Here is a 72,089-nt window from a genome sequence, read left to right as displayed (position 1 = left end):
CGAATTAGGCACTTCCAAAGGGTTGCCTTGGCTGTCCATTGTGTTAAGTGTGCTAGAAGCAGGGTGTCCAATACACAGGTTTATTTTCTCACTAAGAAGAGGGAAATAACCGTGCTCTGATACCAATGAAACCGAGTGGGAATAGACTCCGTTGGACACCCACACGCGTAATAGCACAACTTAAATTTCACAATATAAATGAACAACTCAATAACAACTGAAAACTGAAATGAAATGAAATGTTGATCAATGGACACCAGCATTGGGGCCGGAACGGGCCGACCCCCCCTCAATATATGATATGTTATTGGGAGTATTTAAAAGAAACAATGCTCCATGGGTTCAATGAACCAGATGATGTCCATGTACAACTGAGATGAAAACAGTTACCAAATAAGTTCTAGGACCACGCACAAACAGGCGCTCCCGTACTAACGCCTGGCTCTCCTGATCTCGGCACCCATGGACCGTGGTTCTCCAGAAGCTTGGACTACCTGGCACCGAACGGGTGTTAACAGCAGAGAGTATCCCTTATAAGTTTTACATCAAAGACCTTTGCTTAAATCTCCATCCACCTACCTTGCAAAATAATGGATATGGCCTTCAGAAGTAGTAGGCACCCACGTATGAAAGGAGAGTCTTTATTACTGCCGTTCTGCCAGCCCGCAGGTGAGAGAGTCACTTGTAGCTCGCTAGTGGGAGAACAAATATTAGAGGCGCCTAAGTGTAGCTGCATAGGGGATAGAGAAGGACACCTGGGCACCTGCTGCTGGCAAGAGAGAGGAGTCCTGTGCGCAACCGCCTGCTAGGTGGAGAGGGTGGCGTCTGGGTGTAGCCGCCTGCTGGCCATAGAGGAGCGAAGTCTGTGCGCAGCCGCCAGCAAAGCGGAGAGGGTGGTGTCTGGGTGCAACCGCCTGCTAGCCAGAGAGGAGAGAAGTCCGTGCGCAGCCGCCTGCCAGAGAGGAGGGAAGTCCGTGCGCAGCCACCTACAGGACAAGAGAGGACAACCACCTTACAGAGCAAGGTGGAGGAGGTGGCGTCTAGGCGCAGCCGCCTGCTGGCCAAAGAGCAGTGATATCTGTGCACAGCCGCCTGCTGGCCAGAGAGTGGCGTCTGGGCGCAGTCGCCTACTACTGGCCAAAGAGTGGCGTCTGGGCGCAGCCGCCTGCTGGCCAGAGAGGAGTGGGAGGACCCGCAAGGCAAGAGCACAGCCAGAGAGGAGTGGGAGGACCCGCAAGGCAAGAGCACAGCCGCCTGCTGGCCAGAGAGGAGTGGGAGGACCCGCAAGGCAAGAGTGGCGTCTGGGCGCAGCCGCCTGCTGTGACCAAGAGCAAGGTCGCCTATATGTAAGCGATGGATAGGTCGCCTGTGCAGTCAGATCTGGCCCAAGGTGGCGTCTGCATAGCCGTCTATAAGCAAGAGGAGGATCACCCATGAATGATGGAAAGGGCACACGTCCGGCCCCCCTAGCTTGCATGGAGGCGGCGAGTTCCCAAAGGTTCCAAGGTGGGGGGTGGGTAGGTGGCCACGCACCCACCCCCACTCACATGAGGGGTTCCCTTTCCCAGCTTGACTCAAACGTGGGTGCCCAAAATGGGTGCCCACCCTTCTAAAAGTACCATGAAATATTGGGAAAGGTGCCCACTCATCATTAATGAGTGTGAAACTGCACAACCTTATAAAAAACAAAGGTTAAAAAGAATACTAAGAAATAAATAAATGCAATACACTTACCACCTGTTCACACGCAATAAAACTCGTCAGAAGACAAAGCAAACTTCACGACTCATTGGCAAGCATCCCCGCTCAGTAAGTGGCACGACAAACAAGCAAACACAAGAATACAAGTCATGCGAAAACAGTTCCAAACATGCAAAACATGAATGCATGTGCAAACAGTATCATGGACATATCTCCCATTCATGGAACAAGTACTAAACATTTCTGTCGGGCACAATAATGGCACGACAGAAAACATAAATCCCGGTCTTCCTATGGAGTGACAGTCCCATAGGTAAGACACAGATCCAAGCACGAGCCTCCCTATGGAGTGACAATCCCATAGGCAAGACACGACACAAATACTGGCTCTTCCATGGCGTGACAATCCCATGGATAGGACACAGTCTCCAGGTCATACACAGGTGGCACCAGTCTGGCTCCCGTCCATATGACACCATCCTGCTAACACACGGGTGGCACCATTCTAGTTCCCGTCCATGTTATGCAAAAAAAAATACTGGCCCCTTCACGAGACACCAGCAAGTGAACGAGACACAAATCTGGAGATGGACCAAATGGTCGGCCAATTGGTGACAGTAACTCGCGGTGCCCAGGAGACTAGAGCCTTATACACACTTGTTGATACTATCAATGCATATTAAAACATTTAAACATGGCCACAACCTTAACACATATCCATCATCACTTTGCATAAAACATAAAAGCTGGACAAAACATCCACAAATGCTGAAAATGGAGCTTGCACGTGTGACACTGGATAGAGGCCGGAATGGGCCGACCCCCCTACCCCCCCCCTTTGGAGTATTTTATTACCCAAGGAGAATAATATCATGTACAAGCTTTGAGGGCCTTACTCTCCCCACGGGAGATGCCAGATTATCCATATACAAATGCCATAACACAGCCCAACACGAGGCAACCAAGCCAGAACATAGGCTGTAGAGATGCCGAGCCAACAACATAATCCATATACCTCTAATGGCTGGTACAATAGGTACAATGGCTGGTACAGTCGGTACGATGGCTGGTACAGTAGGTACAGTGATTGGTACAGTAGGTACAATGGCTGGTACAGTAGGTACAGAAGTTGGTACAATTGGTATAATGGGTGGTATAGCAAGTACGACAAGTACAAGGACTGATACAGCCAGTACAATGGCTGGTATAGTAGGTACAAAGGCTGGTACAACAAGTACAATGGCTAGAAATCATAATAAATGATTAAATACCCTTGCCTTCAGTATTTCTTTGCGATGAAAGCCTCCAAAACAGTCCCCAACAGCCGGTATTCTTCATGGGCAGCCTTCAAGAGAGAGAGAGAAAGAGAGTAGCCATCATTAGGGAAGCCTTCAACGGTGGTAGAGGCTAGTGTGCAGCAAGAGAGCCTCTATTAATGAAGAGAGAGGGCTCCAATTTATAGATTTGGGCCTCCCATGAGCTAAAATGGCAAGAGAAGGCTACAATGACAAGTGGAGAGCCACACAATAGCTGAAGTGACAAGTGTGAGGCCACTTGTCTCACTTTGATCCACTTTCTAACAAGTGTCAGGCCACTTGTCTCACTTTGGTCCACTTTCTTGCCACATGTCCCAATCTAAGAGATGGGTCCTTCCATAAACTTTATCTTTAAAAATATCCCAACTGGTAGACATTCTGTCATAGGCACTTTGCCAACTCTTGGTATCTGCTCAATTCCAGATGTAATGATGCGAATAGAATTTCCATTGGAGTCGGGCCAAAAATAGCAACTTTCCTAAATTTTAGGAATGTGGTCCTTGTATTCAAGGATAATCCCCCATTCCCAAAGCTTGTACTTTCCAAATATTTAGACATCCTGGAGTCCTTTCATACTGGGAAATGTCCAAGCTTGTAAACCTAAGTCGATCATCTCAAACTCCTTTGACAAGGCAGCCTTCGTCAGAGCTATGTGCTCCACATGACCGCTAGTGAGAATAAGATCATCTACATAAAGGATAATCAAAGTGACCATACCGTGTTCCCAAAAGGGATACAAGTTAGGATCTGCAACAACTGATCTCTGAAAACCAAGAAGGAATCAATCTTCTGATTCCAAGCCCTGGGAGCCTGCTTAAGACCATACAAGGCCTTCCATAACCTGTAAACCATCCCCTTTGATCCCGGAACCTCAAAGCTTAGAGGTTGCTAAACATACACCTCCTCCTGCAAGTCACCATTAAGGAACGTAGATTTTACATCCATCTAATACACCGGCCAACCGTTGAGAAGAGGTAAGGGCAAGAAATGTCCGAATCGTGGTCATCCTTTCGGTGCAAAGGTATCCTCATAGTCGATGCCAAGGCACTAAGCATAGCCCTTAGCCACAAGTCTGGCCTTGTGCTTGTCCACCGACCCATCAGACATATACTTGGTCTTATAGACCCACTTGACACCAATGACGGACTATTTTGATGGCCTCGCAACCAATTCCCAAGTGTTATTCTTCTCAATGGCTTCAAGTTCCACTTGCATGATTTCCTCCAAATCTCCTAGGAAAGAGCTTCCTTAACGGAAGTGGGCTCTTTGTCCCGAGAACGATACGAGCCATCAAAGCATAGTTCACCTGTAACAACTCCTCTGATTGACTTTTATCACGAACTCTATGCAATCTTCGAGGTCCATCCTCTATGGTCCACTCGGAGGGATACTCTGTAACACCCAACTCCCAAATGGTGTCTAACAACCACTTTGGAGATGTGCCTCCTGCTGCTCCTGGGGCTCATCTCCAGCCTCAAGGTCAACCTCTACAACTGACTGAGGCTAGCCAGCTAGAACAATAACCTAGGAGTCATCCTCAGACTCATCTGGTTCTCCAAGATGTGGTGACTCATCAACAATGGAAGCTGGAACATGCTCATCAAAGAAAAAATCCTTGCTGACAACAACCTCGTTCCGCTCTAGGTCATATAACCTGTAGCCTTTGGAAAGAGAGTTATATCCCACAAATACAAGCGTCTCAGACTTTGAGTAAAGCTTCCCCCTCTACTTCTTTGGAATGTGAACATAGACATCACTCCCAAAAACACTAAAATGGGAGACATCTGGTTACCTGCCAAAATAAGCTGTCATCTTTGGTATTGAAGTCGTCGAAGATTGGTTGAGGGTATGGACAGCCGTAGCGCTCAACTTAAAGGCGAACTTGTATTGGCCAGCTCCCGCTTGATGCCATGCTCCGCACAAAACCGCACAAAAGCATTAGAAGAGAACTCTCCTCCTTTGTCAGCCCGAAGAGTCTTTACCTGCAATCCAAACTCCTTCTCCACCATAACATGCCACTCCTTGAATCGTGCAAAGGCTTGGTCCTTCTAAGAAAGAAAATAAACCTATGTAAACCTGCTACAATCATCCACAAGCAACATAAAGTACAAAGAACCTCCCAAAGATGGGGTCTGCATAGGTCCACACAAATCAGTGTGTACCAACTCCAAAAGTTTCAAAGCCCACCTAGTAGCCTGCTTCAGAGAAGATTCCTTGTGCTGCTTACTATGAATGCAAGAACTACAGTATCCCTGTCTATTACCAACATCTCACAAGCCATATGATGTTAAGCGCAAACGCACATTGATTAGCCCTTGAGCTAGTCATAACATCGTGACAATAGACACTTGGGTGTCATTGGGACAACCTAAACTCATCCCTACAAGCAATAGTCTTGCAAGAAGAGCCAATGGACAAAACATTGAAGTTCCAGGTTACGTTAGATACACAACTCAAACAATCGATGGCAATATGGAATTTACATTCCATGTTACCCTAGATTCCCTTGAGTATGATGTCGTTCTTGGCGAAACTTGGGTAGATGAATCATTATATTCACTAGATGAATCCATGCAAACGGTCACCTTGAACACTCTTGCAAGCACTGTAAAATTGCTATTACGGGAGGAAGAAACCTTACAGGAGCTAGAACTTCCAACATATCTTACTGAAAAGATTCCTAGGATTCTGGTTAGATTGGAAATTGCAAATAAAATCACCACAGCTCAAGCACAGCTTTACCCAACACGACAACACAATCTCATGACCCTCGAGCTATGGGATTTCTTAGGTAAACCAACACTCACGGCACATCCTGAGAAAGGATTACCTTTACAGCCCGCCACCCCACAACAGCGCATCCACATTCCAGTGGCCAAAACAGAAATGCCACAAATCACCAAGTTGAGTACTTGTCAAAGAAGAGAGTACTGAGAGTTTGTAAATCCCATTCTCCACTCTGCCTTCCCAAACAACCTGGCCTGTTGCTTTGTCCCGGAGAACAACATAATGCTCATCAAACTCCACCCATATGCCAGCCTTGCAAACCTCATGCACTGACAAAAGATGAAAACCAAGATCTAGGACATATAGAACTTAGGAGGAATGCTTCCCCCTTTGCCATCGGGAATAATCTCCAACCTTCCCTCACTGTGAATCGGGATAGTGGAGTTGTCACCAATGAAGATGTGACCTGTCTACCGTCGAAGATCCTGTAATAACTCTTGGGAAGGAGTCATGTGCCTAGAAGCACCACTATCGAGAATCCACTCCCGAGTATCCGTGGTGGCGGGATGAGCCCAACTGCCTCCCAGCTCAAAGAAGATGAAGCATCGGTGTCCATAATCTCAAGTGCACAAAAGCTAGAGTCTTTGCAGCTGCAAAACTGAAGAATCAGCACTCTTCTCGGTACTCCGTTGAGGACACTTCCTCCAATAGTGACCCTTCTGGCCACAATGGTTACAGGTCCACTCGGCCTTCAAAGCATCACGCTCTGAGTCGGGCTTCTTCTCAGAAGACTTCTCCGATTAAGACTTCCCTTTGCCCTTTTTGTTGTTGTTGTTGTGGCCTTTCAACCGTTGGCCAGTCAAGGCCTCAAAACCTCCACCCTCTAGAGGGTTCGTAAACCACTCTTCCTAGTCCAAGACCATGGACACAAGCTCCTCCCAGGTGATGGTGCTGAGCCTCCCACTGGTGATCAAAGAGGAATAGAAAGCTGAATACTGCGAGGTCAGATGAGACAACAAAGTGATGGCCATGTCCTCTGAAGATATCTTCTTCCCAGCCTGAAGAACCTCCTGCTAAAGAGCCTTGAGCTTGTTGATGTGCTCCCGCATCATCGAAGACTTTGCAAGATTCATCCCTCGCATCTGTACTTCCAAGGAAATCCGCTTAATGGGTGATACCCTGTTATACAAAGAAGCCAAGTGCTGCCAAATCCCTCGGGCCAGCGTCATGTGTTTGATATGATTAATCACCTGGGGTGTGCAATTAAGGAAGATGAAAGAACGCACATGGGCATTGACACGATCCCATAACTTAGCCTAAGCCCCAATTTGTACCCAAGAACTCGACTCATTTCCTGAGGAGTCTTACTTTCCTGCATTTCCTAGTAGAAGGTAAAATCTCCCCGTCCTCCAACTCTGGCCGTGGAACACCAACCACAATGAAATTAGTTAAGTCATAAGACTCCAAGACAAACTCCATCATTACCTTCCATATGCCATAGTTGGTCCCGTCCAACTGTCAATCCACCGAGAATGTGGGGAGTGTGGGGATCTTCACATGCTTCTCAGCCATCTCAAGAAAATCTGCCATCTCAAGAGTTCACAAGGTCTTGTGAAGGGAGGGTGGGTGGGAAAAAAAATGAAGAAGAGGCTGCAAACACTATGCAAGGTGGCTGTCCAACAGTGATGACCGCCTTCTACCAGTTCTCCAAGTCCCGAACAACCCAAGAATTCTCTAATCAGCACCAAAATGTTAGCATATTCATCCCCAAATTTTGCCCATGTATGGTGTCCCCTTTTGATCCCTTTTATGGCCCTTGGTTGTGGGCTGGCCACCCCTATTTTTCCCCTCTTTCTCTGCATTTTCTTGGTATTTTTCCCAGGTCGGGTGACTTATCTCTAGTCGGCCAGCTCTTGTTTGTCCAGTCAGCCAGTTGCTTTGTTCCAGTCGGCCAGCCCTCATGACCTATATATAGGTGGGCTAGCCTCTTCATTTTTTATATAGTTTGGTTGTCTTTTGTATCCCTCACTTATGAGACCTTTTATGTCTCTTGCTAGTGACCGCTTCATTGCACTAGTGTGCTAATTTGAGAAGTGCAAGAGAGAGAGAGATATGAAGAAACTAATGAGCACTCTTTCATGGTATCATCGCTCTAGGTTCAGAGTTACTCTGTTGTCCTAGTTTCTCCTCAGCCTTGAGCACCTTCTCTTCTGCGTTTTTCTTCTCAGTTCTGCTGCTGGTCGGCTTGCCTCTTCCAAGCACTTCTCCATTGCAGTTTGTGGTCATCCTTCTTCAATTTTCAACCCCCCGAGATTCTTGTACACCTGTCGGCTGCTCTGTTTCAAGGCAGCAACACTGTTTGTGCTGCATTTTTTCCTCTACAGGTGTTTTTTGCAGAAGTTGGTTTTCTGATTTGAGAATTGGTGGCATCCGCGGTACCTATGGAGGACACTTCTTCTTCTGAGATTGTGCGTTTTTCTTGAGGAGAGCCCAAGTTACAATGAGGACTTTCCTAGTTGATGCCTTTCCCTCTTGCACCTTCTTACAGCATATTCCTGTAACGTACCCATCTTCACTAATAAAGAAATGTCCATGTAATTATGAGTTTTTATGGTATAAATATCAATGATTTTATTATTTGAGTCATTTCTACTTAGAATCTTCAAATTCTGAGCCCAAATTTGGAATCTGCGCGCGATTTTACCCTAATATAGGATTTTACAGCATCCAAAACGGACACCGGATCAAGCCTATACGCTAATTTTAATCATTTTAGTTAAAAAACGACGACCTTTAAACCTTAATAAATACACGACCGCATGTCCGATTGACGAACGGTCTGAACCCCTGCGACCAGGAGAACCTCCCGGACAAAAAATTTTTCGCCCCCCGGGGCGGTCCGGCACGCAAATCGAGGTGGGCGTCCCAAATTTGGGTACCCCGCCCCAAAATTTGGTCCGTACACACTTACTAGGACGCCCGTACAATGGCCGCCCAAGAACCAAAGGACGGCCGCCCACTGTATGGTCCACGCGCACCCAGACCGGATAAGGTACATGCGTACCACTCCTTTCACAGACAACCGACACCGTACCTTTCCCGTAGACCCATGCAGGATTCATAGCCTTTGAAGGTACACCGTCCTTTCGTCCCTGCTTTGCGCAGCGCCCGTACCCTCACCCCTCAGCTATATAAACCCCCGGGGTGCTCCTCAGTCGGCACGCATTTCTGTGTAGCGTATGCCCTGTTGTGCTGCCGTCCGTACCGCCGTAGCATACTTGCTGCAAGTATAGCCGCCCTTGCAGCCACCCCTCTCACACCCCCTCATTTGGCTCTTTTCAGATAAGCCAATTTTCCTCCATCCCCCTCTTGCTAGAGGCCAGTGTCCTTAACTCTTCTCCCCCCCTCCCCCCCCCGTGTGAATAGACTTACAGAGAGGCTTGCAGCAACCCCTCCCAGCCCTCTCCACGTTTTTGCCTTTGGCCTTAAGGACATCTCACAATTCCCCCCCCCCCATTTGCGTAGACTTTAGTAAGGGATTTTTGGCTCAAGCAAGGGTTCGTGCGCCATATTCTTTTGCTCATACGGTGAGCAAACGAGCTCGGAATTCAGATCCGACTGAAGCGTTTCGATCGTAGCAGCGAGCTCTACAAGGCGACGCCTAAGATGGCCTCATCCCGGAGACGGCAAAATATTGCCTCAAGAGGCGCACGTAACAACGAGATGGAGGGAGATGCGCCCAATGCGGCTCCGGTCCTCCCTTTTCAAGTCCCTCAAGGAAACGGTGGCCAGGTTAGCTTGGTTAATTTTCAAAAGAAGAGAATTTTCCTTAAATTAGTATTAATGAATGGTGTTTTTTTTTCTTTTAAAATGAGGACATAAAAGTTATATGAAATTACGAATTATGTGATGTTGTTTTCGATAAATTGCGTTGAAATTGCTATCTTCATGAATTGTGAATGCTATACTTAGAAAATTGCATTGAAGTTGTTATCTTTGGAATTCGAGATTTCTTTTGGCTTCAACGCTAACTCCGTTCCGTGCTTGTGTAGCCGGGCGGCGTCATTAGCAAAGCCCGGGAATGGCCCAAGATATCCCTCATACCTTTGGGAGAATAAGGATCGCCGATTGAGGCGAGAGATTATGAGGCTGCCTAGTTCTGAGGGCCCAGGCTAGTGCGGTAAATAAGCCCACCCTAGTGCGCAGACATCCCTCTGAGGGGCGGGAGGATCGAGCGATGGAGCCTGAGAGGGCGACAGGCCGACTTGAGTCCTCGCGAGTGGCCGACGATGAGGTGTATGGTCCCGTAGGGTTTTGCCCAAAGGCTGGAAGGCCGAATTCTAGATCATCGGCAGAATAAGAATAAGAGAGCCGGATTGGCTTGTATGGAACTGGATTCATGTATAAACTTTTTATATAATTGCATCTTGTCTTTGGTATGATTGTATTGTGTAAGAAGGCTGTTATAACGAACCTTGTGAAGAAGGGTCCTAATTAAGGAATATGTATATTTATGTCAAACAGTGTGGTAGTATTAATTAGAAAACAAATTAATGTGTGAGTAGGGTGGAAAGTGGGAGGATGGAATGCCTTGACGGCACCATCCTATGGATGGGTGGACCCGATTAGTCGGGTAGCTTTCCAATAGATTAAGTGAAAGCCCTACGTTAGATAGTTAGGTTCTTGGGCAACTCTATTCTAGAAAACTAGGTCAGCGGCTGTGCCTTACATAAGATGAGGAAAAAAGCGTTGTCTCTAGACATCAAGTCTAGTAGTTGCCCAATTTTTGATCAATTGCCCTATGGGTGATTTGATGTTTAGGAAATCACGCTCCCCCTGCGGGATAGAGCTAGGTCATACCTATGAATCGTATCCTTGAATCTCTATAGGGTCAAGGTGTCGATGAATAGGAAATTTTTCCCAAGATAAGACTTAGCGGACTATCTTAAGTGTTTCTCCCATTTTTAAAGGGAGGAACCTTACAATTGGTATCAGAGCAAGTTTGGCTCCTAGGAATTACAGTTTAAGGACTATTTTGTAATAAATGTTTTACCTAACATAATGCTAATTAGTAAAGACATCCTACTAAAACAAATAAATTAAATCGATGTTTGAATGATTGTAGGAAGAGGAAGATGCCTACTCCAAATTTCTAGTTTTCCAATGCATCTTCGAGACTGCTAGTCACTCCTCGAATTTCGAGTTCCGCGACACCATGGTGCAGATATTAGAGAAGATATCCCTCCCTCATTTCTCTCGTATTCAGAGAGGATGGGGTAGAGATTTCTGGAGTCGTGGGCCGAGATACTTCATCATCCGAGCAGATCAGATTGGGAACCTTACCACCGACCTTAAGCGGATTTGTTGGATTGAGAAGCTGAAGATGATCCGCTTATTTTGGTTCGTCGGTACCCCCAGGGCCGACACCTCGGTGACTATAGATGGGGTTCGCATACCTCAGGATCGTTGGGTGTATGACAAAGTGATGCAGGTCTTACCTGCTGATAGAGTAGCAGTGTTGGGGCCTACCCCAATCCAGAGTTTACCACCCTTACCATCAGTTTTTAGAGTCTTAGAAACTACAGCGGAACCCCCATATTTCACATATGTGGACCGCTCTACCCTTATGTCACAGTGAAGCCTAGGAATTTCCCTTGATGTCAAATAAGACTAATTATATTAGTCTTAGATCTTTGTAATAAAACTTGTCCTTGTAAATATTTGGAAATAAAATAATTTCAATGGTTTTTCTCTCCAAAAATTAAGCGTTGTGCAAACATGAATCTTGTAATCTTAAAAATTGTTTTTACGATGATGGCCAGGATGACCACCCTCCACTTCCCAATGCGCTTTATACCGATACCCAGGAGAACAAGCTCCTGCTTAAGCAAATGCAACCTCCCTCCTTTAAAGGAGAAGGTTCAAACCGAGCATTCTCAAACGTGGGAAGACATCAAGCAGGCAGTGAAGGAAAGATATCTTCCTCCATCCCATGAATCCATAAAGATGAATGAGTTCTTTAGTCTTAGACAGTGCAGCTTAACTCTTGAGGACTACTATTCCAAATTCATTACCCTTCGAAAGTATGCCCCAGCTATGACTACTTCCCAGCAAGTGGCTCGTTTGTGCCAAGGGCTAAATGAACCCCTAGATTCCCGCCTTGAAGCAATGAGGCCAAGCACATTACAGGATGCTCTCATATGAGCTAAGCCCCTTGTGAAAGAAATGAAGGCTAACAAACCGAAGAATCAAAAGAGATCTTACCCTGAGGAAAACCTTACAGATCAACCCTACAAGAAACCTCAACAGAATTTTCCCTACTACAACAGAGGGCGACAAGGCAACTCTTTTGCCCCCCGCTCGTATGCTGCTTCTTCCAGAGAAGGCCCTCTGTGTTTTGAGTGCAATGAGCCGGGACACTTTAGAGCCAACTGTCCCAAGATGGCAACATCATTTCCCCAAGGTAACAGAGGAAATCAAGGCCGTGGAACCCCTACCCACCAAGGTGCAAGAGGCAGTGGTCGTGGCAGAGGCCGCGGAGGAACAGTTGCTAGAACTGCCTGTGTTATAAGTGAAGAACCAACCTTGGAAGAGGCTGAAGAAGAGCGCGCCACCGTCCATGCGGCAGTAGAACACCAAGGTCCGAATAAACAATTTGGTGTAATCCAAGCCCCCGCCACTCATCACGGTAAGCCATTTCAGCTTTTGATTGATTGTGGCAGTACCCATTCATTCCTTTCTCCTAGGTGCTTGCAAAAATTAAACTTGAGTCAAAAATCAGCTAGAAAAATGATTGTAGAGTTAGCCAGTGGGAAAGAAGTAGTATCTCGCCACTCTATAGGAAACCTTGATTTTGAGCTGGTGGGTAATGAGCAAACTCATGGTCACTTTAGAGTCTTGCCACTAGGAATCCTTGGGATGGACTGGTTAATTGCAAACAAAGCTAGCATTCATTGTAACCAGGGGAGTATCACTTTTGAAAATGAGCATGGCCAAGTAATATCTGTTCAGGGAATCACAGGAAAACCTAAGTCTAGGGTAGTCAAGGCAAAACATCTTCTCAAGGGGACACGTAAGGGTCAGCAAGTTTTCTTAGTCAAACTCAACAAAGTCATTGAACCTAGTATGGAGACAGAACCCTCTTGGCTCCAAGAATTCTCTGACATCTTCCCCGACGAGCTTACAGGGTTACCGCCTCCTCGAGAAGTCGACCATGAAATCGAGGTGATCCCTGGAGCTCAACCCGTCTCAAAAACTCCCTATAAAATGTCCCTTCCTGAAGCCATTGAACTTAAGGAGCAACTTTCCCAACTCATTGAACAAGGATTTGTATGCCCCAGTAGCTCTCCGTGGGGAGCACCTGTTCTTTTCCAAAAAAAGAAGGACAGGACTCTCCGCCTCTGCATGGATTATCGAGGGCTAAATCAAGTCACTGTCAAGAATAAGTATCCTATCCCTCGCATCGATGAACTTCTTGACAGGCTTCATGGGGCCAAAGTCTTCTCAAAAATAGATTTGAGGTCTGGTTACTATCAGATCAAAGTCAAGGAAGCAGATATACCCAAAACAGCCTTTAATACCCGTTATGGCTACTATGAGTTTACTGTAATGTCATTCGGGTTAACCAATGCTCCTGCAACCTTCAACCGCCTAATGCAAGATATATTCCGCCCGTACTTGGATGAGTTTGTGCTTGTTTTCTTTGATGACATCCTAATCTACTCCAAATCAATGGAAGAGCATGAGGAGCATGTGCGTAGAGTTCTGCAATTGCTGCGCAGACACAAACTCTATGCCAAGAAGAGCAAATGTACCTTCTTTACTCATCAAATTGAGTATCTTGGATTCATCGTCTCCAAAGACGGCATCTCAATAAACCCCGCCAAGGTCAAGGATATTCTAGAATGGCCACCCCCTAAATCAGTTCGTGAAGTTCGTGGGTTCTTGGGAATCACGGGTTGGTATAGGATTTTTATCAAAGATTATGCCTTGGTAGCTGCACCCTTGACAGATCTTCTTAAGAAGGATTGCAAAATAGTGTGGCTGCCAATCCATCAAAACAGCTTTGATCAGCTGAAAGTCATTATTACTTCTGCCCCAGTCTTAAAGCTTCCTGATTTCTCCAAGGAATTTGAAGTGGTTACCGATGCTAGTAGTCTAGCACTTGGTGGTGTCTTAGGCCAAGAAGGAAGACCAGTCGCTTATACTTCCCGCAAGCTGAAGCAATATGAAGCAAACTATGCCACCCATGATTTGGAACTCTTAGCAGTTGTTCATTGCCTCAAATTATGGAGACATTATCTCTTGGGAGGCAAATTCCAGCTTGTAACTGACCACAAAAGTCTAAAGTGGATCTTCACCCAGCCTAACCTCAACATGCGGCAAAGGAGATGGATTGAAATTCTACAAGAATATGATTTCCACATCAAATTCCGCCCTGGGAAAAGATAATGTGGTAGCTGATGCACTTAGCCGCAAATCTTTCTTGAATGCAATTTCAATGCCAAATAATCCCATACTGGTCAAGGTGGTAGAAGTCTCCTCTCATGACCCAGATTATCAGAAGATGATAAAGTTAGTAGAAGAAGGGGGACATTCGGAGAAAGAGAAGAATCTAATCAAGGGATACTCCACTCATGAAGGAAGCCTCTACTTCAATCACAGGCTATGTATCCCTAAGGATCCTGCTTTAAAGAAACTAATCCTCCATGAAGCTCATGATAGCCCTGTTGCTGCAGGACACCCAGGTTATGCAAAAACATTAAATGCGGTAAGAAGGAGCTTTCATTGGGCAGGCTTGAAAAATGATGTGCTTCGGTACTTGAAACAGTGTCTCTCATGCCAAAGGATCAAGGCTGAAAGGGTCAAGATGCCTGGAAAGCTTCAACCCTTAGATATTTCCCAAATGAAGTGGGAGTGCATTAGTATGGATTTTGTCACAAGTCTCCCCATTGTTCAAGGAGGATATGACTCCATTCTAGTATTAGTGGACTTACTTACCAAAGTAGCTCACCTTATACCAGTATGGATTTTGTCACAAGTCTCCCCACTGTTCAAGGAGGATATGACTCCATTCTAGTAGTAGTGGACTTACTTACCAAAGTAGCTCACCTTATGCCAGCAAAAAAGACCTTCAAAGCTTCTGATGTTGCTCGAATATTCATCAAGGAAGTCCTCAAACTTCATGGTCTCCCAAAAAGGATAGTAAGTGATCGGGATTTTGACTTCACCTCAAAATTCTGGCAGTCTCTATTTCAAGCTCTGGGGACTCAACTTTGCTTTAGCACAGCTTATCATCCAGAGACCGATGGCCAGACTGAGAGAGTCAATCAAGTAATTGAAGACATTCTCAGAGCATACTGTGGACGGGAACCCAGAAGGTGGATTCAATACCTTCCTCTGGTAGAATTTGCCTACAATGCGTCTTATCATCAAAGCATAGGAATGTCACCATTCAAAGCACTCTATGGGCAAGAATGCTTGTCTCCTCTAAATTTCTCTGATCCGACCATAAGAGTTGAGGCATCGAGGAAAATGCTCGAAGAGATGGAGGAACAAACCAAGGCTATCCACAAAAGGATATTAAAGCTGCCCAAGATCGACAAAAGCATTATGCTGACAACAAGAGGTCTGAAAGGATCTTCAAGGAAGGAGACAAAGTTCTTCTACGAGTGCGACCCAAACGAAGTTCTCTATCACTTGGGAAATATAAGAAGCTCAGCCCTAGGTATTGTTTTTAAACCTTAATAAATACACGACCGCATGTCCGATTGACGAACGGTCTGAACCCCTGCGACCAGGAGAACCTCCCGGACAAAAAAAATTTTCGTCCCCCGAGGCGGTCCGGTATGCAAATTGAGGCGGGCGTCCCAACTTTGGGTACCCCGCCCCAAAATTTGGTCCGTACACACTTACTAGGGCGCCCGTACAATGGCCGCCCAAGAACCAAAGGACGGCCGCCCACTGTATGGTCCACGCGCACCCTTAGGTGGACACCCAGACCGGATAAGGTACATGCGTATCACTCCTTTCACAGACAACCGACACCATACCTTTCCCGTAGACCCATGCATGCCACTGATCCATAGCCTTTGAAGGTACACCGTCCTTTCGTCCCTGCTTTGCGCAGCGCCCGTACCCTCACCCCTCAGCTATATAAACCCCCGGGGTGCTCCTTAGTCGGCACGCATTTCTGTGTAGCGTATGCCCTGTTGTGCTGCCGTCCGTACCGCCGTAGCGTACTTGCTGCAAGTACAGCCGCCCTTGCAGCCACCCCTCTCACACCCCCTCATTTGGCTCTTTTCAGATAAGCCAATTTTCCTTGCTAGAGGCGAGTGTCCTTAACTCTTCTCCTCCCCCCCGTGTGAATAGACTTACAGAGAGGCTTGCAGCAACCCCTCCCAGCCCTCTCCACGTTTTTGCCTTTGGCCTTAAGGACATCTCACAATTCCCCCCCCCCCCATTTGCGTAGACTTTAGTAAGGGATTTTTGGCTCAAGCAAGGGTTCGTGCGCCATATTCTTTTGCTCATACGGTGAGCAAACGAGCTCGGAATTCAGATCCGACTGAAGCGTTTCGATCGCAGCAGCGAGCTCTACAAGGCGACACCTAAGATGGCCTCATCCCGGAGACGGCAAAATATTGCCTCAAGAGGCGCACGTAACAACGAGATGGAGGGAGATGCGCCCAATGCGGCTCCGGTCCTCCCTTTTCAAGTCCCTCAAGGAAACGGTGGCCAGGTTAGCTTGGTTAATTTTCAAAAGAAGAGAATTTTCCTTAAATTAGTATTAATGAATGGTGTTTTTTTTCCTTTTAAAATGAGGACATAAAAGTTATATGAAATTACGAATTATGTGATGTTGTTTTCGATAAATTGCTATCTTCATGAATTGTGAATGCTATACTTAGAAAATTGCATTGAAGTTGTTATCTTTGGAATTCGAGATTTCTTTTGGCTTCAACGCTAACTCCGTTCCGTGCTTGTGTAGCTGGGCGGCGTCATTAGCAAAGCCCGGGAATGGCCAAAGGTATCCCTCATACCTTTGGGAGAATAAGGATCGCCGATTGAGGCGAGAGATTATGAGGCTGCCTAATTCTGAGGGCCCACGCTAGTGCGGTAAATAAGCCCACCCTAGTGCGCAGACATCCCTCTGAGGGGCGGGAGGATCGAGCGATGGAGCCTGAGAGGGCGACAGGCCGGCTTGAGTCCTCGCCAGCGGCGGCCGACGATGAGGTGTATGGTCCCGTAGGGTTTTGCCCAGCATGTAGAGGCTGGAAGGCCGAATTCTAGATCATCGGCAGAATAAGAATAAGAGAGCCGGATTGGCTTGTATGGAACTGGATTCATGTATAAACTTTTTATATAATTGCATCTTGTCTTTGGTATGATTGTATTGTGTAAGAAGGCTGTTATAACGAACCTTGTGAAGAAGGGTCCTAATTAAGGAATATGTTTATTTATGTCAAACAGTGTGGTAGTATTAATTAGAAAACAAATTGATGCGTGAGTAGGGTGGAAAGTGGGAGGATGGAATGCCCTGACGGCACCATCCTACGGATGGGTGGACCCGATTAGTCGGGTAGCTTTCCAATAGATTAAGTGAAAGCCCTACGTTAGATAGTTAGGTTCTTGGGCAACTCTATTCTAGAAAACTAGGTCAGCGGCTGTGCCTTGCATAAGATGAGGAAAAAAGCGTTGTCTCTAGACATCAAGTCTAGTAGTTGCCCAATTTTTGATCAATTGCCCTATGGGTGATTTGATGTTTAGGAAATCACGCTCCCCCTGCAGGATAGAGCTAGGTCATACCTATGAATCGTATCCTTGAATCTCTACAGGGTCAAGGTGTCGATGAATAGGAAATTTTTCCCAAGATAAGACTTAGCGGACTATCTTAAGTGTTTCGAGATCCCATTTTTAAAGGGAGGAACCTTACAATTCCCATGCCCTCTGTGGCCTTTTCTCTCTATATCAAATCAGCATTTTTTTTGCTTCCCTCTTCTGGTGGCCTCGAGATTGGAGGTACAGTCAACAGAAGCTTCTGTGTTTTTGCTACAGGAGGATTTTCAGGTGCTATCCAGCCTCTTAGGGCTGCGTTTTGGTGGGAGGAAGGGATCTACATCAGCGTTTTCTGATTTGGACAGTTTTGAGCATATGAGGTTTGGTCCTATTGGTTGGATCAACGATGACAGTTTCAGATTTGGCTCCCGTACCACTTTCTTGTTATTTCTTGGATGAGCCAGACAAGTTGGATGGTGGTAACTTTCAGTCATGGAAGTTGCAGGTTACTTCTATTCTCAAGGAGTATGGTTTGATGGAGTTTCTCTCATACAAGAATCGGTGCTTCCCGGACCTTGCCTCTGCAGAGGATGTGTGTCGGTGGAGGAAGACTGACAGACAGATCTTTGGCTTTCTCCTCCTGAATTGTCAGGATTTAGTTCTTCGACACTTCATCTCTGCTCCTGATGACCTATATGGTGATGCCAGTGATCGGCAGATGGTTTCGGCTTCTGGGTGCTATGCACCAGTGATCTTGTGGGGATACTTAATTTGGAGATGTTGTGTTCCTGCAGTGAAGGATAGTGGGCTAGTTTTTCTCAATGCATCTAAGGAGTTTGTTTCTCCTGTTGCCTTGCCTGCAGTTTCTGTGCATACTTCTCCTTGCCAGGATCATATCTCTTGTAATGTTTTTGTAACTCGCCCAAGAAGCGTGAGAGTGGGTGTGCATCGCTTTGACCATGAGCACAATTAAACATTTTGGCATTTAATCACAGCCATTAAACAATCCACATAGTTGAAAATAAAAGTTGCACAATTGACACCACATAGAGGCCGGAATGGGCCAACCCCCCTAGGAGTATTTCATTATCCAAGGAGAAATATAACATGTACAAGCTTTGAGGGCCTTACTCTCCCCATGGGAGATGCCGGATTATCCATATACAATCATAAACCTGTCCTCCATCCAATATGGCTATCCAACATGTCCTTCCATAGGCGTACAAACATGTATAACAGCCCACATGGCTCTTCCCTACGCGCATAAACTTGTATGATAGCCCATATGGCTCTTCCTCAACGAGCACATAAACCTGTAAACCAGCCCATGTGGCTCATCCATGAACTCATAAACATGTAAACCAGCCCATGTGGCTCATTCATGAGCTCATAAACCTGTATAACAGCCTATATGTCGCATCCATGAGCGTCAAAACCTATAAACCAGTCCATGTGGCTCATCCATGAGTGCATAAACTAGTATAACAGTCTGTATATCACATAAAACCAGAAATTTCAACAAGCTTTAGGACTGTTTTGCTGAAAATAGCCATGTGGGGTGTGCAAGATGGTGTAGAGTAGTGAAAATCATCTTCCAAGAGAAATGCTGAAAAATCAGAGTTTTCAGCCTCCAAAAACCTGCTTGAAGCTCAAACTCGCCCAAGAGATAACTCTCTCATATTCAAATAAGCAAGAAAATGCTACAATGCCATGTGTAGAGCGGAATCGACAAGTGTGAGGACACTTGTCTCACTTTTATCTTCTTATCTGCCACATGTCCCAAATCCAAAGGCAAAAAATTCTGCAATCTTCAATTCTAAAAATATCCCAGATGATAGCTAATTTCACATCGGCGCTTTGGCAATACTCAATCTCTGTCGAATTCCAAAGGTAATGACGCAAATGGAAATTCCATCGGAGATTGCCAAAAATAGCAACTTTCCCTAAAATTTAGAAGATGATCTCTTTATGTTCCACCACATGAGAAATACATGTAAGCACCATGTAGAAACTTGTTTCATTGCTCGATCTCCCCCAAATCCTCAAGAGTTTGGCATACATACTTTCCACTTGACACTTGAGCTCCAAAACCTATTTATGTGTCCAAGTAACCGTCTCGAGTGCCTGGACTATGCTACGAACACTCGGTCCTCTGTATTGGATAATCCCCCATTTCCAAAGCTTTTACATTCTTGATCTTTTGGGCATCTAAAGCCCTTCCACACACATGAATTCTGGAGATGCCCGATATGGTGATAGTTTTTGAGGAAGATAGTGAGCTATCAAGTTTGCTCATCACAGCTTTTGAGGGGTATTTGTCTCATGTTGCTTCACCTCCGACTCTTCCTATTTTCCTTACTCTGTGTGAGGATTCTAGATTGTGGTCAGGTGTGTCTGTGACCGTGCCTAGGGCACAGTGGTACTTCCAAGGATTGAAGAATTGAGATTTGGATTTGGTTGGGCTTGTGGAGTCCCGACATCAGTTTTCAAAGAGGGTAGTTGCGTTCTTACATCTGGCGATGCCGACCTTTGAGGAGGGTGCACTTTTGTACAACATTGAGCTACTCTTGGTATAGAGTCGGAGCAGATAGACTCTATTTCTTTTTAGGGTATTTTCTTCTTGGAGCTTCAAGCTTCTAGGTATTTCTGTGGCACTGTGTTTACATTTGGGTTTGGCACCGATATTTGGAGCAGCACGAGGCAACCTACATGGTTGTTTTGTTCTAGAGGAGCGGTGTACTTGGTAGCTTGTTCTGTTACTTTTGTAGCATAGTTGCTGAGGAGATTGCTTGTGGAGCTTTCCTAGTACCTGTTATTGCTGCATTCTTTTGTCTTTGACAAAGGACAACTTCTTTGGCTTCTCGGAGTTTGATTAGCATCTGGTGCTGAGAGGGGGTGTTAGCATATTCATCCCCAGATTTTGCCCATGTATGGTGTCCCCTTTTGATCCCTTTTACGGCCCTTGGTTGTGGGCTGGCCACCCCTATTTTTCCCTATTTTCCTGGTATTTTTCCCAAGTCAGGTGACTTATCTCCAATCGGCTAGCTCTTGTTTGTCCAGTCGGCCAGTTGCTTTGTTCCAGTCGGCCAGCCCTCATGACCTCTATAGAGGTGGGCTAGCCTCTTCATTTTTCATATAGTTTGATCATCTTTTGTATCCCTCACTTATGAGACCTTTTATGTCTCTTGCTCGGGATTGGTTCATTGCAGTATATTCAGCATAGTTGCTTCATCTCTCTCTAGCACAGCATGGGAGACATCCAGTCAGAGTACTCACCATGGAGGACATTGAGGATATCCGCCACCATCGACCGATGAGAGACATCTTTGGTGGATAGTGATGTGTATGATGCTTACCTTTGTTGCTGGAGTTTTCCTCCCAGATGTTATCCATTAGGAGCTCCTAGTACCGTACTTTTCCTCATAGTTGTTTCAGTTTCAGTTAGTTGTTTAGTTGTTTTTAGCTTTTCTTACACAGACATTGTATCAGATCCACCAATTGTTGTAACCTTTTTGGTCTCATAGGTCATTTTGGCCTTCTGAAGACGTTAATATATCATTTCATTTCATTTCTCTCTCTCTCTCTCTCTCTCTCTCTCTCTCTCTCTCTCTCTCTCTCTCGTGCACTTCTCAAACTAGCACACTCTAGCTTCTGCTCTCTGTGCACTCTTTCACAAAAAACAGCAAACCCTCAAGCTCACTGTCTCCAAGCTTCAAGCCACCTTGGGCTCTGATACCATGTCAGAATGCACTGTTGTGAGAAAGAAAACACAGAAGTGGAGAGAGAGAGAGAGAGAAGCTGTATAAACTCTGCTATATACACAAGATCCGATACAAAATGGAAGTGGGGGGCAAGGGTGGTATAAATACCACCCGATGCTGCTGGTCGGCCAGCCCAAAAACAGCTGACAACAACATAAATGTCCACGACTGGGATAAGACCAGTTGGCCAGCACATATGCAGTCGGCCAGGACAAAAAATGGAGTCGGCCAGCACAGACAACCCCCATGACCAAAAAACAGGGAAGAACATGGAAAAAATGGGGAAAAATGGAGAGAACTACTGGACGGGCACACCCACAACAGAGGCCCTCACTGAGTAATATGGTACAGACTCGAGATGACTGCTAGCAGCATTCTCCTGATGGATCTGTACACCTTCTTGGGACATTGTGCTTAGTGGTTGAGCCTGATGCTGAAATAATGTTGCTTGGTCACCATACCACCAAAAGATCAAGACATGGGTGATGGTTCCATCCATGCACGATGCAGTAAGGGTGGGTGGGACATGGCAAGCAACAATACCTCAAAATCAACCTGAAGCTATGATACCTATGTTGCATGCGCGGAAGCCTTCTTATCCAACACAAAGCCTGATTATGGAACACCTGTAGATGCTTAATGAAACCATTAGAGAGAGAGAGAGAGAGAGAGAGAGAGAGAGAGAGAGAGAGAGATGGTTGTAGGTATTCAATATATTACTATGTTACAAAAGATGTATGACTTTACAACTTCATGAGACCTTTGGCCTACCCAAAAGGTGGCTAATGCACTTCTACTAGCTAAATGATGACCTAACCCCAAAAGAGGGAAGAGATGCTTTGTACAAATGATTATATAGGCCTGGTTGGAGTTGGTTGGCCAGATGTAGGGGCTATTTAAAACTACACCGGCAAGTAACCCAAACAAAAATGTGTCAGAATAGAATGTTGATGCAAGACTAGTCGTAAGAGTCAAGTGACTTGACCACCAGTCTCATACACCTATAGAAGGATGAATGCGAGACTGTCGTTTCATGACCACGCACAAACAGGCGCTCTCATACTAGAACTTGGCTCATCCTCATTGCAAAGACTAGAGTTCAAGTCCTCCAAATACAAGTGCACAAACAGGCACAAGCACACAAGCAGGATCAAGAGTACACTCCGGTATAGCATGAACAACAGGTACAAAGGTTGTTTCAACAAATACAATCGATACGAGTGCTAGTCTTGGCCAAGACAACCTACATCAGCCAGGGCAAGGACAGGGTATGAGGGGCGGGGGAGGTAGGGTTTCTCTACCTAGTCTTGAACCCCCAGGAGGACTCCATGGCAACCGTCACTTGGTTGGGTCTCCACTCCCAATTTCTTCACCAATTTGGTATTAATAAAATTGTGGTCATCCTTGGCATGGATTAGCTATAGGGCATTTGTTATATTGCTTGGGACATTCAAGATGTAACATGGGTTGCCACGCTTTGCGAGATTATGGTTGATATGCTGCCAGTGAGATGATAGGCTGTGTGATAGCCACATTGGAGTACTGCTTTCTTGTAACTCGTGCGACCGACCGGCCCTCACACATCTATGTCCATATCTCACGAGGATACCAACCAGGTTATCCGGTTAGATCTTCTCAGCCTCTACACCCATTGCACATGGATCACACCTCTCCGGAGGTCCCCACGAAGATGCACTTCTACAGAGATCACTTCCTTACACTCACTAAGGCTGGATTCATCCAACAGCCGGGCTAGTTCAGTGTTCACATGTCCCATGCCATGCGGATTGCAATTGGCCAAATACGGGTTTCATCCCACCCCCTCACAGTAGAGACAAGTAGAGCTGAGCGCATCTTCAGAGCCGAGAAGCTCGTACGGAGACCCAGAGAAGGGAGGGGACTACCGATTATGCCACACAGAGGTTGAGACAGAGGAGCATTACATATGGCGCTGCCCAGTATACTATGAGATTCGCAGGAGGTTTCACTGTCTATTTCGTGAGGGATTTGGTCCACTCTCCAGGATCATCGACTTCCAAGACTAGCATTGCCTAGGCCTCCTGCTTGAGCTCCACAGACACAGGGACACCTTCTTGAGAGAGCTCTCAGCCCGCCCCCTCCCTCACCAGCCAACCATTGCCAGTTTCTTCCGGACCCAGGAGGTGGAGGACACCGATATAGTGGATCTTGTGGACCCTCCACGAGCTGCTCCAGACCTACCTTGCTCGAGAGAAGTTACCTCGAACCGAGTTTCTGTCACCATTTGGTCCATCTCCATGTCTGGAGCCACTCTTCTGGGATTGTTACTCCATAGAGCGGCCAGATTTGTGTCATGTTCACATGGGGCCAGGTCGGTGTCCTATGTGAAAGGGCCAGTCTTTTGGTGTCACATGGATGGGAGCCAGATTCGTGCCACCCCTATGTGACCAGTACTGCGTCACATGGACAAGAACCAGTTTTGTGCCACTCGTGTGTGACCTGCTTCATGTTGTATGGACGGGAACCTGTTGGTGCCACCCGTGTATGGCCATGATGGCATCTTACCTATGGGATTGTCACTCCATAGGAAGACCAGGACATACATTCATATTTCTGTCATGCCAATTTTGTGCCCGACAGGAACTTTTTGTACAAGTTTCATGAAAGGGAGATTTTGTCCATTACATGTGCACATGCAGTTATGACTGCATGCATAAACTTGTTTTCGCATGATTTATTTGCGTGTGTTTGCCTATTTTGCCGTGCCAATACACTAGACGGGGACCCCCCCAGTGTACTGTGAGAGTGTTGCTTACTGACACATTGGTGTGGAGTGTGAACAGGTGGTAAGTATTACCATTGTGGCAACTAAAGTGTAAAATTCATAAACATTAGTTAACTTTAATGTTTATAAGTAAATGTGTTCACACACATTTTAAAAAAAAAGGGCTGGGCATTTATTTTTAAGGATGCCCATAAGTATTTTTAATAATTATTAAGGTGTTGTAACTTATATAACCTCTTAATCAAGGTTTGCATGGAAAGTAAAACCACCCCCACGTGGGTGGTGGAGGGAAACGAGAAATCTACGTTTTTTTTTGGCAGCCGACTCTTCTCCTCCCATTGCCTTCATAGGCTGAACCTACCCGCCTGCACCACTTCTTCGTGTGTTGTACGTGTCTACTGTACCTGCTGGCTGCACCTATTCTACCCAATGGCTGCAGCTATTATAACCAGTGACTCCACGTACTAAACCAGAAGATTGTACCTGTTGTACCCAATTTGTACTTGATGTACCAGGCATGTGCTTGCTGTACCAGGACTTGTACCAAACTTGTACCTACTGTACCTTGTGGATTGTACCTACTGTTGCCCGTGTTGTACCTACTGTTGCCCGTGTTGTACCTACTGTTGCCCGTGTTGTACCCAATTTGTACTTGATGTACCAGGCATGTGCTTGCTATACACCAGGACTTGTACCAAACTTGTACCTACTGTACCTTGTGGATTGTACCTACTGTTGCCTGTGTTGTACCAAACTTGTACCTACTGTACCTTGTGGATTGTACCTACTGCACCCATGGTTGTACCAGGTGGACCTGACTGCATGGTAAAAGGAATGCATCTCCATTGACTCCTGCTACAAGCTATACCAAGTGCTTTGTATTTCTTATTTGTGTAAACTAAAATTTTCTAAATTAAGTTCAAAGATTTCTTTAAGTTTTGTGCAGAGCAGGAACAAAGCATGTTTATGCTAACCATGCTCAGGAAACTTTCCTAGTTTGGTTTGTTTTTCCTTGAGTGGTAGTGCTAACCGCACCCTCGGAATTCTGAGAGCCAGTGAAGGTTAGAAACACCAAGGAGTCCGGGAGCAAAGCTTATCGGGGAGAACCAGGCAATGTTCCCTCCACGGTGTACCCCTTTGCCTGTGCTACTACTGGCATGCCTGCTGGTACACGGTCCCGAAAGACCAGTGAAAGGCTAGTGAAGGTGGGAGTGTGCTTGTGACTTGGGACTTCTTCGACTCTCCAGACTTCATCCACAAGTACCCAATTGTTTGAGTTGTATTCACTCCATGTGAGGAGAAATCTGGCCTATTGACCCGTGACACTTACATATAAATACTCCAAGAAATACAAATGTATTGAGGGGGGGGCCAGCCCTTTCCAACCCCAATGTTGGTGTCAAGTGTTCTTGGTCATTTACAGTTTTAATGTTGTTAATAATGTCCATTGTTGGAATTAGTTAAGTGATCTAAAAAATGTGTATTTTGTCTTCCGATTTGTAGGCCTCTTGTAGGGAGCGGTTACATTGGTATCAAAGCCCGATCGTCTCTCTTTCTCAAGAGGATGTCAGAATATGCAGCGGAGATGAAGACAAGATCTGAAAACACCTAGAGCAAGTGCACAGCAGAAAAACGCAGAAATGAAGAGAGAGAGAGAGAGAGAGAGAGAGAGAGAGAGAGAGAGAAGCATATAACTCTGCTATATACACACGAGAAATCCCGGATACAATGATATGAAGTGTGGGGGGGCAAGGGGCCATTTTATATGGCCCCACATGACCAGTCGGCCTGCTGAAAAACAGCCGACAGCCACTAGAAGTGCTCACGACTTGCTCTCCTCCCGTCGGCCAGCATATAGGGGATAGCGTGGGGGCAGCAGAGTCCAGTCGGCCAACATCTTGAACATTCGACAGGCACAGGACAGCCTCCCACACCAGGGAAAAATAGGAAAAAAATATGGAGAGTGGGGAAAAATGAGAAAACACCTAAATCGGGCAGGCACACCCACAACAGAGACCTTGTTGTAAATATACAGACAAGAGATGACTGCTAACACCCCCTCTTAGCTCCTGGATGTGGAACCAACCCCACTGAGCTAGAGTGCCGCCGGAGCATAGCCTGAGGTAGAGACTTCGTGAAGAGGTCCGCCGCATTGTCCTCTGTGGAACAATAAAGAAGTAAGATGTCACCAGCCAAAATCTTCACAAACAAAGTGATATTGTATCTCTATGTGCTTGGTCCAGGCATGGAAGACCAGGTTCCGAGCAATAGCGATACAGCTCTGGTTATCGCACTGGATGACTGTGGGCTCCTTTTGTGGAAACCCCATCTCGCCAAGCAACCTCCGCAGCCACACAACCTCGCAAGCAGCACCACAAGCAACCCAGTACTCTGCCTCTGGTCGATGACAAGGCGATAGTTGGTTGCCTCTTACTGCTTCATGAAACCCGCTCCTGAGCCGAGGGAAAAACTATAGCCTGATGTGGATCTCCTCGTATTTGGATCTCCTCCCCAATCTAAGTCACTACAACCTTGGAGTCTGACTCCATCCATCAATCCCCCTCCTGTGTAAAAGAGTCCAAGATCCTTTACATGCTGCAGAAAACACAAGATCCACAATCCTGCCTCCTAAAGAGTCCTCTGCAAACATGAGCTCAACAGCCTCATCAGCAAGCTCCCGTCCAATCTGGTATGCATCAACCAAGACAATGAATCATTCTGCTTCCAAGTCAAGGAGGCATCATACTGCTCACAAGGATCAACAACTGTTACGGTGGGATGCCAAGTCCTGGAAACCTGCTGAAGACCACTCAAGGCCTTCGAAAACCTGTAAACCACCCCCTTTGAATCCGGAACCACAAAGCCCGGAGAATGTGCAACATCCACCTCCTCCTGCAAGTAATCAACTGTCACGTGCATCCCGCACTTGGATGCCACGTAGACATTTCTGTACAGAAGGTGCAGGACCTGGGATGGTGAACTGGTCCCATGTGAGCCCAGTCCGGGACGAGTCAGCCAGGGATTCATCTCAGTTGTCGGAGGTCAGGTGTGCATTGTCCTGCACATGAGTCCAAGGCAGGTGTGCACTGTCCCTGCACATGAAACAGTGCCAATCCGCGCTGTGAGTCTCCCTCTAGAATGATGTCAGTGGTTCTATGTATCTGGTTTGGTACCGGATGCCAGATCACTGAGTAGATTAGGTTTAGGACAAGGGGCCAGCCCATAGGGCTACCCCGGATCTGAGTGTGGGCATGGGAATGGTGTAGAACCACCCCCATGAGGGCCAGGAAGGCCCAGGCTGAACCCACCAGCCATGGAGGGGCTGTATGTGAGATCCCTGTTCCCACCGAGCAACGGATTCGGGGTACTAGCAACGGAAGTAGCACTTCATGCGCGGGGCAGGGACCCACACTCGGGGCCTCGCCCACGGATATCCGGACAAGAGACTAATCCGCCGGTTTGTCCAAAACCGAAACCGGAAAAAACTTCCTTTACCCGGAAAGCATGGGCGATTCCACCAGGATAACTCTTTACTCTAACGTAGTCAAGATCATTACGGATCAACTGATCTGACTACACCTTTAACGGTACTTGGTCAATTCAAGGAAGAAACTTGCACTTGGATCATTGGGATCAACGCTTTTTTCCCCATCAAGAGGCACAGCCGTTGATTCCTATCCATAGAACAATTTCTATCCGGGATTTACTTCATCTATCGTAATAATAGAAATTAAATCTCGATTTACGGATCCATCAGCCCCATCCGATCCCATGGGTTAGCCAACCGCCCAACCACTGTAGTGATGGGATCCAATTTGGAATTTGGTTAGGTTTTGTCCCGGGTACCAAGGAAAAGAGTTCCAAGGCCCCCTAGCCGGAAGTTCATGCAAACATAAAACTAGCCACACCACTTACACACCCAATATGAAATTGCCTTTTTCTTAGCATCAGCTAACTTTAAAACAATTCTTTAATGAAACCATAGTACCACTGATCACAATCTTCCAATTTATCCGGTTGATTCATAATTTTCCATCATTCCTTCATCAGAGTATCTATGGCATCATTGGCAACTAGAACGCTCACCACCTGTCCACACAGGGGCCTTTTCAATAGTTCCTAGTCCATAATACTCGGCAATATAATCACTTATAAAATCAAGATGGACTCTCGTTGAAGATCAGCAAGATCAACCAACAGATCCATATAAAGAGCCATGGACTCATCCATTGAAGACCAGCAAGGTCATCAACCAGATCCATGCTCGGTTTCACAAAACAACTCTTACTCCTTGTTCCAATATCTTCCACGACGCACGTGTGGGTATCTTCGGCGACCCAGAGCCCGAGCACCGTATGGTCAGCACCCTCTAGGATCCTTCGCAGGTGACCTAGCGCTTCACTCATAGGCCGCTTCCTTGGTCCCTCATCCACCGTACCGGAAGCTCACCATTTAAATCGAACCGAGGCTGGTCAAGACCTCGGTCGACCTTGCTATGCGAGACGTCCTCCATTGACTCTCCGTCAGCAGCAGTTGCAACTTTAACAGTTAGGTCTTCATGACCTTAATCCACAAGACGATCAAAATGCTTCCCCAGCATTCTTGACATAAAACAGTCATTTACAAACAGTCACAAAATACAGTTTCTAAATCGAACTCTCGTCTTTCCACATTATCTTTCCTTAGTCCATATTACTTATTCCACATTCCATTCAATGTGTACTCATTCTCATCCATTTCCTCATATCGACGACACATTATTTCACATACACATTCACATTCACATCCATACATCTACATTTACATGCATACATCCATTTTCACATCCTCATTTATACATCCACATCCCATATCCTCATTCATACATACACATCCATATCCACATCCATACATCCACATCCACATCCACATTCACATCCATACATCCACATCTACATGCATAGTCCATTTTCACATCCTCATTTATACATCCACATCCCATATCTGCATTCATACATACACATCCATATCCACATCCATACATCCACATCCACATTCATATTCACATCCATATATCCACATCTACATGTATACATCCATTATCACGTCCTCATTCATACATCCACATCCACATACATCCACATCCACATTCCCATTCACATCTATACATCCACATCTACATCCACATTCCCATTCACATCTATACATCCATATCTACATCCACATTCACATACATCCACATCCACACTCCCATTCACATCTATACATCCACATCTACATCCACATACATACATACATTCACATCCACATTCCCATTCACATCTATACATCCACATCTACATCCACATTCACATCTATACATATACATCTTCATGCATACATCCATTTTCACATTCATACATCCATACTCCCATCTCCACATCTACACATCCACATACATACATCCACATCCACATTCCCATTCACATCTATACATCCACATCTACATCCACATTCACATCCACATACATCCACATCCACATTCCCATTCACATCTATACATCCACATCTACATCCACATTCCCATTCACATCTATACATCCACATCTACATCCACATTCACATACATCCACATCCACATTCCCATTCACATCTATACATCCACATCTACATCCACATTCACATCCACATTCCCATTCACATCTATACATCCACATCTATATCCACATTCACATCTATGCATATACATCTTCATGCATACATCCATTTTCACATTCATACATCCATACTCCCATCTCCACATCCACACATCCACATACATACATCCACATCCACATTCCCATTCACATCTATACATCCACATCTACATCAAGATTCACATTCATACATATACATCTACATCAACATTCACATTCATACATATACATCTACATGTATACATCCACATCACATTCATACAACCATATTACATCCATTCTCGTCCTAATACATCCCATATACATCTTAACACATCCTAACTCATCTTAACACATTCTATCACATCTCATATACATCTTATCACATCTTTTTACATCTCATACACCTCTTATCACATCCTATCACTTTCCATACGCATCTTATCAAATCTTATCACATCTCATACACCTCTTATCACATCTTATCACATTTCATATCTTTTTTAAGAGAATTCTTATATTTGATATAAGATTTCTCTACACATTTATTTATGCATAAATTCCATTTAAGGAGACTAACACTTTCGAAATTAAAATCAATCTTTTATGCATCTTCTTATGCATAAATTCAGTTTGGTAGGAAATTACACTTTTAGAATAAAAGAATTTCTCCTATACATCTAAGTTAAGCATAAAATCCATTTATGAGGAAAATCACACTTTTAGTATAAAAAGAATATCTTTTATGCATACCTATATGCATGAATTTCAATTATGATAAAAGTCACACTTTTATAATAAAATAATCAACTTTTATGCATACTTCTATGCATGAAAATTAAAAATGATAAAAGTAACACTTTTGAAAAAAATTTCTTTTATGCATACTTCTATGCATGAAAATTAAAAATGATAAAAGTAACACTTTTGATATAAAAATTTTTCCTTTATGCATACTTCTATGCATGAAAATTAAAAATGATAAAAATAACACTTTTGATATAAAAATTTATCTATTATGTATACTTCTATGCATGAAATAAAAATGGTAAAAATAACACTTTTGATATAAAAATTTATCCATTATGCATAATATTAAAATTCAATTTCTCCATGATTGTAATGAAATTCTTTCAATTAATCTAGGATGATAATTCCTAGAATATGGTAGGAAGTCCTCTTTTTATGCTTTGAATGAGATTATTTTATGCATAATTTTTATAAAAATTTTGCCATAGCTCCGCTGCTATGACTGATAAATCTCAATTTTTTCTAAGGGATAATGCTTATCATTAAGAAAATAATTAAAATAATCTCTAATTGGATTATCAATCCATAATGGATTGAATCATTAATATACATAAACTAAAAGCATAGAAAAAAGCCATTAATTTGGCCTCAAGCATAGCTTAATCTTGGGTTAAGGAAAAGCTTTATGAAAAGCTTGATTTGGATTGAGAACGGTTCATGAGTATGACCATTTCTTGAGTGAGAGAGAGAATTTACATAAAAATCATTAGAATTTAAACATAAATGAAAATTAACTTCAATAGCATTATGTAACTCTTCACTACTATTCAAACTTCAATAGCATTAAAAAAATTCATACCAATTAAACTTCTCAAGCTTGAGAGGGGTTGAGAAGAGAGAAACATTGAGAAATTATAGAAAGATCAATATTCACTAATTACCTTACAACTTGCTTGATTCTTTGTTCACAGTAGAGGCCCCCAACCAATCAATTGGTTAAGTATGTTGATGGAGCCACTAATGGGGATTGAAGAAAGAGGGAAGCTCCAAAAAACTAGTGAATTATTAAATGAATTCACAGTTTCTGGCTTAGGTGGAGTAGAGTAACGATGCATAAACACTATATATTTTTCAACAAGGGGGAGGCTTCTATTTATAGGAAAAATTGAGCTCCTAACCAAACAAACTGATTCTAGAATTTTCTAAATCAGTTTGGTCAATATTTGACCATTTTTAGACCAGTTAAGCTAACTTTTTGGAACTAGACTTGAATGAGGAGAGAGGAGAGATGAAATATCTCAATTTTTATGAGTTTAAAACTCATTCAAGCATGTGAAATATGCACCTCCTTTAAAGAACTCCTCTTCCTTACATATGTGTCATAATGGAATCATTTTAATATTGCTCATAGTTTTTTTACTAATAATCCTTGTACATTTTCAACTCTTCATCTTATGTGAAATATGCACCTCCTTTAAAGAATTCCCCTTCCTTACATATGTCATATTTTTAATATTGCTCATAGTTTTTTACTAATAATCCTTGTACATTTTCAACTCTTCATCTTATGTGAAATATGCACCTCCTTTAAAGAATTCCCCTTCCTTACATATGTCATATTTTTAATATTGCTCATAGTTTTTTACTAATAATCCTTGTACATTTTCAACTCTTCACCTCATGTGAGCATTTACTCATTTTTGGGTATTTTCTTTTTACAAGTTGGATTTATCTCCTCCCTACACATGGATTGATGCTATTGGTCCATAGGAACCTTAATTGGACCATAGTCTAAAGATTTTTGAAAATCTAGACCCTTAGACTAAGGTTCTTTATACCTATTTCCAATTAATTCCAATTGCACATTGGAAAATTCTTTTTGAATTTCTGTTTCAGGGGAACTCGTCTGAATTATAAGAGATATTTTTCTATCCAAAAATATTCAAAATCTGAATATTCTCTCTCTAGAATAATTTTTCTCTCTCTAGGCTAAAATAGTTAGCAACAGGGTCTTTATATTTCTGAAGAGGGTTGATTACAGGGGAAGATACTAGACATCAAAAAGGGGTTGGGGGAGGAATCTTACATTCTACCCCACTTAAAAAACGCGAGATGTCCTCATCTCGCAACTTGTGATAATTTCGCAAGATTCACGAATATGAGACTTAGAAAAAAAAATTAATCAAGATTAACCACCAAGATAAGTCTTAAAGAGAGCAAGATTCAAAATACGAACAAGATTTAAACTTTATTCATTCTCGGAACTTATACAGTAAAGATAGAGGAACTCTTTACACTTCCATAAGCCCGTCCATCATATGGTCACAAAAGCAGTCCTCACAAGCTGCACAAGTATAAGGTAACTCATCTATGGGAATGATTCTGTGGGTTATTGCTGCGCCTATCTCAGTGGTATGAGGTGTTCTAAGAAAAGGACCTCTGAGAGGCAAGCCAAAAACGGGGTAAAGGCATATCTTCTCATGAGGAAGAAAACACGCCAGTAAGAAGACCCGCTCAGAAAACCCAGGATGCCTTGATCTCATGACGCAGTAGTATCGGGGACCCAAACCCAAAGCTTCAATAACCATGGCCAAGCGGACATTGTTACGAAAGTGCTGCTGACCCCAGGGTGTTACCCTAGTTATGTTTTGATAGGTCCGCCATTTGGTTTGCGCTACAGAAGTTCCCAAGTGAGGGAAAAGTGAGCGCTCATACTGCTCTATAAAATCCTTCTTCACAGATTCACTTGCGTCTTGAAGGTGAGGAATCATTATGGATAAAACTAGTTCTTGTTGCCAAGCCATGAAGGAGATTAAGAAAGAAAGGAGATCGAGGGAAGTAAGATTACTGTGAGCGACAAGTAAAAGTTACGACTTATATAAAGGAAGGAGCTAGCGTAACTTAGAAGCCAACGGTAACTTGCCACTGAAGTTTTACCGTCTTTCCATGATTTGGGTTTGACACATTTTTCTATAGAAGGCATTAAGAATTTTGAGATGAAGAGATAAAAGAAGCTTGTAGGCTAAGTCACCTACTTTCATTGAATTCAGATATAAGGCTCACAATATCTGGGGGATAACTTCTTAAACTCCCCAATAGATAAAGAACTTCTTTTGGGCCGTACTCGAATGAAAACCAAAACCTTGGTATCCAAAACACCGATTTTCACTTCTGAACTCATTGTTCTGAATCCTTAAAATAGGCGTGACTCCTGAGAAGTATTCTAGGAAAAGGGTCTTTCTTTTTTAAACAGAAACTTTCTTTTATTTTAGAGAGGGAATAATTATAAGATCAGAAAGGGAGATTCTTACTCCTGTATACCTCGAAGGTTGGGGAGGAATCTTACATTCTACCCCACTTAAAAAGTGCGAGATGTCCTCATCTCGCAAGGTAGAGGACAGCTCTTTTTCTTAAGATCCAATTTTATTCTGGGGTTCCTTATATTCTGGTCAACCCAACAGAACACTAGGATAAATATCCCTTATATAGAACTCATCATTAAATAACAATTCATTCAGATTATATCATTCATATCTTTAACATGATAATGGTCCATTAGACCGAAAAGTTTCCTTCGGAACATTCCTCCACGGAAATTCAGTCAAGCAAGTCCTCAATTTGACATCCCTTAACTTGATCTACTGATCAAGTATTAACAGCAGCAATCTGACAGCACAACCCACTAATCTCATAGTGATTTGCTGAATTCATTATCATCATTCTAGTTATGAATATCATCACAGGGACTCGTCCCATTCCCCCTCATTGTGGTTTCATTATATTTCAACTAATTTTTAAAAATCATCATTTTTCAATCAGATATTTCAATCAGAATCCAAATCAATTCATCCATTCTCAAACAGAATTAAAAATCATATCAATCACATTCGAAATCATCATCTAGATAGCATTAACGCTTATAATTTCAAGTCTTAGATTTACTCGTATATACTGTCAGTAAAGAGCTGCAGTATACTCTCGGTATATACGGGTAGTCACGGCCCTTGGAATTATAGGGTAAATACCATCATGTCTAGGCCTCAAGCAAGTCAGGGATTCTGTATAACTGCGATACTTCCATCTAAAGACCCAATATCCAAATTACGAATCTCAATTTGAATATCAAATTGTATGAATTATATCACACAATTACAACCTTTTTGTGATTCTTGATAAATTTTTGACATATTTGGCTTCTCGGTTGATCCTCATTAACCAAATGCTCTGATACCAACTGTGAGATCCCTGTTCCCACCGAGCAACGGATTCGGGGTACTAGCAACGGAAGTAGCACTTCATGCGCGGGGCAGGGACCCACACTCGGGGCCTCGCCCACGGATATCCGGACAAGAGACTAATCCGTCGGTTTGTCCAAAACCGAAACCGGAAAAAACTTCCTTTACCCGGAAAGCATGGGCGATTCCACCAGGATAACTCTTTACTCTAACGTAGTCAAGATCATTACGGATCAACTGATCTGACTGCACCTTTAACGGTACTTGGTCAATTCAAGGAAGAAACTTGCACTTGGATCATTGGGATCAACGCTTTTTTCCCCATCAAGAGGCACAGCCGTTGATTCCTATCCATAGAACAATTTCTATCCGGGATTTACTTCATCTATCGTAATAATAGAAATTAAATCTCGATTTACGGATCCATCAGCCCCATCCGATCCCATGGGTTAGCCAACCGCCCAACCACTGTAGTGATGGGATCCAATTTGGAATTTGGTTAGGTTTTGTCCCGGGTACCAAGGAAAAGAGTTCCAAGGCCCCCTAGCCGGAAGTTCATGCAAACATAAAACTAGCCACACCACTTACACACCCAATATGAAATTGCCTTTTTCTTAGCATCAGCTAACTTTAAAACAATTCTTTAATGAAACCATAGTACCACTGATCACAATCTTCCAATTTATCCGGTTGATTCATAATTTTCCATCATTCCTTCATCAGAGTATCTATGGCATCATTGGCAACTAGAACGCTCACCACCTGTCCACACAGGGGTCTTTTCAATAGTTCCTAGTCCATAATACTCGGCAATATAATCACTTATAAAATCAAGATGGACTCTCGTTGAAGATCAGCAAGATCAACCAACAGATCCATATAAAGAGCCATGGACTCATCCATTGAAGACCAGCAAGGTCATCAACCAGATCCATGCTCGGTTTCACAAAACAACTCTTACTCCTTGTTCCAATATCTTCCACGACGCACGTGTGGGTATCTTCGGCGACCCAGAGCCCGAGCACCGTATGGTCAGCACCCTCTAGGATCCTTCGCAGGTGACCTAGCGCTTCACTCATAGGCCGCTTCCTTGGTCCCTCATCCACCGTACCGGAAGCTCACCATTTAAATCGAACCGAGGCTGGTCAAGACCTCGGTCGACCTTGCTATGCGAGACGTCCTCCATTGACTCTCCGTCAGCAGCAGTTGCAACTTTAACAGTTAGGTCTTCATGACCTTAATCCACAAGACGATCAAAATGCTTCCCCAGCATTCTTGACATAAAACAGTCATTTACAAACAGTCACAAAATACAGTTTCTAAATCGAACTCTCGTCTTTCCACATTATCTTTCCTTAGTCCATATTACTTATTCCACATTCCATTCAATGTGTACTCATTCTCATCCATTTCCTCATATCGACGACACATTATTTCACATACACATTCACATTCACATCCATACATCTACATTTACATGCATACATCCATTTTCACATCCTCATTTATACATCCACATCCCATATCCTCATTCATACATACACATCCATATCCACATCCATACATCCACATCCACATCCACATTCACATCCATACATCCACATCTACATGCATAGTCCATTTTCACATCCTCATTTATACATCCACATCCCATATCTACATTCATACATACACATCCATATCCACATCCATACATCCACATCCACATTCATATTCACATCCATATATCCACATCTACATGTATACATCCATTATCACGTCCTCATTCATACATCCACATCCACATACATCCACATCCACATTCCCATTCATATCTATACATCCACATCTACATCCACATTCCCATTCACATCTATACATCCATATCTACATCCACATTCACATACATCCACATCCACACTCCCATTCACATCTATACATCCACATCTACATCCACATACATACATACATCCACATCCACATTCTTATTCACATCTATACATCCACATCTACATCCACATTCACATCCACATTCCCATTCACATCTATACATCCACATCTACATCCACATTCACATCTATACATATACATCTTCATGCATACATCCATTTTCACATTCATACATCCATACTCCCATCTCCACATCTACACATCCACATACATACATCCACATCCACATTCCCATTCACATCTATACATCCACATCTACATCCACATTCACATCCACATACATCCACATCCACATTCCCATTCACATCTATACATCCACATCTACAGCCACATTCCCATTCACATCTATACATCCACATCTACATCCACATTCACATACATCCACATCCACATTCCCATTCACATCTATACATCCACATCTACATCCACATTCACATCCACATTCCCATTCACATCTATACATCCACATCTATATCCACATTCACATCTATGCATATACATCTTCATGCATACATCCATTTTCACATTCATACATCCATACTCCCATCTCCACATCCACACATCCACATACATACATCCACATCCACATTCCCATTCACATCTATACATCCACATCTACATCAACATTCACATTCATACATATACATCTACATCAACATTCACATTCATACATATACATCTACATGTATACATCCACATCACATTCATACAACCATATTACATCCATTCTCGTCCTAATACATCCCATATACATCTTAACACATCCTAACTCATCTTAACACATTCTATCACATCTCATATACATCTTATCACATCTTTTTACATCTCATACACCTCTTATCACATCCTATCACTTTCCATACGCATCTTATCAAATCTTATCACATCTCATACACCTCTTATCACATCTTATCACATTTCATATCTTTTTTAAGAGAATTCTTATATTTGATATAAGATTTCTCTACACATTTATTTATGCATAAATTCCATTTAAGGAGACTAACACTTTCGAAATTAAAATCAATCTTTTATGCATCTTCTTATGCATAAATTCAGTTTGGTAGGAAATTACACTTTTAGAATAAAAGAATTTCTCTTATACATCTAAGTTAAGCATAAAATCCATTTATGAGGAAAATCACACTTTTAGTATAAAAAGAATATCTTTTATGCATATCTATATGCATGAATTTCAATTATGATAAAAGTCACACTTTTATAATAAAATAATCAACTTTTATGCATACTTCTATGCATGAAAATTAAAAATGATAAAAGTAACACTTTTGAAAAAAATTTCTTTTATGCATACTTCTATGCATGAAAATTAAAAATGATAAAAGTAACACTTTTGATATAAAATTTTTTCCTTTATGCATACTTCTATGCATGAAAATTAAAAATGATAAAAATAACACTTTTGATATAAAAATTTATCTATTATGTATACTTCTATGCATGAAATAAAAATGGTAAAAATAACACTTTTGATATAAAAATTTATCCATTATGCATAATATTAAAATTCAATTTCTCCATGATTGTAATGAAATTCTTTCAATTAATCTAGGATGATAATTCCTAGAATATGGTAGGAAGTCCTCTTTTTATGCTTTGAATGAGATTATTTTATGCATAATTTTTATAAAAATTTTGCCATAGCTCCGCTGCTATGACTGATAAATCTCAATTTTTTCTAAGGGATAATGCTTATCATTAAGAAAATAATTAAAATAATCTCTAATTGGATTATCAATCCATAATGGATTGAATCATTAATATACATAAACTAAAAGCATAGAAAAAAGCCATTAATTTGGCCTCAAGCATAGCTTAATCTTGGGTTAAGGAAAAGCTTTATGAAAAGCTTGATTTGGATTGAGAACGGTTCATGAGTATGACCATTTCTTGAGTGAGAGAGAGAATTTACATAAAAATCATTAGAATTTAAACATAAATGAAAATTAACTTCAATAGCATTATGTAACTCTTCACTACTATTCAAACTTCAATAGCATTAAAAAAATTCATACCAATTAAACTTCTCAAGCTTGAGAGGGGTTGAGAAGAGAGAAACATTGAGAAATTATAGAAAGATCAATATTCACTAATTACCTTACAACTTGCTTGATTCTTTGTTCACGGTAGAGGCCCCCAACCAATCAATTGGTTAAGTATGTTGATGGAGCCACTAATGGGGATTGAAGAAAGAGGGAAGCTCCAAAAAACTAGTGAATTATTAAATGAATTCACAGTTTCTGGCTTAGGTGGAGTAGAGTAACGATGCATAAACACTATATATTTTTCAACAAGGGGGAGGCTTCTATTTATAGGAAAAATTGAGCTCCTAACCAAACAAACTGATTCTAGAATTTTCTAAATCAGTTTGGTCAATATTTGACCATTTTTAGATCAGTTAAGCTAACTTTTTGGAACTAGACTTGAATGAGGAGAGAGGAGAGATGAAATATCTCAATTTTTATGAGTTTAAAACTCATTCAAGCATGTGAAATATGCACCTCCTTTAAAGAACTCCTCTTCCTTACATATGTGTCATAATGGAATCATTTTAATATTGCTCATAGTTTTTTTACTAATAATCCTTGTACATTTTCAACTCTTCATCTTATGTGAAATATGCACCTCCTTTAAAGAATTCCCCTTCCTTACATATGTCATATTTTTAATATTGCTCATAGTTTTTTACTAATAATCCTTGTACATTTTCAACTCTTCATCTTATGTGAAATATGCACCTCCTTTAAAGAATTCCCCTTCCTTACATATGTCATATTTTTAATATTGCTCATAGTTTTTTACTAATAATCCTTGTACATTTTCAACTCTTCACCTCATGTGAGCATTTACTCATTTTTGGGTATTTTCTTTTTACAAGTTGGATTTATCTCCTCCCTACACATGGATTGATGCTATTGGTCCATAGGAACCTTAATTGGACCATAGTCTAAAGATTTCTGAAAATCTAGACCCTTAGACTAAGGTTCTTTATACCTATTTCCAATTAATTCCAATTGCACATTGGAAAATTCTTTTTGAATTTCTGTTTCAGGGGAACTCGTCTGAATTATAAGAGATATTTTTCTATCCAAAAATATTCAAAATCTGAATATTCTCTCTCTAGAATAATTTTTCTCTCTCTAGGCTAAAATAGTTAGCAACAGGGTCTTTATATTTCTGAAGAGGGTTGATTACAGGGGAAGATACTAGACATCAAAAAGGGGTTGGGGGAGGAATCTTACACTGTAGGACAGCCCTAGGGCACAGATCAGGCAATCTCCAGGAGATTACAGCCTTTATATGGCTGTAGGGCATGTATGGGGCAGCCCATACAGGCTGCCCAGCCCTGGGATTATGGATAAAAGATGTGTCCAGCCCTTCAGAAGCAGGCGCCTAATGTCCAGCCAGCCAGGAAGAGATGCGATGACATTATGGGATTTTTTCAGCATTTTTGGGGATTTAATTCAGCATTTTTTGTTGAATTTACTCAGTCGTGGGAATATGATGCTTGCTGCCTGTTTATCAGCTGGCCGACTACTCATGATGGGAAGTATAAATAGAGGAAGCCACAATCCCATAATTCACCAAGTGCTCAAGCAAACAAGGGCCAGGACAGCCAAGAAGTTGCTAACGCAAAGGGGTGAAGGACTGAAGGTCAATGGTAGAATTTTCCAGCCAAGAAAAGGTCAAGTTTTCTGTATTTGTTTTCAGATTTACATCATTCTAATAAAGAAAATACACCATCCGTGGTGGGGGCCCTACAGAGGGTAATTGGGACCCATTACTATGTCCTCTCCATCTCCCCCTTCTCTCTCTATTTTCTGCGCATCTCCTTTCCGTTTGTGCGTTAATTCCGTCGCGAAAAGAGTGCTGATTTCTGAGTTTTGAAGTACCGATCCTTCTCCGAAGCTTCCGCATATTACAGTGGTATCAGAGCCTACTTCAAGGACAAAGATTCAGCAAAGAAAACCAGAAAATTTTTTCGCTCGTGTGGTTGGTTTTTAGACGCCGATGGACTACCCCTTTCGGAGTGACTCCTGTTGTAATATACGAAAGCTTCGGAGAAGGATCGGTACTTCAAAACTCAGAAATCAGCACTCTTTTCGCGACGGAATTAACGCACAACCTGAAAGGAGATGTGCAGAAAATAGAGAGAGAAGGGGGAGATGGAGAGGACACAGTATTGGGTCCCAATTACCCTCTGTAGGGCCCCCACCACGGATGGTGTATTTGCTTTATTAGAATGATGTAAATCTGAAAACAAATACAGAATCTTGACCTTTTCTTGGCTGGAAAATCCTGCCCTTGACCTTCAGAAGTCCACCCCTTTGCTTGGCAATCTCCTTGGCTTGACTGGCCCTTGATTGGCTTGAGCACTTGGTGAAAACTGAGATGCTTTCATTGATTCTTGGCTGGAGTATTTATACTCCCCTTATTATCCAGTCGGCCAGCTTTATAAAGCCTCACGACTAGGTCTTTATCAATAACATGCTTTCACACTATACCACATGCTGGCCACTCTGCGCATGCCTGCTGGGACAGTACCAGACTACTGGGCACTCTGCGCATGGGTGTGGGACTGCCCCCTACACTTGGCCGACCTGCTGGGTAGGGTTTTTAGCCCTGTCGGCGCTGCCTGTCCAGAAGCACTAGGGCTGGCCGACAGCCCTTCCAGCCCATGCCATAGCTGGTGGGCACAGCCTGGGCCCTCCTGGCCCCTTGGGGGTGGTTCTACATCCTCCCCCATGCCCACACTAAGAGTGCCAATCTTCGCACTGGGGTAGCTCTATGGGTGAGCAGAGAAAACCCACCTATCCTTGCATGTTTTAAGATCACGCAATCATAAATGTAGCCCCTCTCTCTCTCTCGAGACTATATTAATCCTCTCTACTTTTAACTACTTTGGGCCTTCTTAGGGAGAAAAATTTCCAAATGCTTGTGTGTCAGGCGGCACAATCTATCTTGGCTGATATGCAATCTTGCTACCACCACCACTACTCGCTCCTAAATGGTCTAAATTCCTTTAGCTTCCGTTCCGGAAACCTTTTTTTCAAGAAAACATACACATTTCCTCTTGTGTTCTGAGTACCCCGAAAATGTGAAGAAAATAACCATGTTTTTTGAAAAAAACTTTACTATATTTACCCTTTTTATTACCGGAGTGATTCCTTTTAGCTATGATCTCAATCGGCCAATCTAGATTTTCAACGGCCGAAGGTTAAGATGAGGCACACCTTTCCCGAACACTGCAAGTTTAGCGTGTTTTTGAAAAAACCTTTTTTTCTCTTTGCTGTGCTTGCTCTTCTCACAAGCAAGGTTAGTGCTCCCTCCTCTCATATAAGCAAGGTAAGTGCTCCAATCTCCCTCCTCCCACAAGAAAGGAGAGTTCTCCAATCTCCCTCCTCTCTCAAAAGCAAGAACATGGTCCTTCATCCCTCCCACCTCTTATGCAAATGTGAGTGTATTCCATTTGTTTTTATTTTTTATTATTCTTAAACTTAAAATTTAAATTTTATAGTAATTATTGGTATGTCTTCCTCTAAAGGCATCAACTATCCAACCTAGTGTCTCATTGAGCAAGTGCTTAATCTCAGCTTGTTTCCTTCATGAATCGTTGTACCCTTGTAAACTTGGTTTTTTTCTTTTATGCAAAGTCTATGCATACGAAAGGAGTGTGCATTGTGCATGCTAGTGTGCGTTGTGCATACCATGTGCATATGCACAAAACATTATACATAAACTTTTACATTATATAATATGTATATGTATACATATGCTTAGCATATGTGTTATGCATGATGCTTAGGGGCTAGGGCTAAAGGGCTTATGCATAACACATAAGCCTTTATGTATAGCACTTATACATAAGTCCCTTATGCATAGCGGCAAATGCTTATAAGCTCCTTATGCATAGAGTTTAGGGATTAGGGGGCTATAAATTATTGCATTAGCTCCTTATGCATAGAGGTTAGGGATTAAGGGCCTATGAATTATTGCGTAAGCTCCTTATGCATAGAGGTTAGGGATTAAGGGCCTATGAATTATTGCATAAGCTCCTTATGCATAGAGGTTAGGGATTAAGGGCCTATGAATTATTGCATAAGTCCTTGAGTATAAGGGCTTATGTATAATTATAAGCCCCTATGTGTAAGGGGATCATGCATAATGTTAAAGCATTATGCATAAGCCCTTCCTTATGCATAAGACTTATGTATATGATCTTATGCATAAGCCCTTATTCCCTTATGCATAAGGTATGCATAAACCCCTTATTCATAAGCCCTTATTCCCTTGTGCAAAAGCACTTATGCCTAATGAATAATCCCTTATATGCATAAAAATCAGGCCTCAGGTACTTAAGTATACACATAGCCTCTCTTGTAGATTCAATTTTTTAACAAATAATATTTTCTTGTTTTATGGTTTAAATTTTATTGAATACTTGTCTTTTGGAATACATTGCAAACTCTTATAAAGGTGATCTCTATATCATTAATCTCAAGTGTTGCACCACCCTCCTTGGTGTGAGTGCTTATCCCCTATACATAAGAGCTTATGTGTCATGCATAAGTCTTTATCAATTAGGGCTTATACATAATCTATAAGTCCATATGCATAAGAATAAGCCCCTATAGATGCACAAGGGGAGTAGGGATATACGCGTAATACATGAGCCCTTATGCATATAGGGGTTAGAAATTAAGTGTAAGACCTATGCCCTTATGAATAGAGCTTTAAACTTTAATGTAATATATCATCTCTGATTTGTAGGGGTTAGGAATTAAGGTCTAACTCCTTGTGTATAAGTTGCTAAGAGGTGTATGCATAAGCCCCTATGTATAGGGTATAAAGGGATTATGCATAGGGATTAGGGCTTAAGGGCTATGCATAACCTCTACTGTATAAACCATTTATGCATAGGGACTTATGTATAACCCCTAATGTATAAGGGCTTATCCATAAACCATTTATGCATAGGGACTTATGCATAACCCTATATGCAAATTTCCTTATGCGTAGGCCCTATAAGCCTTTATGCATAGGGACTTATGCATAAGCCCTAATGTATAGGGGCTTATCCATAAACCATTAAGAGAGGAGACGATGGTGACATTTACAAGGATTTACGCTTAGCACTTGATTGAGCTAATCTTAAGCTCCAAGCAGCAAAGGAATGTTGTGCACAACAGCTAGGAGAAATAGACCCAATGAATTATTAAGGTTACTCAGACTCCTCCTGTAGGCTCAACCAGAGTTTCAGTGTGCATCGACACCATCGGTGAAGATGTGCAATATCTTAGATCGAAACACTACAAGTTTCAATAGTGCCTCTATCCAATCACGTCATAAGCCACCTACAACATCCAAAAAGTATTGTTGCAAGACTAGAAGCTGACAGCAACAATGTCTCGCAATATCTGCATTGCTTGAAATATTTTGACAACAGCTAGAGCGAGCACTATATGCTTGAATGCGGATGTTATTATCACCTCATGTGTCTATAGTGATGTTGTCATGTTATGGTAGTGATGTGTGTAAACACACTTAGGACTCCCGGGGTACTTTTTCCCTCACTAGGAGGTTTTTCCCCTCGTGCATTGTATATACGCCCAACACTCTAGGACTACCTTATCTTTGTTCTTGCACACTTAGTAATACTACTTTTGTGTTGTGTGCACTTGAGCTTCTTCTTCTCCAAGCTGTGTGTGCATTCCTACAACCCTAGTTCTAACATTTGGTATCAGAGCAGACAAGAGCTTCGAGGCAGCATCGCACACAAGACCCTCCACTTCATCTCTTGCGTTAGAGATGAGGTTTCATAGGCATTAGCAAGTCAGTATAGTTTACTATACTGACTATATAGCACAAGTTGGTTTTGTGCAGGTTACTTTCTATACAAGCAAGAGTTACATCAGGTATAGTCAATGGCCATGGCTGATAACATTGATGTATTTCATATATTACCTACTGATGCTGTTGCTGCTGGGAGGACAAGTTGGATGGGACCAACTACACATTATGGTCTTATATGATGCACCATGTATTGGTTGCAAAGAGCTTGTGGAATATTGTGCAGGGTCGTTATAATCGTCCTGCTTCAACAAGGACCATTATTGCTGGTGTTGAAGAAGGTGCAGTGGTGGATGATGTTGTTGCTGGTTCTGCTGCTGCAAAATCTGCTCTGCAGGAGGTTCTATTGCTGCAAGTTTTGATGATGCAAGATGTACTCTTGAACATGCAAATGGGATAGTAAAGATGCACAGGTTCATGCTTTGATTGCGCTATTTATTAAGTGTGCCATCATTCCCCACATTCATGGATGTAAGACTACGAAGGATGCATGGGATATGCTTGCATGATTGTATCAATTTTGGAATGAAGCTTGTGTAGCTTATCTGCGTAAGCAGTTAGAAAGTGAGCATATGAATGAAGGTGATCCAATGGACAGTTTCCTAACAAAGATCAAGGATCTCAAGGAGTAGTTGCAGATGAGATTTTGCCAGATAGTACACTTGTGCAGACCGTTCTTAATGGTCTTCCAAATTCTTACCAGAGCTTTGCATCCACTCTTAGGTTGATGATGAAGGGTAATCCAAATGCCCTTTTGTTTAAGGAGCTGGTTTCTGATTTGCTACAAGAAGAATAGTCCAGGCAGAATAGGAATATTATGCATGTTGCAGATCACGCTTTTGCTACTAGCCATAAAGGCAAAGGCAAATTTAAGCTAAAATCTGTGACAGGTGTGCAGATGGTGCAAAGAAGCCTGATAAGGGTGAGCGTAAGAAAGAGAAGAAGGTCATGTGTAATTACTGTAAGGAACTTGGTCATGTGATTAAGGAATGTCCTAAGGTGGTTGCAAGAAGGAGGTAAAGAAGAAAGAGGCTAGTATGGATGTTACAGATGCCTCCACCTCTAATGTTGAATCTGCTAATGTTGTGTAGGGGTCAAAATGGGCATTTGTTGTGCAGTGCAGTTATGACCCATCTTTGCACGATGTATGTATGTCTGTTATAGATTCACATGTATGGTATTTTGACAGTGGTGCTACTAAGCACATCACTTTGCACTGTGACATGTTTACTTGCCTTGAGTATGCACCTGTTGGTAATTCCGTTACATGCGCAAATAACTTCGAGTATCCAGTAAGAGGAGTTGGAAAGATTATGTTGATCGCTACTGCTAGTGACAGCTCTCACACTTTTTGATGTATTGTATGTACCTAGGATCAGAAAGAACTTATTGTCTGTTCTAGTCGTGAAGTTCAAATGCATAGTTCATGATCTTAGTGTAGGTGATACAATTGTGGCATTAGGTTCATAATGTCATGGACTATATAAGCTCAATCCTTAGTGTGGAAGATGTGGCATCTACAGTTGTGGATACGCAAGCTATATCATATGCAAAACTGTGGCATGCATGTTTTGGGCATTTGAATTTTGCCAATTTGATGCGTTTGCAGAAATCTGAGATGGTTTCTTCGTTATCTACTTTGCAAGCGCTATCAAAGAATGTTTGTGAAGGCTGTATTCTTGGCAAGATGCAACATGCTTCATTTCCAAAGAATGGTTTTGTGTGAGCTGCTGGTAAATTGCAGCTTCTTATACATAGTGATATATGTGGTCCAATGCAGTCACCATGATTTGGTAGCCATTTGTACTTCATGACTTTCATTGATGACTTTTCCAAGCATGCATGGGCTAAGAGAAAGGCAAGGGCCTAGCAATGGAGAGCACCCCACCCTTATCAAAGAATGCCATCCTCCTAGTAGCTGAGTGGATAGCCTAATATAAGACCAGAGACACAAAGACATTACGTATCTTGGTCACCCAAGATGTTGTTTTTGTTGAGGATTCAAAGGCGTTGCCTCGTGAGAAGTTCAAAGCTTTTCCTAAAGCTTTGGGATTACTTCCATTTGTGGATTGATCATCCATATGGCCTGGCACTTTCCTATACATTGAGTGCTAGCTCATGTTCAGAGCATCACTCCCAGGGGGGATTTGTTGCCATGTTAAGGTAGTGATGTGTGTGAACACACTTAGGACCACTGGGGCACTTTTTCCCTCACTAAGAGGTTTTTTTTCCCCGTGTGTTGTATATACGCCCCAACACTCTAGGGCTATCTTATCTTTGTTCTTGCACACTAAGCAATACTATTTTGTGTTGTGTGCTCTTGAGCTTCTTCTTCTCCATGCTGTGTGTGCATCCGTGCAACCCTAGTTTCAACACCATACATCCTTCGTCGTCTTACATCCACGTGGGGAATGATGGCAGGCTTAACAGATAGCGTGATCAAGGCATGAGCCTATGCATCTTTGCCATCCCATTAAGCTTACTCAAGAGTATATCCTACATCATTAGAACCTATAGCGACAAGAGTATATCCCATTTAGCCTGATCAAGAGTATATCCTACATCATAAGAACCTGCAACAATAGAACATGCAATAGCATAACTTGTAGTAGCAGAACCTACAGTAGAACCTGATGGCAGGCTTAGCAGATAGCATGATCAAGAAGGCATGAGTCTATGCATCTTTACCATCCCATTTAGCTTGCTCAAGAGTATATCCTATATCATCAGAACCTATAGCAATAGAACATGCATTACTTGTAGAAGTAGAATTTACAGCATCATCCACCACTGCACCTTCTTCAACACCAGAATAATGGTCCTTGTCGAAGCAGGACGATTATAATGACCTTCCATAATAATCCACAAGCCCTTTTTGTAACCAATATATGGTGCATCATATAAGATCATAGTGGGTAGTTGGTCCCATCCAACTTGTCCTCATCAGCACATAATATACAAAATACATCACTGTTATCAGCCATGGCCACTGATTGTACTACTTGATGTAACTGTTGCCTGTATAGAAAGTAACCTGCACAAAACTAATATGTGCTATCTAGCGCAGCCCAAAATAGACCAAGAGGTACCTATCTTGCAGATCTAAAAGGACAAAATTGCCTGCATAGTGCTTGTAATGAAAAAACGGAGGGTGAAACAACCTCAAGTCAAAATTTTAAAGGTATCGAGCTTTACAAGCCTGTGCGTAAAATATATTGACCTACTGATGCCTGTGAAACCTTGTCTCAAATGAAAGAGATGAAGTGGAGGGTCTTGGCAATGCTACCTTGAAGCTCTTGCCTGCTCCGATACCAAATGTTGGAACTAGGGTTGCAGGAATGCACACAGAGCTTGGAGAAGAAGAAGCTCAAGTGCACACAACACAAAAGCAGTATTACTAAGTGTGCAAGAACAAAGATAAAGTATCTCTAGAGTGTTGGGCGTATATATAATGCACAGGGAAAAAAACCTCCTAGTGAGGGAAAAAGTGCCTCGATGGTCCCAAGTGTGTTCACACACATCACTACCATAACATGGCAACAGTCATTTTATGAGTTTTTTATTCCTTTGCCTTCTACAACGAGAAAAAAACCAATTTTTCCTTCCTCGCCACCATGAGCTCAACTAAAGCTCAAATCTCATCAAGGTCTTGTTTTAATAAATCCTCAATGCATTGCTAAACTTGTAAGTGATTAAGGCTAGTCACTTTATGCATGTGCAATTTTTTATGGCTTGGGAATGATTGCTAGCCCCCACGTGAAGAGTTGGGAGAGCTATTTCTTTGCCCAATCTCTTCCAAGAAGGATACATGCAAAGATTCAAAAATGAGGTGGAAAATTCAAAACTTTACTCATTAAAGTTTACTCTCATTAAATTTTGTTGCAAATAGGTAGAAAATTTTGTTGCAAATAGGTAGAAAATTCAAAACTTTACTCATTAAACTTTGTTGTCCACCATAGGTTGCTACTTTGCTCGATTGATTCATGTGATGATCTAGACTTGTTTACTTTCTTGTTAATGATGTTTTACAAGGGTTAATGAAGCCCAATCCTCTTCTAAGTGTTGCTTAGGGTCCTCAACAAGAGTCTCTTTTTGGAGTTTTTCTTGCATTTTACTTAATTAATGCATTAATCATGATTAAACAAAGCACGTATAGTGATCCTAGACTATGCCATACCTTTTGTCCTCTTTTGCCTACGAATATACCTCTTATTAATCTTCATCAACTCTTCAAGGTATGCAAACACTAATCTTGATTTAGATAGATTAATATTTGATTAATTCAATTATTAAACTTTCTAGGATGATTAGCCACTAACCCTAATCATGGATGGTCGAGTGCTTATTTTTTGGTTATGTTAATCATTTACTTATGTTTTAAACTTTATTGAAGTTAACCTTATTTAGCTAAGGGTAATAGTGGCTATGGTAACCCAATACAATTTTTATGAGTAAACTTGTTGGATGAGTCTAGCTTAGGCTTAGTACCTTCTTAATCTTATGCCTTCTCTAATATCTCCTATGATTCCATATGATTTATGATTTAGTAGTAGTTGTTTCCCAATTATGGCTAGCATAATTTGTTGCTTAAATCTAACAATCTTTTGTAAGGTAGAGTCAAAGGATGCAAATCTATAATGATGGTTTAATCTCTTAACATGATGTTTAGTGATGTTAGACTTGATGTAAATCTATATGTTGAAAGCAGTCTTCTTTTAAACTAATCCATGGTTTAACAAAATGGTTTTTTTTCTATGAACCATACCTTAACATGCTAATATCAAATGGACATATTATGCTTAAGTAATGATCTAGTTTAACTATAGGCTATAATTCTACAAAGGATTGATATCCATAGAGTCTTTTGTTCTAGTCATATGTATAGTATTTAGGTGGATGGGTTATTCTTAGTATGCTTATGAAATGAATTCCCTTATTCTTATGTTCAACTAAAGGGTTACGACAGTTAGTTAACATGCCTAAGCATTGCTTTTGTAAAGACTTTACTCCATACTAACAAATCTAGGGTAGATTAATCCATGAACAATGTGCCTTCTTATTCCAATGAACTTATTCCAATGAACCGATCTAAAATAGAGATTATCTTTTCAATACCCCTAGGATTATAGTTAATATTATTGATGATTAAGGTCTAAGACTAAGAGGTAACTCTTGACGTAGGCATTATGTTGAGAAATTACCCCAAGTATGATATAATAAAGTCTATGGCAATAGATGGCCTATTGTGAAGTCCTATCATGAAGTAACTCAAAAAAGGGTGAGACCATGGCCAACCAAGAAGAAACCTTCCTCTCATGAAGAAGTACGTTGGTGCTCTAAGTTAAATGATTGTTATGTATGTGAGTGGTAACTCCAAATTGATGGATGTGAGTTAAAGGAATTGGCAATTTTTAGTTAAAAGTTTAAATGATTGTCTTTCTTTTGATTTCTTTAATATTTCTTGTTTTGAAAGACTATTTTCATACATTGTGGCAATGAGGAATGTCAGCCCAAGGGGATGGATTTGGAAGTTGGAGCATATGGGGCTGGATATCTATGGGCCGGATGCTAGATTTTATTTAGGATCGGCATATGTCGCCCCCATTGTGTGCCTCCATGTGAGGATCAAATACCGAAGGTTTGACCCCTCTTATTCCTCAGGTATTTGAAAGGGTTTTGTTGCTTAAAGGTCAATCCATCGGATGGCTTTGGGGATCCATGTTGTCACAAAAATTTAGCTGTGCAATTTGTTTGATGATGCAATTCATTGTGCCCCCCCAATGAAGGAATTTCTTCCATAGTGAAGTATGTAACAAAAGAACTACTTTAATGGTGAAACATGCAATGGGCTTAAAAAGGTTATCTACAACTCTACCTAATGATGAATGAGGCAACACTTGGGAGTGTGTTTGTAAACATGGAGGCTGTAAATAACACCATAAGACACCATAGGCAAGTTGTTCTCCCAATGCACATGTAGATGATGATGATGATGTGTAAAGTAGAAGGGTCAAATGACCTTTAGAAAAAGGAAGAGGCAACTTATGATAAGAAGATGTAAATGTGGAGTGACCTTTGGAGATGTGGAAGAGCCAAGAGCTCAAGCATAAAAGAGCACATGAGTGCCTCATTTTAAAAAGTATGCATGATCATTAATCACATTGATGTTATTTTCTTTATTTTATCGAGTCCACTTAAGAATCATTAGCATTTGATTAAGCATATCTACCATAAAGTTGATTATATATTTTGAACCTCCTTAGGTCCCTAATCTCAAGTTCCATTCCCTATTGCTGATGACCAGCATGGTTCTTAGGGATGTAGGTTGTGGTGGTAAAGACTACTTGTGGTGTTTCTCTAGGAGCATAAGTGTTTCTAGTCAAGACCTACGAGACCTATCCTCCATGTAGTGCTCCAGTGTTGTGGTGTAGGAAAAGTGAGTGGTGCATTTATCATAGGAAGAGCCAAGTTTGCTCTTAAGGCTAGTGGCTTTCCCATTCTTTGGCAGTATCTACGAAAGTACATTTCCTTGCCTAGCTCTCATGTGTGGACATTCAGATCCTATGTGAATGTCAGTATCTACAGCACAAAAGTACATTTCCTTGCCTAGCTCTCATGTGTGGACATTCAGATCCTAGTGGCACGGTTTCCCATTCTTTGGCAGTATCTACACCACAAAAGTACATTTCCTTGCCTAGCTCTCATGTGTGGACATTCAGATCCTATGTGAGGTCCGTGTGGTAAAAAGAGAAACTGACAAAATCTCATCTATATGGTTGTCTTGTCTCCACTAAACATCCCACTTCTTAGACATCCTTTTAAATTATTGCCATGTTATGGTAGTGGTGTGTGAACACACTTAGGACCGCTGGGGCACTTTTTCCCTCACTAAGAGGTTTTTTTCCTCGTGCATTGTATATACGCCTAGCACTCTAGGGCTATCTTATCTTTGTTCTTGCACACTAAGTAATACTACTTTTGTGTTGTGTGCTCTTGAGCTTCTTCCTCTCCAAGCTGTGTGTGCATTCCTGTAACCCTAGTTCCAACATTTGGTATCAGAGCAGGCAAGAGCTTCGAGGCAGCATCGCTAGGACCCTCCACTTCATCTCCTCCGCTTGAGACGAGGTTTCACACGCATCAATAGGTTAGTATATTCTGTGGGATAGCTCAAAGAGCTTGGCTACATTAGAATTTTGATCCACCTAATATGTCAGCACATCAAGTGCTACCACTAGCTATCTCCGAGCTACCACTAGCTATCTTCAAGCTTGCATTCTCAACACTCCCCCTCAAGCTCATAACATCCATCTCATGTACTCCAAGCCTATCTTGGAAATACTCAACTTCTCTTTACCCAATGCCTTGGTAAAGATGTCTGTAACTTTCTCATTGGTCTTTACATAGACCAAGTCAATCTACCTATCAAGAACTTTCTCACGCACAAAGTGATAGTAGACCTCTATGTGTTTGGTGCTAGCATGATAAACAGGGTTGCTAGCCAGTTGTATACAATTTATGTTGTTACAAAACATGACAACCTTCCCATCATGATGGTCAACAAGATCCTTGAGTATCTTCTTCAACCACATAGCATCACATGCAGCCATAGTTGCTCCTCTATATCGTGCTTCTGTGCTAGACAAAGCAACGGTAGGCTATTTCTTGCTACTCCAAGTAACCACTACACTCCCAAGTGTAAATGCATAACCATTAGTGGATCTCTTGTCATAAGTGCTACCTACCCAATCTGCATTAATATAGCCATGAACATCCAAATCTCTCCCATATTCATAAAATAAGTCATAGTGTGCTGTGGCTTTCACATATTGCAATATCCTCCTTATTGCATCCAAATGAGGCTTGCATGGACTCTACATAAATTGACTCACTAGTCCAACCACATAGCTCAAATCTGGCCTCGTGATAGTCATGTGGATGAGACTACCAAATAACCATCTTCATGTAGATAACCATCTTCATGTACATTGTGATGTCTTTCACCCCACAATCAGCTCTCGTAACTTCATGTTTTGTTCCAAGGACGTACTCATTGGCTTGCATGCCATCATACCATATTTGGGCAACATTTCCAAGGTATAATGCCTTTGGACCAACCATATACCCTTTTTGGTTCTCACATCCATATGGTTGGTCCAAAGGCATAATGCCTTTGGACCAACCATATACCCTTTTTGGTTCTCACAACCTCAATGCCCAAAAAGTACCTCAACTCACCGAGGTCGTTCATGTCAAATTCTGCACATAGCATCTCTTTTACATTGGCTATATTATGGCCAAAATCACTTGTGACCTATCAAGTCATCAACATAGATGACAATGACAACAATACCTCTTTCTGTCTTCTTCACATATAGTGTAGAATCTAAAGTGCATACCTTAAAACCAATGATCTTGTCACTCCAAGCACGTGGTGCTTGGAGTGAAGCAAGCACGTGGTGCTTGCTTTAGCCCATATAATGCTTTCTTCAACCTACATACATGTGTGTAAGATAATGAGGGTGTACAAACCCCTCTGGCTGCTCCATGTAAACTTCCTCTTGCAACTCACCATTCAAAAAGGCATTTTTAACATCCATTTGATGCAGTTTCCAACCCTTTGAAGCTACCATCGAAATGATTGACCTCACTATGGCCATCTTGGCAACTGGACTAAATGTTTTCTCATAGTTAAGGCCCTATGTTTGCACATATCCCTTTGTGACTAGCCTTGCCTTATACCTTTCTATTGTTCCATTTGAGTTGTATTTCACTTTGTAAACCCATTTACAACTAATAGCACTCTTCTCACTTGGAAGAGAAACCAACTCCCAAGTATGATTGTGAACCAACGCATCCATCTCCTCATCCATTGCCTTTTCCCATACATGTTTGTAGGAAATCATGGTAGATCAAAGATTAAGCACAACATTATAGCATGATTAAGAAAATGCTAATACAAGATTAAGAATAATGAACAAGATTAATCAAAGCATAAATGCCAATAACATTGCATAATACTCAATTGATCTCTTGTGAATAAGTGTTACAAGTTACCAAATGAGGCCCCCAATCCATTCTTTTATAGCTTGAGAAAGCTACCCATGACATCATCGATTATGTCACTACACCATTGACTAGGTTCAATGTATGAGCATCTACCTAGGCTCCATTTCTACCAATGCTTCTAACCTTTGAATACCATCTAATGTCCATACAATATATCTATCATACCATGTCTAATGCCATACCATACTAATTCCATCCCAATGTCCATGATGCCTTCATTGTTGTAAGTGGCCATTGGTAGCCAACTTCCAATGCTTCTAACCTTTGAATACAATCTAATGTCCATACAATATATCTATCATACCATGTCTAATGCCATACGATACTAATTCCATCACAATGTCCATGATGCCTTCATTGTTGTAAGTGGCCATTGGAAGCCAACTTCCAACACCCCCCCTTGGCTCCAACATGGCCACTTTGGGCTTAGCTGATACATCAAGGGATAACCATTAGGAGTAAGGCTCAACTTCAAATATCCAAATGAGGTTTCCCTCCCAACAACAAAAGTTACTTGGGCTACATCATTGGTGCCCAGAGGTAACACCCATACAACCATTACCAATGTCCATTATAAACCATAGAGAAGTGGACCATTGGTAGTCACACTCTCATGATACCACCCCCCCTTGTTTCCATCATGGCCATCTAAGGAACTTCTATATGAGGACTCTCACAGAAAACACCATTAGGGGTGAAACCATAAACCATTACCATTGCCACCATTGCCATTACCATGACCATTTCTATTAGTTAGCTTGACCTACATAATGGGTGGTCAGAGGCTAGCTTACAAGAGATCCCATAAAATATTAGAGCCATAATTGCAATCCCAAACATACATCTAGGAGTTGTGCTCCTCTTTGATCCAAAATCCCAAAAGTTTGTGCTAATGCAAATTTTTGATTGAACGATCCACAAGTAGTGTGATCATATATGATTCCAAGTTTCAATTGCAATAATGCAACCCAATTTGATGATGGCATTGTTGATGAAGCCCTCTATGTTGCATAAAAATTCCCAAAATAAAGCCCATGCCAATTTCCACAAACCCATGTGAATTGCCTCTTTTAGAGGTCTCTTTACACCCAAGTCTTTTTAAATCTTAATCTTAAAGGTGTTTTTCAAGATTTTTAACACAAACCCATGTGAACTGCCTCTTTTAGAGGTCTCTTTACACCCAAGTCTTTTTAAACCTTAATCTTAAAGGTGTTTTTCAAGATTTTTACCAAAATAGAATCATCGCACCATTTGAACGTCATGTAGATCTGCAACTCTATGAATGCGCCGTGGAATGTGCAAAGGTTATGGGCCATCGCTTATCTCTCTATTATTGGAGAAGATGTTGATCTGCTACTTCCCCTTCTTCTGCCACCTACTACTTCATTTGTTTCTTGCCTGCAACTACTTTTCTTTTCCCTCTGCAAAGAGAGCTGCCTTGCTGTTGTTGGTCTGCTATGCATGGAGATCTCCATCACCTTGATGCACTGCTACTTGAGCTCTAGTTGCTTACGCTGATGCGGACCATGCCACTCTATTTTTTTTGTGAAGCTGCTTGCCCACATGATGTGTTGTGACCAAGGAGGATGCCATGATTGAGCCTGTGTTGCTTTTCTCTCCGCGTTGTGGAGAAATGATGGAGCTTATGATCACCTCCTTCTTGCTACGAGCCGACTGCACAATGCTGTTGCTCTTCTTGAGTGTTCTATGATTTGACTATGCTCTTCTCTGCAATTTGACTGTGATCTTCTTTGCTAGGGCCAATGAAATGGTCATTGAGCTAGAAATGGCACACCAGTGAGTTTCTTCTTCATGCCATGTTGTAGGGCATTCTATTGAGCATAGTGTTATGTTGTGTGAGCACTACTGAAGCAGCTTGAGGAGAGCTCTTAGTGGCTAGCTCTATAGCAGCCAATTTGCTATTGTCAATATTCTGAACACCCTGCTTGTTTTCCACATTCTCTCTCACTCTCCTTCTAGATGAGACAGAGGAGCCTCAGAATTGTGTTGTGAGTAGACCAACAAGAGGAGGGTACCAACTTGGGACAAAAAACGAGTAGAAAGCACTAATAGCAAAGGAGAGAGAGTCACAAAACCTATTATCTAAGCAACCAAGAAGATAGTCCTAATTACTCTCTAATCACCAAGACAAAGCGATAGAATAGACCTCTATGAACCTAACTATAATCTCCTAAACCTATGCTCTGATACCATGTAGGAAATCATGGTGGATCAAAGATTAAGCACAACATTATAACACAATTAAGAAAATGAAATACAAGATTAAGAATAATAAACAAGATTAATCAAAGCATAAATGCCAATAACATTGGCATAATGCTCAATTGATCTCTTGTGAATGAGTGTTACAAGTTACCAAATGAGGCCCCCAATCCATTCTTTTATAGCTTGAGAAAGCTACCCACACCATGACATCATTGATTATGTCACTACACCATTGACTAGGTTCAATGTATGAGCATCTACCTAGGCTCTTTTACATGAGTGAATAACTCCATTTTTGCCCATGACATCATCGATTATGTCACTACACCATTGACTAGGTTCAATGTATGAGCATCTACCTAGGCTCTTTTACATGAGTGAATAACTCCATTTCTACCAATGCTTCTAACCTTTGAATACCATCTAATGTCCACACAATATATCTATCATACCATGTCTAATGCCATACCATACTAATTCCATCCCAATGTCCATGATGCCTTCATTGTAAGTGGCCATTGGTGGTAGCCAACTTCCAACAATGCTTACCAATTGCTTCACCAAAGCATGATGGTTCCACATGCTTAACCATTGACATCATGTATGCATAATGCATTGCATACTCTTTGTACGTCAACCTCTCCATGGGATACCTTACCCTTTGTGACCTTCTCACAACATGTGGCTCACTATGAACCTTTCTTGCATGTGGTGGCACATACCTTTCTTGCCTTACCCCCCCTGGTGTATGTAAGGATGGGATGCCAAGTTCCTCATCAAGGTTTTCCATGCCTAAGGAATCATAACCTATGATACCAACTCCTTCCACGTTCTTCTTTCCCTTATCCAAAGAACTACTACTAGTGCTACCCTGCTCATTTCTCAATCTTCCATTTAATAGGTTCACACTGGTACCATCACTCGATCTTACAGGTCCTGACAATGAAGTAGACACATCATTTGGCAACTTTACATGAATTTTTGAATCAATGTCATCTACCATGACATCCAGCTTGTCCTTGTACCAACTTGCCAATTCATCAAGCACAACATGTCTTGATATAACCACCTGCCTTGCATTTGGATTGTAGCATTTGTAGGCTTTCCTATCTTTTGCATAACCAATGAATATGTACTTCTCTACCTTAGGATCCAACTTCCTCCTTCTTTCATCAGAAACATGTACATAAGCAATGCTCCCAAAAACCTTGAGATGACTAATGTCCGGCCTATAACTTGTAAGTCTCATCTCAAGTGTACTCTCATGTATGGAAGTTGTGGGTGTCTTGTTCAACACATACACCACGGTGGCACATGCCTCGACCCAATAGTGATTCGGCATGTTCTTCTAATTGAGCATAGCTCTAGCTACTTCACATATCACACGATTCTTCCTCTTAGCAACTCCATTTTACTGAGGAGTGTACCTACAAGTAAGCTACCTTCTTATCCCATGCTTTTTAAGATAGTCATCAAATTCACATACCACACGATTCTTCCTCTTAGCAACTCCATTTTACTGAGGAGTGTACCTACAAGGAGTGTACTGAGGAGTGTACCTGCAAGTAAGCTACCTTCTTATCCCATGCTTTTTAAGATAGTCATCAAATTCATGCAAGGTTTATTTTTCACCACCATCTGACCTCACATATTTGATCCAATTCCCATATTGCTTTTTTGCATATTCCTTGAAAGCAATGAACTTTTCAAGAGCTTCACTCTTCTCTTTAAGAAAGTATATCCACATAAACCTTGTGTAATCATCAATGAATGTGATGTAGTACCTGTTTCCATTCATAGTTAGGGATTGAGCTAGCCCCCAAATATCACTATGAATAATCTCCAATGGCCTATGGCTTATGTTGCCTTCCTTTGGAAATGGAAACCTTGCTTGTTTCCCAAATTGGCATGCTTCACATACATGATGACTTCCATCATTCTTAAACCTGGGTAAGCCAGCAACAATGCCTTTTACTTGCATGTTATTCAATCTCTGAATGTTCACATGTCCAATTCTCTTATGCCACATGTCTATGTCCTGCACAACTCCATGACTCTTTGAGAACATAGTTAAGCTCAATTCTGGTAATCTTGCTTCAAGCTTGAATAGCCTACCTTCCTTCTTGCCTTTGGCTATCAACCTGCAGCCATGCTTGAAGTCTTCAACAAAGCAACCTTGCTCATTGAACCTGACTTGTAGTCCCTGTTCTACCATTTGACCCACTGATGCCAAGTTCTTTGTGATAGAAGGTACATACAGTACCTCTAACATGCTTGTAGTCTTCAACAAAGCAACCTTGCTCATTGAACCTGACTTGTAGTCCCTGTTCTACCATTTGACCCACTGATGCCAAGTTCTTTGTGATAGAAGGTACATACAGTACCTCTAACATGTTCTTTACATTTCCACCATGAGTAATAGGATGCTATGTGTCATCACCTATGACCACATAACCTTGAGTCTCCATTGGTTGCATCTTCTCAAACCATTCACCATGGCAAGTCATATGGTTTGAGGCACTTGAATCCATGTACTAAGACTCATCTCTGCCATCACTATTAGATGTCATAGTTCCCATAACATGTGTCATAGTAAATAAATTATTTGAATTTCCATCATTGTTGCTAGTAGAGGCATAGTTACCATGCTATGGTCTACCACTTCCATTTCTTACATCATTTTGCTTTTTATAGAAGCCCTTCACCATGTGACCAAGCTTGCCACAATACAAGCATTCAATCCCACTAGCATTATGTTGTTGGCCTTGCCAATGACCTCTTCCTCGAGTACATGTTCTCCCCCTGCCTAGGAAGTATGTATTTCTACCACTACCACCTCGTGCACCATATGAATTTTAAAAATTATGTGGTGGTCTATCTTGCCAACCTTGGCTACTTCCACATCCTTTGAAAAAGGATCTCCCCCTACCTCTCGCATCTCAAGAGTAGAATGCTTGATCCCTAGCATGAGTAGATGTACTAGAGCTAGTACCAAGCCCAAGCTTCATCTCTTCAATTATGAGCAATGAACAAAGCTCATGAAAATTTGGGGGATTGTCACCTCTCACTGTAATAGATGCATCAAAATTTTTGTATTCTTTGCCCAAGCCATTCAAGGTAATGGCTACCAAATCACTATCATCCATCGGTGTATTGATGGATGCAAGAGCATATGCTAGGCTCTTTATCTCTTAAACATAGTCATGCACACTTCTACTATTTCTCACCACACTATGCAACTTTTGCTTCAATTGAAGTTTCCTTGCCTATGTATTAGTGTTATACAACCACACAAATGTATCCTATGCATCCCTAGGATTATCCAAATTCTGAATATGACATAGCATACTGTTTGTCACACATATGGCAAAGTAATGCAATACTTTGTTAGCTCTTTGCATCCAAGTCTTGTGAGCTTGTACCTGTGCTAGGGTTGCATTTGAGTAGCATCAATGGGTTTGCATCTTCACTTATAACCAAAACCCAAAAGCTTTTTCCTTTTAAGAAGCTCTGCATCTTGTACTTCCTAAATTGAAATTTGTTTCTGTCAGGCTTCTCTCCCACAATCTGTATTGGACCATCTCCCATTGTGAATACTTGTAATGTACCCTAATCTAGCACTCTTTCCAATGCCTTACAAAACTGCAAATGCTTATGAATCAAGCTTAATATGTGTTATACATATGCATTTACATCCCAGGAGGCTTCATGTTGCATATGAACTTCATTTGAATAATTAAATTTGGGTAAAGGTAAAAAGTTAAATTTTCTAGTCTTTTTTCTCGCCAATAACTAGTTAAAGATTGTGCTCTAATTCCTTCAATTATTTTTCAAATTCAATGATTTAACATTCATTAGATTTCCAATACATTGCTCCAACTAACCCTAAGAGGGTTTGACCAAATTCTTCAAGATGAGAGAGAACCATCAAAATTTTTAACTCTCTTGTTTGTTATTTCTACTCATGTCAGAGACCAATAGTCACTTAAAGTGCTCTAATTTCTTCAAATCTAATCCAAATACAAAAAACTTTGAATCAAAAGTTTAGCAACTCCTTGCTTCTTGTATGTACCAAAGGAATTAGTTCAATTTTCTAGAGGTAGAGATTAATAGCATGATTAGTGAGGCTCTATTTTTGTAAGACAGTTCTATAATTCTGCTAACTATCCATTAATTAGCTCATTATGCCTATAATCCTCCAAATGATTCTCCCAAATGAGTTTCCCAGCACCATTCACACATTTTCTAAGCTTTTTAAGACTTTAATCACTTGCAATGGCCCTCTAATGATCAAATGGCATCAAAAAGTATGAATGTTGTCCCAAATCTGCATCAAAAAAGTGTCACCTATTTGAGATGCCTGTAGGGAGAGGACAATACACCATTGAGTTGATAGGCATCATAGAAAGGGGTTGCTCAGAGGAAAAATAGGCACATTGTTGGAATTAGGGTTGCAGGGAAACACAGACAGCTTGGAGAAGACAAAGGTAGCACAAGGCACTCAATAGAGATTTGCAATAGAAAGATGAGGTAGCCCTAGAATTATGGGCGTATATACAATGCACGGGGGAAAAAACCTCCTAAAGAGGGAAAAAGTGCCCCGGCGGTCCTAAGTGTGTTCACACACATCACTACCTCATGTATATGGTAACAAATCCCCCCTGGGAGTGATGCGGTGAACGAGAGCTGGCACATAGAGTATAGGGAAGTGCCATGCCCTAAGGACATGATCAATCCACAAAGGGGAGTAAGCCCAAAGCTTTGCGGATAGGTGGGGCTCTTCACATTATGCTTGGATGATAGCATTGCACAGAGAGTTTGGGATGAGTGAGATGGGTATTCTTCATTGCTTTCTTGTATCAAAAACTTGGCAAATTATGAGGGGGATGCACACCTCCTAGAAACAGTACGTATAGGTGCTTCTTGTGGCCATGGTATGAAGGATTGCACACCCTTATCTACTACTCTCGATTGGACTATGAAGTTTTCATCTCTTGATTCCTATGAGCTGGGGATACTTCATTGTACCAAGAGCTTGACGGGTCACTTATCTGGTAGCACCAGGTTGGACATTTGTTCTCCGGTTGGGCTTCTCTTGGAAGGATTTAAAACGGTACAAGAGGAAGTCTTCTGTTCGTGGCTTGCTGTGACACATATTTGGGTTAGAGATGTGGATATTTTGCTTGCGGAGATGTGTCTTGGAGCATTATGGATTGAGTCCGTGGATTTAGAGATTCCAGCTCCTTGAAGACTTGTTCTTCACCCAGGATCTCAGAGGGGGTGACAGCATTATTTCTCCGGTTTAGTACCCTTTTGGTGGTGTGAGGGGTGCCCAGTTTTTTCCCAAGAAACATCATGGAGGCCACACTTGATGTCTTCAAGTGTTCGGGGCATGGAGCTTCTTCTTCAACAACGGTCACTCTAGCTCCCTGGTTTTGGTGCTACATTCAAGAGCTGAGAGGGGGTGTTAATAGAATGGTCACCTCCTGTATGTGAGTGAGGGGCTGCTTTGTGGTGGGTGTGCCTACCCAAGAGAGAGGATCACACATTCTACACTGTATGTGGGGAGGTGGTAGGTCTGCTAGGGGGTTGTGGGCACTGTAGAAGGTCAACAACCTATAGGTCAAGGGGTTGAGGAAGCCCAAGGGGTGCCATGGGTAGCCCAAGAGCAGTGGGTAGCCCTAGAGGCAATGGGGCTGCTATCGGGTTGCTACCTGCTCTGCAGCCCGACTAGGGATTGGTCTACCCGACCAGCCCTTGAGGCATTTAACACAGCCCTAAAGGGCCTTTTTTTGCAACCTGACCAAGTTATTAGCAGGCCGACCAGCATATTTGTTTCTTATATAATGAGGGGACCAACTCCTCATTTATTCATCTTGTCATCTTGCCTTTGACTTGTCTTCTAGTCATATGGGGGGGAAGATCATCAAGTTCTCTTGGAACTTTGGTCACAAGGCTTGTTCATTGCCTTGGTCACTCATTTCTTGAGGATTGTTCTAGGGTTGAGTCTCTACTCTTAGGGTACACACGTACCATCGTAGAGTCTCTTATGCTTTCATAATATATTTAATTCAGCATTGCTCTTCTTTCTCTTTCTCTCCCTTGTGCCATTGTTTCTTTTCACTTCTGCTGCACACTCTGACACATTTAACATATCCTAAACATCCTTGTCAACTTAAAGTCTCAAAACAACCTGACAAGGGGGGGGGGCTTCTATACCATTAATAATATATTAATGCTCACTAGATACTTGGTTTATACCACAAACCCATGTCTCTAAATTCAAGAAACTATAACACTTGGGTACAAGGCAAATCCTTCCAATACCTTTGTGAGTGCACAACACGATTTAGGCTACAATTAATGATACAAAAAGGATGCAATTTGAAGACCTTCTAATGTTGTAATTTGGGGTATTTAGAGCCCATTAATTTATCAAAAATAATGATCAAAAACTTGAAAAGAATCATATAAAAATTCATAGCCAAATTCAAGATATAAACATTACAAAATTACTCTTTTTCACCTTTTTATGCCTAAATTTAAGCATAAATTATGATTATTTAAATAATATTAATCCTTCTCTAAAACTAAATTATTTTATCTTAAAATTAACACTATTTAATTAACTCTACCAAAAAAGAAGAATCATATTAAATTTCCTTTCCTATCTCCATGTGTAAGCATGTGAAAATTGGGAAAAAAACATACTTTTGGGTCACAAAGAACACAACTTTCTACATTAAAGGAAGAGCAAGGGGAGTCGAGGGATTTATCCCATATGGCTGCAAATTCCTATTTCACAAAAACTATATCTAGCAAATTAGACCATTTATATCACAAATTAACAAAGAAATAGAATGGGGAGAAGGGGGAGAGCATTGACCTCACTTTTGCGAGTATGAAGGCTTTGGAATTCACCTAGGGGGACGATCTAGGCGCCTACTTCTTGTGGATCCCCCCTTCCTTTTCTCCTTTTGTACAAGAACAAATGAGCACCAAATTCAAGGTTTGGGAGGAGGGCTCTTTATAGCCCACCAACTAGCCCCACATGGACTAGACTAAATGGTGGGCCACCCTCCACAAGACTCAACTACTTTGCGGGCTACCTAACTACATGCTACCGCATAAAAGAGAGGCCACAGAGTTCAGTTAACTGGGAGCTTTTGCATTATCCCATTTACACCTTATTAATTGATCATAACATTTTCAACCTTACAATTGGACATTTAATACTTCCAACCTTAATGCAACCCTTTATACCATATTTTTCCATAATTCCTATAAGGTGAACCACATACCTTAGTGTTTTTTATTTTCTTTTTAATTAATTTTCTTCCTTAATTTTTTGGACACTAAGCACATCATTTCCTAATTTTTCAAGAAGGCTCAACATAAATAATTATCTACATGTAAAGTATAATGTGCATAATGTGCACACCTAAAAATCTCAAGGGTAATTAAGGAAAAAATGTGTACATGTACACACATGCATGCGCTAGAGAGACATTTCACATTAATGTGCATGTGTGCTCATGGAGCATTAGAGGGGTTCTAACCCTTGAAAATTTTAAAGGTGAAAAATGTGCATGTGTACATGTGTGACCCTTCATATATTTTTATGAGATTTAATAATAAATTTATACGAGAAGAGAGTTAGTAGTTCTTTACTCACATGGGGAGGGATCTTACAGGGTAAGACTCGCCTAATTGGGGAGGGATCTTATTTATACGAGAAGAGAGTTAGTAGTTCTTAACTCACATGGGGAGGAATCTTATTTATACGAGAAGAGAGTTAGTAGTTCTTTACTCACATGGGGAGGAATCTTATTTATACGAGAAGAGAGTTAGTAGTTCTTTACTCACATGGGGAGGGATCTTTTAGGGCAAGAGTCGCCTAATGGTTTTTGGTTAGGAGGCAGTTATGCATGCCGCTTATGTGTTAAACAAATGCCCCACCAAAGCATTAAACAGTGATGCCTTATGTCATCACTCCATTTTAATATTATTCTATTGAAAATGGTTTCCAAAATATAAAAAAGAAACCAAACAATGTTACACTTTTGTGCTATATAAACAAAAAAAAAACAAAGTAAACTATCTTTTACACCTTACGCTCGAGGGGAGGGGGAGGGGTTCACTGAAAATAAGTAAGTGTATCATGTAGGTTCAACATAAAGGGTGATTTTTTTAATCTTTTTTTGAGGGTACCATTTGTAGGGGTATCCACGGCTGAGCGTAAAAAGTTATCGCGGTTTTAAATTGAAAATTTGTGGATAAGGATGCAAAAAATTCCAGAGTGCAAAACCATGAAAGCGAAGAAGGAAAAGTGAAAGCTTAATATGGCCACATGAAGGGATTTGGGAAAAATGAGGAGATGATTGATACAATTCTCTCGAAAGTGGAGCACGCATTGAAGGGCATATTTCTTGAGGACGCATGAGAGGCATATTTCTTGAGGACGCACTGAGGGGCATATTCCTTGTGGTAAAAGTTCTTTCACGTAGCTAATATAAAAGGGAGTATGCAGCTAGAGAGAGCGAGCGAGGTGCCCGAGAGCGAGCGAGCGAGGTGCCCGAGAAGGCAATGGATGAGGAGATGGATGCATTGGTTCACAATGATACTTGGGAGTTGGTTTCTCTTCCAAGTGAGAAGAATGCTCTTAGTTATAAATGGGTTTACAAAGTGAAATACAACTCCTTGTGGTAAAAGTTCTTTCACGCAGCTAATATAAAAGGGAGTATGCAGCTAGAGAGAGCGAGCGAGCGAGGTGCGCTAGCTGCGCACCTTCCGAGAGAAAGAGAGAGAGCGCGCGCGCGCGCTAGCTGCGCACCTTCCGAGAGGGAGAGAGAGAGCGCGCCGCGCACTATGGCAACTGAGCAGTTGATCAAGCGGCAAAGCTGCGGACCCGGCCTCGCGAAGCTGTCCGCAGCTTCGCGTAGGAGCACACCTGTGGCATTGTTCCAAGGCTACAATGCAGTGCATGGGCATGGGATGAATACAGCAGTGAGAGGGCAGAAAGAACTCACGGGAGGCACAAGCTTCGTGAAGTGCGACATCTGCTACACCACAAGTGAGCTTAGCCAGACGCTGCAAGTAGAGCAGTCTCTGTCGGTGAGCTATGATCCCGTGGGCAGCATCTCGGAGAAGCTACGATTCTTCCAGAAACTGAGCGCTTCCTCCACCACCACCTTCAGTGTTTGCCCGGCACACCAAAGCCAAGGAGGTAGTCACCAACGTGCAGCGGGATGTTTCAGTGCCCGCCCCGGCTGACGACACGCAGTTGCGAGAGTTCGTGCAGCTCTACGGCGATAGCTACCTATCCAGCCGAACCCTCGGCGGCGAGTACTGCGCCGTCTACTCGTACTACTCCGACTCGAGGGAGCAGCAGCAGGAGCTGCGCGCAGACATCACAGGGGCTGGCATTTTTGCCGGGGTGAGTGTGGATGCATCCTTGCAGGTGAGAAGTCAAAGCTCTTACCCACCCAAAATTCATGCACCACTAGGGCTCAAAAGTGTGTGTGTTTTGGAATAAAAAGAGAAAAATGGGCTAACCTTTCTGTCACCCAAGTGTGGTAGATTGGTTAGCCCACTACTCTCTAAAGTACAAGATCTTGAGTTCAAGACCTGTAGGATAGATCAATTTGGTCTCTTGGGATTGTTCCCACCACGTTAAAATCTTCTCTCTCAAAAGTGTGTATGTGTTGGAATTAAAAAAAAAATGGGCTAACCTTTCTATCACCCAAGTGTGGTAGTTTGGTTAGCCCACTTCTCTCTAAAGTACAAGATCTTGAGTTCAAGACCCGTCTAATAGATCAACTTGGTCTCTTGAGATTGTTCCCACGATGTTAAAAACTTCTCTATCTCTCATACACACCCCGCTTGTTTTTGTCTTGCTTACTCACTCTTTTCCTCACACATTCTCTTACACACACTTCTTGTTTCTTTTGTCCCACACACGCATGGACTCTTGCGCTAGTAGCAGGGATAAAGTAGCCTAAAGTAGGCTTTTATGTGGCGGATTTGTCATCAGCCCATTGTGGGATATTCCTTCACCACTCTAGGGGGATGATTCACTTGAGTGTTCAAGGGCAAGACCCCCTCACACACGGTGTGAACACACGAGTGTCCCTTCCCAAGCTTCATACATCAGGGCTTTAACTTAAAACCCCAAAGTTGAGAAGCCCTAGCTTTATAGCTAGACCAACTTTTGAGGGAGTGACATTGACCTTAGGCCCATGTCACACACGGGGGGTGGATGGACGAGGTTCTTTAAAAAAAGGACTAATCAAAATTGGCACCAGCCTGCTGATGTCTTGTCACACATCGGCCCACCAACATTTGCATGCTAAGTTGGCATGCCAACTCAAGGCCAACTTTTGGGGGAGTTTGGGCCGTTTGTTCACCCTGCCCAAAGTATGAATAGTGAGAAAAACTGACAAAAAGTGCATTGCTTGCCCACCCACATGTGACAACGTGCCTGTGGCCCCTTTGTTCACTTGCCCAAGTCACAAAAATGGCAAATTTACTCTCATAATAGGCTTTAAGTGATACTTTAGAACAACATTAGTAAATTTTTTGAATAAAAATGGAATTTCATGTCCTCAAGAGCTATAATAGATAAGGGCTTCTTTTGATACCCCTAAAAGCATGCTAAACATAGGGCCTTTGTGTGTGCACCCGAGTTTCATTTCCACATGATTACTTGGGGTAATGATATTACATTTTGTGAGTGTTGAGGTTTAGTGAAAAAACTAGCTTCTCTTTAACTTATGTTGCCAGTTTCGAGTATTTTCTCTTCATATATGTCTCTTGAATCTAGTCTATATTATGCAGGTCAATATTAACAAACTCAATTCCACTGAAAAAAGGCGCATCTCTTTTGAACCCCGAATGTCCGGCATAGCCAATCCCGAATTTCCCTCTTCTAACAAGATCACAGAGTTTGCCTTGAAATTCCCCTCCCTTGAGCTAACAGCTCCTGTAATCATAGACTGGGCAGCTTCTGGCTATGAGCAGGTTCCAGGCAGCATAGGCAGCATGTTCAACCGTATAGCACGCAATCGAGAGTTGTTGGCAAGCCCCGAATCCTCAACAACCTTGAGAAAATTGAAGGAGCTAAAGGAAAGTATAGATGCAATAAACAAGGTGTACAACTTGTATGACAGTAACTACAAGGATGACACTAAGCTCAACAATGTGAAGGACGAGGTCAATCAAGATGAGAGCAATGTGCGTTCTATGATAAAGGCTTATTTAGAGGATCCTCTCAAGCCTCTTCAGGGACCTTTAGTGCTACGCTCGCTTGACAAGGGCATCCCATTTTTACAATATGAGGTGCATGAATCTGCGCGAATATCTTCAGGTGACTACGGCCCCGTAGTATTTGATGATGTGTAGAATCCCAAGGAATTCTTTCAACAACGCAAGAGGGTCTCTGCCATCCAGCTGCGCTCAAGTGATCGTCTGGTAAGTTGCCTTGTTGTCACTTACTCTGGTGAAAACATGCAATCACAGACACTCAATCATGGCACTCATGAGCATGACTCCGGTAGCCATCTTAGCTACGTTCTCAATGTGTTGCCCAGCCACTACATTGAATTTATGTCTGGTAGAATTGGCTCTGTCCCTGGTATGGCTCCCCGTCCAGTGATCACCAACCTTGCTTTTATTCTTGATGATGAATCTTCGTCTATGGTGGTCCTTATCAAGGCCAGCAATTTGGATGGACCAAACCCAAAGGCTCATTCCTCTTGGGCTTCAAAGGTTGCCATGGTTGGTACATTGAAAACCTTCAGGTTGTCTATGCTTCCTTCTCACCTGCATATTGGTCCCCAAACTAAGTTACAATCTATCCAATGTGTCTCTACTTGTAAGATTTATAGTCACGACTATAGTTACAATCTATCCATGTAAGATTTATAGTCACGACTCTCCCTATTTCCACATCAATATTACTGTTTGAAAACTTTAGTATTTATATTATTTGTATATTTCTTATTGTCTCCTTGAATTATCACAAGAAGTTTTAGACATTTTGCCACTGTGATTCCCACATTGCGGATTAAGATTTATAGTCACTTCCACATCAATATTACTGTTTGAAAACTTTAGCATTTATATTATTTGTATATTTCTTATTGTCTCCTTGAATTATCAAAAGAAGTTTTAGACCACTATGATTCCCACATTACCGCTTATGACAATATCATGAGCTTCTGTAGCAGGTGAGGTGGAGCATGCCTAGCTGGGTGCGATGGGGGGCATGGGGCAGCTGCCTCCTATCCCCCCCGAATGAGAAAAACTAGATTTTAAAAGTACTCAACAAATAATAAATTATTTTTCCACAAAAGAAAATATATTCTTCTTAAAAGGCAGACAGGGCCACATTCAAAAAATGGCTAATCAAGTTAAAAACAAGAATTGCAAGAACAAATGCCTCAAGCCATTATTGTATTCATAATCATATGAGAAAGAAGAAGAAAAAAAGTTACGATATTAATTTCAAACTTTAACTTTTAATTTTAGCTTTAAATATGCAACACAACAAAAAACATATAATCAATTTATTAAATTTATAAAATTAAATAATAAATTTATGTAGGAGTACTAAAAATTGCATAAAATCTAACAATTCCTCCCAGTAAAAGGTAAATTTCAAACCCTCAAATTTCAAGATACTGAATTGATTAACCATACTCGCAAAATGTGCACTTCGTTCTCTATGTACACAACTTTCATCAAAGCTAAAGAATGACTTCTCTCTTTGACAAATATAAATTCTTTTAGTGTGTCATCACCTAGTTAATTTAAAAAAAATAAAAAAGAAGTGTGTTGATTGCATAGGTGCTAGAGCTAATCAAGTGCATCAAATCCTTGTACTATCTATTATTGCTTGGGCAACCATAATAAGCATCTATTGTATTAGGCATACATGAGTGAAACAACCCCCTTTCAGTCCTAAATGTTGTCTTCTCTTCATCTCCTTCCTTCATCCTTATTTAATGATATCTCAATCTCAAATCAATCTTGGTGAAGAACTTTGCCCCTCATCAAGAAGATCATCAATGCAAGGTATAGGGTACCTATTCTTGATTGTGACCTTGTTCAAGTCATGGTAATCAATGCACATGCAAAAGGACCCATCCTTCTTCTTCACCAATAGAATGGGAGATGCAAATGGAGATTGTGAAGGTTGAATAGGACCCATAGCAAGCAAATCTTGCACTTGCTTGGCCACTTCCTCTCTTTCTAACTTAGACAAATAGTAAGGAGGGTTGACAACCTTTGCATTTGGTTCAAGTACTATGGCATGGTCAATCTCCCTCTTAGGACTCTTTGGCACTTGCAAAGTATCTTCATACTCTTTGAGAAAAGCTACCATATCCTCATCCATGTGCTATCCACTACTTTCCATCTCCTCTTGGGTAATATGCAACACATAGATAGTGCAAAAAGCCTTAAGCTCCTTCTTGAGTTGCTTTGGAGTGATCGAAGAAAGCTTTTTTGGTGTATTTTTAGCAAGTACCACTTGCTGTCCATGATGTAAAAAGCTCATGAAACCTTGTTGAAGGTTCACGTGAATGTCACCAAGTGACATTCACGTGAATGTCACCAAGTGAAGCCAACCGATTACACCCCATGATAATGTCAATGGGACACATATCCAAGACCACCAAGTCACCTTCCCAAGTGTATGAAGAGGGTAGAACCACTTGTTGGGATTCTAGTGTGAATCCTGATTTCCTTGCGGCCATTCCGGAATATGTGTATTCTAGAAACACACACAAGTCAACTTGCTAGAAGCAGCTACACGCGGAAGGCAGATCAGATCCAAAGGCAAATGCGATCCAAAAGCGGATTAGATTCGAAGGTGGATGCGATCCAAAAGCAAAGGAGATCCGAAGGCGACAGATGCAATCTGAAATCGGCACAAAGGCGGATATGCGATCCGAAGGCAAAATGCGGATGCGGTCCGAATGCAAATGCGGTAAAAAGCAAAGGATATGCAGATCGAGGATAATGTCAGAATTGAATGCAGTCAATTCTGGTATAGCTCTACCATTCATTCTGTTGAAATCAAAGGCGCGGCAAAAAAGCTACTATTTGTAGACCGGTCAGACCTAAATATAGTAAATGATATTCAGGGCATATCCTGTGGAGAATCTATCCAAGGTTAATGCACTATACTCTTGGAAAAGATCGCTGCTTGTTTTATTCCTTCGTGGGCTACAACTAAGAAGAAGTAGAGTGTGACACATAGTGTGAAAAGCAGAGAGCTGCGTGTGTGTGTGTAAAGAGCAAGGGTGAGTAGGAGCTCTATCTCCTTGTAATTCTCAGTGTATTGAGGATTAGTAAAACTATGCGCTTTCCGTGGATGTAGCCAAAATTTTGGTGTTGAACCATGTAAACCCTGTGTTGTCTCTCTCTCTATTTTTTCTGTCTCTATAATTTCTCTATAACAATCTTTTCTGTCTATGAATCTCTTAGAGCTAAAATAGCAAACTCAAAATCTTGGGCTAGGACAACTGAGGGTTGCTCCCAACAACTGGTATCAGATCAGAGTCCCACTTGCCTCTCCCAACAACTGGTATCAGAGCTCGGGTTGCTTAAAGAAGCATCAGAGCAGAGTCACTGGCTGTGAATAGCTGATCACTTAGGAAGGAGGAGTTCCTTGTTTGAGTGGGAGTAATGGCAGAAGAAAGCAAGTTGTGGATAGAGAAATTTGATGCCAAGAATGCAAATAGAGGACTACCTTTACTAGAAGGACCTCTTCTTGCCACCACTGGAAGGTGTGGAGAAGAAGCCGGAGACTATGTCCTAGGAGGAAGGTCCTAGATAGGAAAGCCCTAGGGACCATCAGGTTGTCATTGGTATCTTCGGTGGCCTTCAACATCTCAGAGAAAAAGACTACCAAGGATTTGATGAAGTCCTTGGACACATTGTACGAGAAGCCATCTGCATCAAACAAGGTGTTCATGATGAAGAGACTCTTCAATCTGAAGATGGCAGATGGTGGCTATATTGCAAAACACATGAATGAGTTTAACACACTCATTAGCTAGATGGTGGCTATATTGCAGAACACATGAATGAGTTTAACACACTCATTAGCTAGTTGGTGCGGTCGGTCGTTACATTCGATGACGAGATTCAGGCTCTCATCATGATGTCCTCTCTTCCAGATAGCTGGGACAGTTTGGTCATGGGCTATGAGTAACTCAGTACTTGGCAGTGTACCTCTCAAGTTTGATGATGTTGTAGGAGTTCTTCTATCGAAAGAGATGAGAAGAAGGAGCTCCAGTGAAACATCAACCTTCGCTATGCCAATGGAATCTAGTTGGAAGCTGTGGAGGCAGCGGCGGCCTTTGGAGGCTTCTTCGGACAATCCCGAGAAGTATGTCCTTTTGTGTGACAAAAGAAACATCTACCCTCCTTCCTGTACTGAGAAAGCTCCTCAGCACTCAACTTGCCACCTGTCTTGCCTGCCTCCGCTTTTTGGTCTGGAGTAAGCTTAGACGCATTGTTCGAGTTCTTGGAGCCAGAGGCTCCCGGGCTCTGTCCTGGGGAAGACCCCATCTGGTTCTGGCTTTTTCCCCCCGAGGCGTTAGCCTTGGGAGAAGCCGGCTGGGAAGTCTTGGGCTTGCCACCATTGTGTTTCATTTCTGCACTCTGCGCAAGCGAGAGTGCGTCCTCAAAGGTGGCTGGCCTAAACATACGCACCTCCCATTGGATTTGCATGTCCAGGCCATACAAAAACTACCCTTTCTTGTCCGTATCAGATAAGCCTAATTACAGACACAAGGTCGAAATTTTATTGGCAAACTGAAGGACTGGTTGCGCGTTCTGACGCGCTCCCCTGAACTCGTCTTCGAGTCACTCAAGGTAGTGGGGCGGTAGAAACCGCTGCTTAAGGTCGCGGACGAACTCGTCCCACACATAAGCTGCCATACCTGCTCTGGTGTGGGCATGAGCCCACTGAGTCCACCAAGGAATGGCCTCACCTTCCAAGTACCAACTAGCTAAGATCTCTTTGTCAGTATCTGTTTTCCTAATTGCGGCAAAGTAAGCTTCAAATTGATGTAACCATGAATAAAGAGTAGTGGGATCGAGTTTACCATTATACTTACTGAAATTCATTTTCTCGGGAAAATGATTCGAGGGCGCCGCCGGTGTCAATCTGGCGTCCAAAGCTCTGAGGTAACGCTCGTGTTCCACTCGTCGCATGGCGTCATCTTCTCATTGTCGAATCTCCAATGCACGCATCTTCATCTCAAGCAAGGAGCTTGGCTGCGGCTGTGACCCCGCGAGAAGGTCCCTGTGACGAGGATCTG

The sequence above is a fragment of the Cibotium barometz genome, chromosome 25, assembly GCF_041138505.1.
Source record: "Cibotium barometz isolate CiBa-2024 chromosome 25, ASM4113850v1, whole genome shotgun sequence".
Classification (NCBI taxonomy): Eukaryota; Viridiplantae; Streptophyta; class Polypodiopsida; order Cyatheales; family Cibotiaceae; genus Cibotium; species Cibotium barometz.
The sequence above is the reverse complement of the archived record's forward strand: the minus strand, read 5'-3'. Positions refer to the sequence as shown.